The sequence below is a fragment of the Phyllobates terribilis genome, unplaced genomic scaffold (genome assembly GCF_046119375.1).
Source record: "Phyllobates terribilis strain yellow unplaced genomic scaffold, ASM4611937v1 Scaffold_13__5_contigs__length_258822181, whole genome shotgun sequence".
Classification (NCBI taxonomy): Eukaryota; Metazoa; Chordata; class Amphibia; order Anura; family Dendrobatidae; genus Phyllobates; species Phyllobates terribilis.
The window spans coordinates 89,378,761-89,450,849 of record NW_027362773.1 but is presented as its reverse complement, the minus strand read 5'-3'; positions in this window follow the sequence as shown (position 1 = coordinate 89,450,849).

The window sequence follows — 72,089 nt, the reverse complement described above, 5'->3', positions numbered from 1 at the left end:
TCCGAGAACAATGGAAGAGTTCCAAAGCATTTTTAAACTTCAGCAGAATTCCGAGAGCAATGGAAGTGTTCATAAGCATTGTTAAACATCAGCGGAATTCCGATAACAATGGATGACATCCAAAGCATTTTTAAACATCAGAAAAATTCCGAGAACAATGGAAGAGTTCCCAAGCATTTTTAAACTTCAGCAGAATTCGGAGAAAAATGGAAGAGTTCCAAATCATTTTTAAACTTCAGCAGAATACCGAGAGCAATGGAAGTGTTCAAAAGCATTGTTAAACATCAGCGGAATTCCGATAACAATGGATGACATCCAGAGCATTTTTAAACATCAGAAAAATTCCAAGAACAATGGAAGAGTTCCAAAGCATTTTTAAACTTCAACGGAATTCCGAGAACAATGGAAGAGTTCCAAAGCATTTTAAAACTTCAACAGAATTCCGAGAACAATGGAAGAGTTCAAAAGCATTGTTAAACATCAGCGGAATTCCAAAAACAATGGAAGAGTTCCAAAGCATTTTTAAACTTCAGCAGAATTCCGAGAACAATGGAAGAGTTCCTAAGCATTTTTAAACTTCAGCGGAATTCCGAGAAGAATGGAAGAGTTCCAAATCATTTTTAAACTTCAGCGGAATTCTGAGAACAATGGAAGAGTTCCAAAGCATTTTTAAACTTCAGCGGAATTCCGAGAACAATGGAAGAGTTCCAAAGCATTGTTAAACATCAGCGGAATTCAGAGAACAATGGAAGAGTTCCATAGCATTTTTAAACTTTAGCAGATTTCCGAGAACAATGGAAGAGTTCCAAAGCACTGTTAAAACATCAGCGGAATTCCGAGAACAATGGAAGAGTTCCATAGATTTTTAAACTTCAGCGGAATTCCGAGAACAATGGAAGAGTTCCAAAACATTTTTAAACTTCAGCAGAATTCTGAGAACAATGGAATAGTTCAAAAGTATTGTTAAACTTCAGCGGAATTCCGAGAACAATGGAAGAGTTCCAAAGTATTTTTAAACTTCAGTAGAATTCCGAGAACAATGGAAGAGTTCCAAAGCATTTTTAAACTTCAGCGGAATTCCGAGAACAATGGAAGTGTTCCAAAGCATTTTTAAACTTCAGCAGAATTCTGAGAACAATGGAATAGTTCCAAAGCATTGTTAAACTTCAGCGGAATTCCGAGAACAATGGAAGAGTTCCAAAGCATTTTTAAACTTCAACAGAATTCCGAGAACAATGGAAGAGTTCCAAAGCATTTTTAAACTTCAGCAGAATTCCGAGAACAATGGAAAATTTCTAAAGCATTGTTAAACATCAGCGGAATTCCAAAAACAATGGAAGAGTTCCAAAGCATTTATAAACTTCAGCGGAATTCCGCGAACAAAATAAGAGTTCAAAATCATTGTTAAACATCAGCGAAATTCCGTGAACAATGGTAAAGTTTCAAAGCATTTCTAAACTTCAGCGGAATTCCGAGAACAATGGCAGAGTTCCAAAGCATTGTTAAACAACTGCGGAATTCCGAGAATAATGGAAGAGTTCAAAAGCATTGTTAAACATCAGTAGAATTCCGAGAACAATGGAAGAGTTCCAAAGCATTGTTAAACATCAGCGGAATTCCATGAACAATGGAAGAGTTCCAAAGCATTTTTAATATTTAGCAGAATTCCGAGAACAATTGAAAAGTTCAAAAGCATTTTTAAACATCAGCGGAATTCCGAAAACAATGGAAGAGTGCCAAAGCATTATTAAACTTCAACAGAATTCCAAGAACAATGGAAGAGTTCCAAAGCATTTTAAACTTCAGCAGAATTCCGCGAACAATGGAAGAGTCCCAAAGCATTCTTAAACTTCAGCAGAATTCCATGAACAATGGAAGAGTTCCAAAGCATTTTTAAACATCAGCGGAATTCTGAAAACAATGGAAGAGTTCCAAAGCATTGTTGAGCATCAGCAGAATTCCGAGAACAATGGAAGAGTTCCAAAGCATTGTTAAACATCAGCGGAATTCCGTGAACAATGGATGAGTTCCAAAGCATTTTTAAACATCAGCAGAATTCCGAGAACAATGGAAGAGTTCCAAAGCATTTTTAAACTTTAGCAGAATTCTGAGAACAATGGAAGAATTGAAAAGCATTGTTAAACATCAGCGGAATTCCGTGAACAATGGAAGAGATCCAAAGCATTTTTAAACTTCAGCGCAATTCCGAGAACAATGGATGAGTTCCAAAGCATTGTTAAACATCAGCCTAATTCCGTGAACATTGGAAGAGTTGCAAAGCTTTTTTAAACCTCAGCGGAATTCCGAGAACAATGGAAGAGTTCCAAAGCATTTTTAAACTTCAGCAGAATTCCGAGAACAATGGAAGAGTTCCAAAGCATTGTTAAACATCAGCGGAATTCCATGAACAATGGAAGAGATCCAAAGCATTTTTAATATTTAGCAGAATTCCGAGAACGATTGGAAAGTTCAAAAGCATTTTTAAACATCAGCAGATTTCCGAAAACAATGGAAGAGTTCCAAAGCATTTTTAAACTTCAACAGAATTCCAAGCACAATGGAAGAGTTCCAAAGCATTTTTAAACTTTAGCAGAATTCCGAGAACAATGGAAGAGTTCCAAAGCATTTTTAAACTTCATCAGAATTCCGAGAACAATGGAAGAGTTCCAAAGCGTTTTAAACTTCAGCAGAATTCCCCGAACAATGGAAGAGTTCCAAAGCATTTTTAAACTTCAGCAGAATTCCATAAACAATGGTAGATTTCCAAAGCATTTTTAAACTTCAGAAGTACTCCGAGAACAATGGAAGAGTTCCAAAGCATTTTTAAACTTCAGCAGAATTCCGAGAACAATGGAAGAGTTCCAAAGCATTGTTAAACATCAGCGGAATTCCATGAACAATGGAAGAGTTCCAAAGCATTTTTAATATTTAGCAGAATTCCAAGAACAATTGGAAAGTTCAAAAGCATTTTTAAACATCAGCGGAATTCCGAAAACAATGGAAGAGTTCCAAAGCATTTTTAAACTTCAACAGAATTCCAAGAACAATGGAAGAGTTCCAAAGCATTTTTAAACTTTAGCAGAATTCCGTGAACAATGGAAGAGTTCCAAAGCATTTTTAAACTTCAGCAGAATTCTGAGAACAATGGAATAGTTCCAAAGCATTGTTAAACTTCAGCGGAATTCCGAGAACAATGGAAGAGTTCCAAAGCATTTTTAAACTTCAGCGGAATTCCGAGAACAATGGAAGAGTTCCAAAGCATTGTTAAACATCAGCGGAATTCAGAGAACAATGGAAGAGTTCCATAGCTTTTTTAAACTTCAGCGGAATTCCGAGAACAATGGAAGAGTTCCAAAACATTTTTAAACTTCAGCAGAATTCTGAGAACAATGGAATAGTTCAAAAGTATTGTTAAACTTCAGCAGAATTCTGAAAACAATGGAAGAGTTCCAAAGTATTTTTAAACTTCAGCAAAATTCTGAGAACAATGGAATAGTTCAAAAGTATTGTTAAACTTCAGCGGAATTCCGAAAACAATGGAAGTCTTCCAAAGTATTTTTAAGCTTCAACAGAATTCCGAGAACAATGGAAGAGTTTCAAAGCATTGTTAAACATCAGCGAAATTCCGTGAACAATTGAAGAGTTCCAAAGCATTTTTAAACTTCAGCAGAATTCCGATAACAATTGAAAAGTTCCAAAGCATTTTTAAACATCAGCGGAATTCCGAAAAAAGTGGAAGAGTTCCAAAGCATTTTTAAACTTCAGCAGTAGTCCGAGAACAATGGAAGAGTTCCAAAGCATTTTTAAACTTCAGCAGAATACCATAAACAATGGTAGAGTTCCAAAGCATTTTTAAACTTCAGCAGTACTCCGAGAACAATTAAAGATTTTCAAAGCATTGTTAAACATCAGCGGTATTCCGAGAACAATGGAAGAGTTCCAAAGCATTATTAAACATCAGCGAAATTCCGAGAACAATGGAAGAGTGCCAAAGCATTTTTAAACTTCAGCAAAATTCCGAGAACAATGGAAGAGTTCCAAAGCATTTTTAAACTTCAGCAGAATTCCGAGAGCAATGGAAGTGTTCATAAGCATTGTTAAACATCAGCGGAATTCCGATAACAATGGATGACATCCAAAGCATTTTTAAACATCAGAAAAATTCCGAGAACAATGGAAGAGTTCCCAAGCATTTTTAAACTTCAGCAGAATTCGGAGAAAAATGGAAGAGTTCCAAATCATTTTTAAACTTCAGCAGAATACCGAGAGCAATGGAAGTGTTCAAAAGCATTGTTAAACATCAGCGGAATTCCGATAACAATGGATGACATCCAAAGCATTTTTAAACATCAGAAAAATTCCAAGAACAATGGAAGAGTTCCAAAGCATTTTTAAACTTCAACGGAATTCCGAGAACAATGGAAGAGTTCCAAAGCATTTTAAAACTTCAACAGAATTCCGAGAACAATGGAAGAGTTCAAAAGCATTGTTAAACATCAGCGGAATTCCAAAAACAATGGAAGAGTTCCAAAGCATTTTTAAACTTCAGCAGAATTCCGAGAACAATGGAAGAGTTCCTAAGCATTTTTAAACTTCAGCGGAATTCCGAGAAGAATGGAAGAGTTCCAAATCATTTTTAAACTTCAGCGGAATTCTGAGAACAATGGAAGAGTTCCAAAGCATTTTTAAACTTCAGCGGAATTCCGAGAACAATGGAAGAGTTCCAAAGCATTGTTAAACATCAGCGGAATTCAGAGAACAATGGAAGAGTTCCATAGCATTTTTAAACTTTAGCAGATTTCCGAGAACAATGGAAGCGTTCCAAAGCACTGTTAAACATCAGCGGAATTCCAAGAACAATGGAAGAGTTCCATAGCTTTTTTAAACTTCAGCGGAATTCCGAGAACAATGGAAGAGTTCCAAAACATTTTTAAACTTCAGCAGAATTCTGAGAACAATGGAAGAGTTCCAAAGCATTGTTAAACTTCTGCGGAATTCCGAGAACAATGGAAGAGTTCGAAAGCATTTTTAAACTTCAGCAGAAGTCTGAGAACAATGGAATAGTTCAAAAGTATTGTTAAACTTCAGTGGAATTCCGAGAACAATGGAAGAGTTCCAAAGTATTTTTAAACTTCAGTAGAATTCCGAGAACAATGGAAGAGTTCCAAAGCATTTTTAAACTTCAGCGGAATTCCGAGAACAATGGAAGTGTTCCAAAGCATTTTTAAACTTCAGCAGAATTCTGAGAACAATGAAATAGTTCCAAAGCATTGTTAAACTTCAGCGGAATTCCGAGAACAATGGAAGAGTTCCAAAGCATTTTTAAACTTCAACAGAATTCCGAGAACAATGGAAGAGTTCCAAAGCATTTTTAAACTTCAGCAGAATTCCGAGAACAATGGAAAATTTCTAAAGCATTGTTAAACATCAGCGGAATTCGAAAAACAATGGAAGAGTTCCAAAGCATTTATAAACTTCAGCGGAATTCCGCGAACAAAATAAGAGTTCAAAAGCATTGTTAAACATCAGCGAAATTCCGTGAACAACGGTAAAGTTTCAAAGCATTTCTAAACTTCAGCGGAATTCCGAGAACAATGGCAGAGTTCCAAAGCATTGTTAAACAACTGCGGAATTCCGAGAATAATGGAAGAGTTCAAAAGCATTGTTAAACATCAGCAGAATTCCGAGAACAATGGAAGAGTTCCAAAGCATTGTTAAACATCAGCGGAATTCCATGAACAATGGAAGAGTTCCAAAGCATTTTTAATATTTAGCAGAATTCCGAGAACAATTGAAAAGTTCAAAAGCATTTTTAAACATCAGCGGAATTCCGAAAACAATGGAAGAGTGCCAAAGCATTTTTAAACTTCAACAGAATTCCAAGAACAATGGAAGAGTTCCAAAGCATTTTTAAACTTTAGCACAATTCCGAGAACAATGGAAGAGTTCCAAAGCATTTTTAAACTTCATCAGAATTCCGAGAACAATAGAAGTGTTACAAAGCGTTTTAAACTTCAGCAGAATTCCGCGAACAATGGAAGAGTTCCAAAGCATTCTTAAACTTCAGCAGAATTCCATGAACAATGGTAGATTTCCAAAGCATTTTTAAACTTCAGCAGAACTCCGAGAACAATGGAAGAGTTCCAAAGCATTTTTAAACATCAGCGGAATTCTGAAAACAATGGAAGAGTTCCAAAGCATTGTTGAGCATCAGCAGAATTCCGAGAACAACGGAAGAGTTCCAAAGCATTGTTAAACATCAGCGGAATTCCGTGAACAATGGATGAGTTCCAAAGCATTTTTAAACATCAGCAGAATTCCGAGAACAATGGAAGAGTTCCAAGGCATTTTTAAACTTCAGCAGAATTCGGAGAACAATGGAAGAGTTCCAAAGCATTTTTAAACTTCAGCAGAATTCAGAGAACAATGGAAGAGTTCCAAAACATTTTTAAACTTTAGCAGAATTCTGAGAACAATGGAAGAGTTGAAAAGCATTGTTAAACATCAGCGGAATTCCGTGAACAATGGAAGAGATCCAAAGCATTTTTAAACTTCAGCGCAATTCCGAGAACAATGGATGAGTTCCAAAGCATTGTTAATCATCAGCCTAATTCCGTGAACATTGGAAGAGTTGCAAAGCTTTTTTAAACTTCAGCGGAATTCCGAGAACAATGGAAGAGTTCCAAAGCATTTTTAAACTTCAGCAGAATTCCGAGAACAATGGAAGAGTTCCAAAGCATTGTTAAACATCAGCGGAATTCCATGAACAATGGAAGAGTTCCAAAGCATTTTTAATATTTAGCAGAATTCCGAGAACAATTGGAAAGTTCAAAAGCATTTTTAAACATCAGCAGAATTCCGAAAACAATGAAAGAGTTCCAAAGCATTTTTAAACTTCAACAGAATTCCAAGAACAATGGAAGAGTTGCAAAGCATTTTTAAACTTTAGCAGAATTCCGAGAACAATGGAAGAGTTCCAAAGCATTTTTAAACTTCATCAGAATTCCGAGAACAATGGAACAGTTCCAAAGCGTTTTAAACTTCAGCAGAATTCCCCGAACAATGGAAGAGTTCCAAAGCATTTTTAAACATCAGCAGAATTCCATGAACAATGGTAGATTTCCAAAGCATTTTTAAACTTCAGAAGTACTCCGAGAACAATGGAAGAGTTCCAAAGCATTTTTAAACTTCAGCAGAATTCCGAGAACAATGGAAGAGTTCCAAAGCGTTTTAAACTTCAGCAGAATTCCGCTAACAATGGAAGAGTTCCAAAGCATTTTTAAACTTCAGCAGAATTCCATGAACAATGGTAGATTTCCAAAGCATTTTTAAACTTCAGCAGTACTCCGAGAACAATGGAAGAGTTCCAAAGCATTTTTAAACATCAGCGGAAATCTGAGAACAATGGAAGAGTTCAAAAGCATTGCTAAACATCAGAAGAATTCCGAGAACAATGGAAGAGTTCCAAAGCATTGTTAAACATCAGCGGAATTCCGTGAACAATGGATGAGTTCCAAAGCATTTTTAAACATCAGCAGAATTCCGAGAACAATGGAAGAGTTCCAAAGCATTTTTAAACTTCAGCAGAATTCGTAGAACAATGGAAGAGTTCCAAAGCATTTTTAAACTTCAGCAGAATTCAGAGAACAATGGAAGAGTTCCAAAGCATTTTTAAACTTTAGCAGAAGTCCGAGAACAATGGAAGAATTGCAAAGCATTGTTACACATCAGCAGAATTCCGTGAACAATGGAAGAGTTCAAAACCATTTTTAAACTTCAGCAGAATTCTGAGAACAATTGAAAAGCTACAAAGCATTTGTAAACATCAGCGGAATTCCAAAAACAATGGAAGAGTTCCAAAGCATTTTTAAACTTCACCTGAATTCTGAATTCCAAGAAAAATGTAAGAGTTCAAAGCATTTTTAAACTTTAGCAGAATTCCGAGAACAATGGAAGAGTTCCAAAGCATTTTTTAACTTCAGCAGAATTCCGAGAACAATGGAAGAGTTCCAAAGCGTTTTTAAACTTCAGCAGAATTCTGAGTACAATGGAAGAGTTCCAAAGCATTTTTAAACTTCAGCAGAATACCATGAACAATGATAGATTACCAAAGCATTTTTAAACTTCAGCAGAATTCCGAGAACAATGGAAGAGTTCCAAAGCATTGTTAAACATCAGTGGAATTCCAAGAACAATGGAAGAGTTCCAAAGCATTATTAAATATCAGCGGAACTCCGAGAACATTGGAAGAGTCCCAAAGCATTGTTAAACATCAGCCTAATTCCGAGAATATTGGAAGAGTTCCAAAGCTTTTTTAAACTTCAGTGGAATTCCGAGAACAATGGAAGACTTCCAATGCATTTTTAAACTTCAGCAGAATTCCGAGAACAATGGAAGAGTTACAAAGCATTGTTAAACATCAGCAAAATTCCATGAACAATGGAAGAGTTCCAAAGCATTTTTAAAAATCAGCGGAATTCCGAGAACAATGGAAGAGTTCAAAAGCATTGTTAAACATCAGCAGAATTCCGAGAACAATGGAGGAGTTCCAAAGCATTTTTAAACATCAGCAGAATTCTGAGAACAATGGAAGAGTTCCAAAGCATTTTTAAACTTCAGCAGAATTCGGAGAACAATGGAAGTGTTCCAAAGCATTTTTAAACTTTAGCAGAATTCCGAGAACAATGGAAGAGTTGCAAAGCATTGTTAAACATCAGCGGAATTCCGTGAACAATGGAAGAGTTCCAAAGCATTTTTAAACTTCAGCAGAATTCCGAGAACAATTGAAAAGCTACAAAGCATTTGTAAACATCAGCGGAATTCCAAAAACAATGGAAGAGTTCCAAAGCATTTTTAAACTTCACCTGATTTCTGAATTCCAAGAAAAATGTAAGAGTTCCAAAGCATTTTTAAACTTTAGCAGAATTCTGAGAACAATGGAAGAGTTCCAAAGCGTTTTTAAACTTCAGCAGAATTCCGAGAACAATGGAAGAGTTCGAAAGCATTATTAAACATCTGTGGAACTCCGAGAACAATGGAAGAGTCCTAAAGCATTGTTCAACATCAGCCTAATTCCGAGAATATTGGAAGAGTTCCAAAGCTTTTTTAAACTTCAGCGGAATTCCGCGAACAATGGAAGAGTTCCAATGCATTTTTAAACTTCAGCAGAATTCCGAGATCAATGGAAGAGTTACAAAGCATTGTTAAACATCAGCGAAATTCCATGAACAATGGAAGAGTTCCAAAGCATTTTTAAAAATCAGCGGAATTCCGGGAACAATGGAAGAGTTCCAAATCATTGTTAAACATCAGCGGAATTCCGAGAACAATGGAAGAGTTCCATAGCATTTTTAAACTCCAGCGGTATTCCGAGAACAATGGAAGAGTTCCAAAGCATTTTTAAACTTCAGCATAATTCTGAGAACAAAAGAATAGTTCCAAAGCATTGCTAAACATCAGCGGAATTCCGAGAATAATGGAAGAGTTCCAAAGCAGTTGTAAACTTCACCGGAATTCCGAGAACAATGGAAGAGTTCCAAAGCATTGTTAAACATCAGCGGAATTCCGATAACAATGGATGAGATCCAAAGCATTTTTAAACATCACCAGAAGTCCGAGAACAATAGAAGAGTTCCAAAGCATTTTTAAACTTCAGCAGAATACCCTGAACAATGGTAGAGTTCCAAAGCATTTTTAACCTTCAGCAGAATTCTGAGAATAACGGAGTAGTTCCAAAGCATTGTTAATCTTCAGCAGAATTCCGAGAACAATGGAAGAGTTCCAAAGCATTTTTAAACTTCAGCGGAATTACGAGAACAATGGAAAAGTTCCAAAGCATTGTTAAACATCAGCGGAATTCCAAAAACAATGGAAGAGTTCCAAAGCATTTTTAAACTTCATCAGAATTCCATGAACAATAAAAGAGTTCAAAAGCATTGTTAAACATCAGCGGAATTCCGAGAACAATGGAAGAGTTCCAAAGTATTTTTTAAACTTCAGCTGAATTCCGAGAACAATGGAAGAGTTCCAAAGCATTTTTAAACTTCAGCTGAGTTCCGAGAATAATGGAAGAGTTCCAAATCATTTTTAAACTTCAGCAGAATTCCGAGAACAATGGAAGAGTTCCAAAGCATTTTTCAACTTCAGCGGAATTCCGAGAACAGTGGAAGAGTTCCAAAGCATTCTTATATATCAGCGGAATTCCAAGAACAATGGAAGAGTTCCAAAGCATTAATAAACTTCACTGGAATTCCGAGAACAATGCAAAATTTCCAAAGCATTTTTAAACATCAATGTAATTACGAGAACAATTGAAGAGTTCCAAAGCATTTTTAAATTTCAGCAGAATTCCGAGAACAATGGAAGAGTTCCAAAGCATTTTTAAACTTCAGCGGAATTCCATGAACAATGGAAGAGTTACAAAGCATTGTTAAACATCAGCGGAATTCTGATAGCAATGGATGAGATCCAAAGCATTTTTAAACATCAGCAGAATTCAAAGAACAGTGGAAGAGTTCCAAAGCATTTTTCAACTTCAGCAGAGCTCTGAGAAAAATGGAAGAGTTCCAAAGCATTTTTAAACAGCAGTAGAATTCCAAAAACAATGGAAGAGTTACAAAGCATTTTTAAATTTCAGCACAATTCCCAGAACAATGGAAGAGTTCCAAAGCATTTTTAAACTTTAGAATTCTGAGAACAATGGAAGAGTTTCAAAGCATTGTTAAACATCAGCGAAAATCCGTGAACAATGGAAGAGTTCCAAAGCATTTTTAAACTTCAGCTGAATTCCGATAACAATTGAAAAGTTCCAAAGCATTTTTAAACATCAGCGGAATTCCGAAAAAAATGGAAGAGTTCCAAAGCATTTTTAAACTTCAGCAGTAGTCCGAGAACAATGGAAGAGATCCAAAGCATTTTTAAAGTTCAGCAGAATACCATAAACAATGGTAGAGTTCCAAAGCATTTTTAAACTTCAGCAGTACTCCGAGAACAATGGAAGATTTTCAAAGCATTGTTAAACATCAGCGGTATTCCGAGAACAATGGAAGAGTTCCAAAGCATTATTAAACATCAGCGGAATTCCGAGAACAATGGAAAAGTGCCAAAGCATTTTTAAACTTCAGCAAAATTCCGAGAACAATGGAAGAGTTCCAAAGCATTTTTAAACTTCAGCAGAATTCCGAGAGCAATGGAAGTGTTCATAAGCATTGTTAAACATCAACGGAATTCCGATAACAATGGATGACATCCAAAGCATTTTTAAACATCAGAAAAATTCCGAGAACAATGGAAGAGTTCCAAAGCATTTTTAAACTTCAGCAGAATTCGGAGAAAAATGGAAGAGTTCCAAATCATTTTTAAACTTCAGCAGAATACCGAGAGCAATGGAAGTGTTCAAAAGCATTGTTAAACATCAGCGGAATTCCGATAACAATGGATGACATCCAAAGCATTTTTAAACATCAGAAAAATTCCAAGAACAATGGAAGAGTTCCAAAGCATTTTTAAACTTCAACGGAATTCCGAGAACAATGGAAGAGTTCCAAAGCATTTTAAAACTTCAACAGAATTCCGAGAACAATGGAAGAGTTCAAAAGCATTGTTAAACATCAGCGGAATTCCAAAAACAATGGAAGAGTTCCAAAGCATTTATAAACTTCAGCGGAATTCCGTGAACAAAAAAAGAGTTCAAAAGCATTCTTAAACATCAGCGGAATTCCGAAAACAATGGAAGAGTTCCAAAGCATTTTTAAACTTCAGCAGGATCCAGAGAACAATGGAATAGTTCCTAAGCATTTTTAAACTTCAGCGGAATTCCGAGAATAATGGAAGAGTTCCAAATCATTTTTAAACTTCAGCGGAATTCTGAGAACAATGGAAGAGTTCCAAAGCATTTTTAAACTTCAGCGGAATTCCGAGAACAATGGAAGAGTTCCAAAGCATTGTTAAACATCAGCGGAATTCAGAGAACAATGGAAGAGTTCCGTAGCATTTTTAAACTTTAGCAGATTTCCGAGAACAATGGAAGAGTTCCAAAGCACTGTTAAACATCAGCGGAATTCCGAGAACAATGGAAGAGTTCCATAGCTTTTTTAAACTTCAGCGGAATTCCGAGAACAATGGAAGAGTTCCAAAACATTTTTAAACTTCAGCAGAATTCTGAGAACAATGGAAGAGTTCCAAAGCATTGTTAAACTTCTGCGGATTTCCGAGAACAATGGAAGAGTTCCATAGCATTTTTAAACTTCAGCAGAATTCTGAGAACAATGGAATAGTTCAAAAGTATTGTTAAACTTCAGCGGAATTCCGAGAACAATGGAAGAGTTCCAAAGTATTTTTAAACTTCAGTAGAATTCCGAGAACAATGGAAGAGTTCCAAAGCATTTTTAAACTTCAGCGGAATTCCGAGAACAATGGAAGTGTTCCAAAGCATTTTTAAACTTCAGCAGAATTATGAGAACAATGGAATAGTTCCAAAGCATTGTTAAACTTCAGCGGAATTCCGAGAACAATGGAAGAGTTCCAAAGCATTTTTAAACTTCAACAGAATTCCGAGAACAATGGAAGAGTTCCAAAGCATTTTTAAACTTCAGCAGAATTCCGAGAACAATGGAAAATTTCTAAAGCATTGTTAAACATCAGCGGAATTCCAAAAACAATGGAAGAGTTCCAAAGCATTTTTAAACTTCAACAGAATTCCGAGAACAATGGAAGAGTTCAAAAGCATTGTTAAACATCAGCGAAATTCCGTGAACAACGGTAAAGTTTCAAAGCATTTCTAAACTTCAGCGGAATTCCGAGAACAATGGCAGAGTTCCAAAGCATTGTTAAACAACTGCGGAATTCCGAGAATAATGGAAGAGTTCCAAAGCATTTTTAAACTTCAGCAGAATTCAGAGAAGAATGGAATACTTCCAAAGCATTGTTAAACTTCAGCGGAATTCCGAGAACAATGGAAGAGTTCCAAAGCATTTTTAAACTTCAGCAGAATTCAGAGAACAATGGAATAGTTCCAAAGCATTGTTAAACTTCAGCGGAATTCCGAGAACAATGGAAGAGTTCCAAAGCATTTTTAAACTTCAGCAGAATTCCGAGAACAATGGAAGAGTTCCAACGCATTTTTAAACTTCAGCGTAATTCCGAAAACAATGGAAGAGTTCCAAAGCATTTTTAAACTTCAGCAGAATTCTGAGAACAATGGAATAGTTTCAAAGCATTGTTAAACTTCAGCGGAATTCCAAGAACAATAGAAGAGTTCCAAAGCATTTTTAAACTTCAGCAGAATTCTGAGAACAATGGAATTGTTACAAAGCATTGTTAAACTACAGTGGAATTCCGAGAACAATGGAAGAGTTCCAAAGCATTTTTAAACTTCAGCAGAATTCAGATAACAATGGAATAGTTCCAAAGCATTGTTAAACTTCAGCGGAATTCCGAGAACAATGGAAGAGTTCCAAAGCATTTTTAAACTTCAGCAGAATTCTGAGAACAATGGAATTGTTCCAAAGCATTGTTAAACTTCAGCGGAATTCCGAGAACAATTGAAGAGTTCCAAAGCAATTTTAAACTTCAGCAGAATTCCGAGAACAATGGAAGAGTTCCAAAGCATTTTTACACTTCAGCGAAATTCCGAGAACAATGGAAGAGTTTCAAAGCATTTTTAAACTTCAGCAGAATTCTGAGAACAATGGAATAGTTCCAAAGCATTGTTAAACTTCAGCGGAATTCCGAGAACAATAAAAGAGTTTCAATGCATTTTTAAACTTCAGCAGAATTCCGAGAACAATGGAAGAGTTCCAAAGCATTTTTAAACTTTAGCAGAATTCTGAGAACAATGGAATAGTTCCAAAGCATTGTTAAACCTCAGCGGAATTTCGAGAACAATGGAAAAGTTCCAAAGCATTTTTAAATTTCAGCAGAATTCTCAGCACAATGGAACAGTTCCAAAGCATTGTTAAACATGAGCGAAATTCCGTGAACAATAGTAGAGTTCCAAAGCATTTTTAAACTTCAGCGGAATTCCGAGAACAATGGCAGAGTTCCAAAGCATTGTTAAACATCAGCGGAATTCCGAGAACAGTGGAAGAATTCCAAAGCTTTTTTGAACTTCAGCGGAATTCTGAAAACAATGGCAGAGTTCCAAAGCATTTTTAAACTTCAGCAGAATTCTCAGAACAATGGAAGAGTTCCAAAGCATTGTTAAACATCAGCGAAATTCCGTGAACAATAGTAGAGTTCAAAAGAATTTTTAAACTTCAGCGGAATTCCGAGAACAATGGAAGAGTTCCAAAGCATTGTTAAACATCAGCGGAATTTCGAGAACAATGGAAGAGTTCCATAGCATTTTTAAACTTCAGCAGAATTCTGAGAACAATGGAATAGTTCAAAAGCATTGTTAAACTTTAGCGGAATTCCGAGAGAAATGGAATAGTTCCAAAATATTGTTAAACTTCAGCGGAATTCCGAGAACAATGGAAGATTTCCAAAGCATTTTTAAACTTCAGCAGAATTCCGAGAACAATGGAAGAGTTCCAAAGCATTTTTAAACTTCAGCGGAATTCCGAGAACAATGGAAGAGTTCCAAAGCATTTTTAAACTTCAGCAGAATTCTGAGAACAATGGAATAGTTCCAAAGCATTGTTCAACTTCAGCGGAATTCCGAGAACAATGGAAGAGTTCCAAACCATTGTTAAACATCAGCGGAATTCCGAGAGCAATGGAATAGTTCCTAAGCATTGATAAACTTCAGCGGAATTCCGAGAGAAATGGAATAGTTCCAAAATATTGTTAAAGTTCAGCGGAATTCCGAGAACAATGGAAGAGTTCCAAAGCATTTTTAAACTTCAGCAGAATTCCGAGAAAAATGGAAGAGTTCCAAAGTATTTTTAAACAGCAGTAGAATTCCAAAAACAATGGAAGAGTTGCAAAGCATTTTTAAACTTTAGCAGAATTCCGAGAACAATGGAAGAGTTCCAAAGCATTGTTAAACATCAGCGGAATTCCGAGAACAATGGCAGAGTTCCAAAGCATTGTTAAACATCAGCGGAATTCTGAGAACAATGGAAGAATTCCAAAGCTTTTTTAAACTTCAGCGGAATTCTGAAAACAATGGCAGAGTTCCAAAGCATTTTCAAACTTCAGCAGAATTCTCATAACAATGGAAGAGTTCCAAAGCATTGTTAAACATCAGCGAAATTCCGTGAACAATAGTAGAGTTCAAAACCATTTTTAAACTTCAGCGGAATTCCGAGAACAATGGAAGAGTTCCAAAGCATTGTTAAACATCAGCGGAATTCTGAGAGCAATGGAAGGGTTCCATAACATTTTTAAACTTCAGCGAATTCCAAGAACAATGGAAGAGTTCCAAAGCATTTTTAAACTTCAGCAGAATTCTGAGAACAATGGAATAGTTCCTAAGCATTGATAAACTTCAGCGGAATTCCGAGAGAAATGGAATAGTTCCAAAATATTGTTAAACTTCAGCGGAATTCCGAGAACAATGGAAGAGTTCCAAAGCATTTTTAAACTTCAGCAGAATTCCGAGAAAAATGGAAGAGTTCCAAAGTATTTTTAAACAGCAGTAGAATTCCAAAAACAATGGAAGAGTTGCAAAGCATTTTTAAACTTTAGCAGAATTCCGAGAACAATGGAAGAGTTCCAAAGCATTGTTAAACATCAGCGGAATTCCGAGAACAATGGCAGAGTTCCAAAGCATTGTTAAACATCAGCGGAATTCTGAGAACAATGGAAGAATTCCAAAGCTTTTTTAAACTTCAGCGGAATTCTGAAAACAATGGCAGAGTTCCAAAGCATTTTCAAACTTCAGCAGAATTCTCATAACAATGGAAGAGTTCCAAAGCATTGTTAAACATCAGCGAAATTCCGTGAACAATAGTAGAGTTCAAAAGCATTTTTAAACTTCAGCGGAATTCCAAGAACAATGGAAGAGTTCCAAAGCATTGTTAAACATCAGCGGAATTCCGAGAGCAATGGAAGGGTTCCATAACATTTTTAAACTTCAGCGAATTCCAAGAACAATGGAAGAGTTCCAAAGCATTTTTAAACTTCAGCAGAATTCTGAGAACAATGGAATAGTTCCTAAGCATTGATAAACTTCAGCGGAATTCCGAGAGAAATGGAATAGTTCCAAAATATTGTTAAACTTCAGCAGAGTTCCGAGAACAATGGAAGAGTTCCAAAGCATTTTTAAACTTCAGCAGAATTCCGAGAACAATGGAAGAGTTCAAAAGCATTTTTAAACTTCAGCGAAATTCCGAGAACAATGGAAGAGTTCCAAAGCATTTTTAAACTTCAGCAGAATTCTGAGAACAATGGAATAGTTCCAAAGCATTGTTAAACTTCAGCGGAATTCCGAGAAAAATGGAATAGTTCCAAAATATTGTTAAACTTCAGCGGAATTCCGAGAACAATGGAAGAGTTCCAAAGCATTTTTAAACTTCAGCAGAATTCCGAGAACAATGGAAGAGTTCCAAAGCATTTTTAAACTTCAGCGGAATTCCGAGAACAATGGAAGAGTTGCAAAGCATTTTTAAACTTCAGCAGAATTCCGAGAAAAATGGAAGAGTTCCAAAGTATTTTTAAACAGCAGTAGAATTCCAAAAACAATGGAAGAGTTGTAAAGCATTTTTAAACTTTAGCAGAATTCCGAGAACAATGGAAGAGTTCCAAAGCATTGTTAAACATCAGCGAAATTCCGTGAACAATGGTAGAGTTCCAAAGCATTTTTAAACTTCAGCGGAATTCCGAGAACAATGGAAGAGTTCCATAGCATTTTTAAACTTCAGCGGAATTCCGAGAATAATGGAAGAGTTCCAAAGCATTTTTAAACTTCAGCAGAATTCAGAGAACAATGGAATAGTTCCAAAGCATTGTTAAACTTCAGCGGAATTCCGAGAACAATGGAAGAATTCCAAAGCATTTTTAAACTTCAGCAGAATTCCGAGAAAAATGGAAGAGTTCCAAAGTATTTTTAAACAGCAGTAGAATTCCAAAAACAATGGAAGAGTTGCAAAGCATTTTTAAACTTTAGCAGAATTCCGAGAACAATGGAAGAGTTCCAAAGCATTGTTAAACATCAGCGGAATTCCGAGAACAATGGCAGAGTTCCAAATCATTGTTAAACATCAGCGGAATTCTGAGAACAATGGAAGAATTCCAAAGCTTTTTTAAACTTCAGCGGAATTCTGAAAACAATGGCAGAGTTCCAAAGCATTGTTAAACATCAGCGAAATTCCGTGAACAATAGTAGAGTTCAAAAGCATTTTTAAACTTCAGCGGAATTCCGAGAACAATGGAAGAGTTCCAAAGCATTGTTAAACATCAGCGGAATTCCGAGAGCAATGGAAGGGTTCCATAACATTTTTAAACTTCAGCGAATTCCAAGAACAATGGAAGAGTTCCAAAGCATTTTTAAACTTCAGCAGAATTCTGAGAACAATGGAATAGTTCCTAAGCATTGATAAACTTCAGCGGAATTCCGAGAGAAATGGAATAGTTCCAAAATATTGTTAAACTTCAGCGGAATTCCGAGAACAATGGAAGAGTTCCAAAGCATTTTTAAACTTCAGCAGAATTCCGAGAACAATGGAAGAGTTCAAAAGCATTTTTAAACTTCAGCGAAATTCCGAGAACAATGGAAGAGTTCCAAAGCATTTTTAAACTTCAGCAGAATTCTGAGAACAATGGAATAGTTCCAAAGCATTGTTAAACTTCAGCGGAATTCCGAGAAAAATGGAATAGTTCCAAAATATTGTTAAACTTCAGCGGAATTCCGAGAACAATGGAAGAGTTCCAAAGCATATTTAAACTTCAGCAGAATTCCGAGAACAATGGAAGAGTTCCAAAGCATTTTTAAATTTCAGCGGAATTCCGAGAACAATGGAAGAGTTCCAAAGCATTTTTAAACTTCAGCAGAATTCCGAGAAAAATGGAAGAGTTCCAAAGTATTTTTAAACAGCAGTAGAATTCCAAAAACAATGGAAGAGTTGTAAAGCATTTTTAAACTTTAGCAGAATTCCGAGAACAATGGAAGAGTTCCAAAGCATTGTTAAACATCAGCGAAATTCCGTGAACAATGGTAGAGTTCCAAAGCATTTTTAAACTTCAGCGAAATTCCGAGAACAATGGAAGAGTTCCAAAGCATTGTTAAACATCAGCGGAATTCCAAGAACAATGGAAGAGTTCCATAGCATTTTTAAACTTCAGCGGAATTCCGAGAAAAATGGAAGAGTTCCAAAGCATTTTTAAACTTCAGCAGAATTCAGAGAACAATGGAATAGTTCCAAAGCATTGCTAAACTTCAGCGGAATTCAAAGAACAATGGAAGAGTTCCAAAGCATTTTTAAACTTCAGCAGAATTCCGAGAACAATGGAAGAGTTCCAAAGCATTTTTACACTTCAGCGAAATTCCGACAACAATGGAAGAGTTTCAAAGCATTTTTAAACTTCAGCAGAATTCTGAGAACAATGGAATAGTTCCAAAGCATTGTAAAACTTCAGCGGAATTCCGAGAACAATAAAAGAGTTCCAATGCATTTTTAAACTTCAGAAGAATTCCGAGAACAATGGAAGAGTTCCAAAGCATTTTTAAACTTCAGAAGAATTCCGAGAACAATGGAAGAGTTCGAAAGCATTTTTAAACTTTAGCAGAATTCTGAGAACAATGGAATACTTCCAAAGCATTGTTAAACTTCAGCGGAATTCCGAGAAAAATGGAATAGTTCCAAAATATTGTTAAACTTCAGCGGAATTCCGAGAACAATGGAAGAGTTCCAAAGCATATTTAAACTTCAGCAGAATTCCGAGAACAATGGAAGAGTTCCAAAGCATTTTTAAACTTCAGCGGAATTCCGAGAACAATGGAAGAGTTCCAAAGCATTTTTAAACTTCAGCAGAATTCCAAGAAAAATGGAAGAGTTCCAAAGTATTTTTAAACAGCAGTAGAATTCCAAAAACAATGGAAGAGTTGTAAAGCATTTTTAAACTTTAGCAGAATTCCGAGAACAATGGAAGAGTTCCAAAGCATTGTTAAACATCAGCGAAATTCCGTGAACAATGGTAGAGTTCCAAAGCATTTTTAAACTTCAGCGAAATTCCGAGAACAATGGAAGAGTTCCAAAGCATTGTTAAACATCAGCGGAATTCCAAGAACAATGGAAGAGTTCCATAGCATTTTTAAACTTCAGCGGAATTCCGAGAAAAATGGAAGAGTTCCAAAGCATTTTTAAACTTCAGCAGAATTCAGAGAACAATGGAATAGTTCCAAAGCATTGCTAAACTTCAGCGGAATTCAAAGAACAATGGAAGAGTTCCAAAGCATTTTTAAACTTCAGCAGAATTCCGAGAACAATGGAAGAGTTCCAAAGCATTTTTACACTTCAGCGAAATTCCGACAACAATGGAAGAGTTTCAAAGCATTTTTAAACTTCAGCAGAATTCTGAGAACAATGGAATAGTTCCAAAGCATTGTAAAACTTCAGCGGAATTCCGAGAACAATAAAAGAGTTCCAATGCATTTTTAAACTTCAGAAGAATTCCGAGAATAATGGAAGAGTTCCAAAGCATTTTTAAACTTCAGAAGAATTCCGAGAACAATGGAAGAGTTCGAAAGCATTTTTAAACTTTAGCAGAATTCTGAGAACAATGGAATACTTCCAAAGCATTGTTAAACCTCAGCGGAATTCCGAGAACAATGGAAGAGTTCCAAAGCATTTTTAAACTTCAGCAGAATTTTGAGAACAATGGAATAGTTCCAAAGCATTGTTAAACTTCAGCGGAATTCCGAGAAAAATGGAATAGTTCCAAAATATTGCTAAACTTCAGCGGAATTCCGAGAACAATGGAAGAGTTCCAAAGCATTTTTAAACTTCAGCAGAATTCCGAGAACAATGGAAGAGTTCCAAAGCATTTTTAAACTTCAGCGGAATTCCGAGAACAATGGAAGAGTTCCAAAGCATTTTTAAACTTCAGCAGAATTCCGAGAAAAATGGAAGAATTCCAAAGTATTTTTAAACAGCAGTAGAATTCCAAAAACAATGGAAGAGTTGCAAAGCATTTTTAAACTTTAGCAGAATTCCGAGAACAATGGAAGAGTTCCAAAGCATTGTTAAACATCAGCGGAATTCCGAGAACAATGGCAGAGTTCCAAAGCATTGTAAAACATCAGCGGAATTCCGAGAACATTGGAAGAATCCCAAAGCTTTTTTAAACTTCAGCGGAATTCTGAAAACAATGTCAGAGTTCCAAAGCATTTTTAAACTTCAGCAGAATTCTCATAACAATGAAAGAGTTCCAAAGCATTGTTAAACATCAGCGAAATTCCGTGAACAATAGTAGAGTTCAAAAGCATTTTTAAATTTCAGCGGAATTCCGAGAACAATGGAAGAGTTCCAAAGCATTGTTAAACATCAGCGGAATTCCGAGAGCAATAGAAGGGTTCCATAGCATTTTTAAACTTCAGCGAATTCCAAGAACAATGGAAGAGTTCCAAAGCATTTTTAAACTTCAGCAGAATTCTGAGAACAATGGAATAGTTCCTAAGCATTGATAAACTTCAGCGGAATTCCGAGAGAAATGGAATAGTTCCAAAATATTGTTAAACTTCAGCGGAATTCCGAGAACAATGGAAGAGTTCCAAAGCATTTTTAAACTTCAGCAGAATTCCGAGAAAAATGGAAGAGTTCCAAAGTATTTTTAAACAGCAGTAGAATTCCAAAAACAATGGAAGAGTTGCAAAGCATTTTTAAACTTTAGCAGAATTCCGAGAACAATGGAAGAGTTCCAAAGCATTGTTAAACATCAGCGGAATTCCGAGAACAATGGCAGAGTTCCAAAGCATTGTTAAACATCAGCGGAATTCTGAGAACAATGGAAGAATTCCAAAGCTTTTTTAAACTTCAGCGGAATTCTGAAAACAATGGCAGAGTTCCAAAGCATTTTCAAACTTCAGCAGAATTCTCATAACAATGGAAGAGTTCCAAAGCATTGTTAAACATCAGCGAAATTCCGTGAACAATAGTAGAGTTCAAAAGCATTTTTAAACTTCAGCGAAATTCCGTGAACAATGGTAGAGTTCCAAAGCATTTTTAAACTTCAGCAGAATTCCGAGAACAATGGAAGAGTTCCATAGCATTTTTAAACTTCAGCGGAATTCCGAGAATAATGGAAGAGTTCCAAAGCATTTTTAAACTTCAGCAGAATTCAGAGAACAATGGAATAGTTCCAAAGCATTGTTAAACTTCAGCGGAATTCCGAGAACAATGGAAGAATTCCAAAGCATTTTTAAACTTCAGCAGAATTCCGAGAAAAATGGAAGAGTTCCTAAGTATTTTTAAACAGCAGTAGAATTCCAAAAACAATGGAAGAGTTGCAAAGCATTTTTAAACTTTAGCAGAATTCCGAGAACAATGGAAGAGTTCCAAAGCATTGTTAAACATCAGCGGAATTCCGAGAACAATGGCAGAGTTCCAAATCATTGTTAAACATCAGCGGAATTCTGAGAACAATGGAAGAATTCCAAAGCTTTTTTAAACTTCAGCGGAATTCTGAAAACAATGGCAGAGTTCCAAAGCATTTTTAAACTTCAGCAGAATTCTGAGAACAATGGAATAGTTCCTAAGCATTGATAAACTTCAGCGGAATTCCGAGAGAAATGGAATAGTTCCAAAATATTGTTAAACTTCAGCGGAATTCCGAGAACAATGGAAGAGTTCCAAAGCATTTTTAAACTTCAGCAGAATTCCGAGAACAATGGAAGAGTTCAAAAGCATTTTTAAACTTCAGCGAAATTCCGAGAACAATGGAAGAGTTCCAAAGCATTTTTAAACTTCAGCAGAATTCTGAGAACAATGGAATAGTTCCAAAGCATTGTTAAACTTCAGCGGAATTCCGAGAAAAATGGAATAGTTCCAAAATATTGTTAAACTTCAGCGGAATTCCGAGAACAATGGAAGAGTTCCAAAGCATATTTAAACTTCAGCAGAATTCCGAGAACAATGGAAGAGTTCCAAAGCATTTTTAAACTTCAGCGGAATTCCGAGAACAATGGAAGAGTTCCAAAGCATTTTTAAACTTCAGCAGAATTCCGAGAAAAATGGAAGAGTTCCAAAGTATTTTTAAACAGCAGTAGAATTCCAAAAACAATGGAAGAGTTGTAAAGCATTTTTAAACTTTAGCAGAATTCCGAGAACAATGGAAGAGTTCCAAAGCATTGTTAAACATCAGCGAAATTCCGTGAACAATGGTAGAGTTCCAAAGCATTTTTAAACTTCAGCGAAATTCCGAGAACAATGGAAGAGTTCCAAAGCATTGTTAAACATCAGCGGAATTCCAAGAACAATGGAAGAGTTCCATAGCATTTTTAAACTTCAGCGGAATTCCGAGAAAAATGGAAGAGTTCCAAAGCATTTTTAAACTTCAGCAGAATTCAGAGAACAATGGAATAGTTCCAAAGCATTGCTAAACTTCAGCGGAATTCAAAGAACAATGGAAGAGTTCCAAAGCATTTTTAAACTTCAGCAGAATTCCGAGAACAATGGAAGAGTTCCAAAGCATTTTTACACTTCAGCGAAATTCCGACAACAATGGAAGAGTTTCAAAGCATTTTTAAACTTCAGCAGAATTCTGAGAACAATGGAATAGTTCCAAAGCATTGTAAAACTTCAGCGGAATTCCGAGAACAATAAAAGAGTTCCAATGCATTTTTAAACTTCAGAAGAATTCCGAGAACAATGGAAGAGTTCCAAAGCATTTTTAAACTTCAGAAGAATTCCGAGAACAATGGAAGAGTTCGAAAGCATTTTTAAACTTTAGCAGAATTCTGAGAACAATGGAATACTTCCAAAGCATTGTTAAACCTCAGCGGAATTCCGAGAACAATGGAAGAGTTCCAAAGCATTTTTAAACTTCAGCAGATTTTTGAGAACAATGGAATAGTTCCAAAGCATTGTTAAACTTCAGCGGAATTCCGAGAAAAATGGAATAGTTCCAAAATATTGCTAAACTTCAGCGGAATTCCGAGAACAATGGAAGAGTTCCAAAGCATTTTTAAACTTCAGCAGAATTCCGAGAACAATGGAAGAGTTCCAAAGCATTTTTAAACTTCAGCGGAATTCCGAGAACAATGGAAGAGTTCCAAAGCATTTTTAAACTTCAGCAGAATTCCGAGAAAAATGGAAGAATTCCAAAGTATTTTTAAACAGCAGTAGAATTCCAAAAACAATGGAAGAGTTGCAAAGCATTTTTAAACTTTAGCAGAATTCCGAGAACAATGGAAGAGTTCCAAAGCATTGTTAAACATCAGCGGAATTCCGAGAACAATGGCAGAGTTCCAAAGCATTGTTAAACATCAGCGGAATTCCGAGAACAATGGAAGAATCCCAAAGCTTTTTTAAACTTCAGCGGAATTCTGAAAACAATGTCAGAGTTCCAAAGCATTTTTAAACTTCAGCAGAATTCTCATAACAATGAAAGAGTTCCAAAGCATTGTTAAACATCAGCGAAATTCCGTGAACAATAGTAGAGTTCAAAAGCATTTTTAAATTTCAGCGGAATTCCGAGAACAATGGAAGAGTTCCAAAGCATTGTTAAACATCAGCGGAATTCCGAGAGCAATAGAAGGGTTCCATAGCATTTTTAAACTTCAGCGAATTCCAAGAACAATGGAAGAGTTCCAAAGCATTTTTAAACTTCAGCAGAATTCTGAGAACAATGGAATAGTTCCAAAGCATTGTTAAACTTCAGCGGAATTCCGAGAGAAATGGAATAGTTCCAAAATATTGTTAAACTTCAGCGGAATTCCGAGAACAATGGAAGAGATCCAAAGCATTTTTAAACTTGAGCAGAATTCCGAGAACATTGGAAGAGTTCAAAAGCATTTTTAAACTTCAGCGGAATTCCGAGAACAATGGAAGAGTTCCAAAGCATTTTTAAACTTCAGCAGAATTCTGAGAACAATGGAATAGTTCCAAAGGATTGTTAAACTTCAGCGGAATTCCGAGAAAAATGGAATAGTTCCAAAATATTGTTAAACTTCAGCAGAATTCCGAGAACAATGGAAGAGTTCCAAAGCATTTTTAAACTTCAGCAGAATTCTCAGAACAATGGAAGAGTTCCAAAGCATTGTTAAACATCAGCGAAATTCCGTGAACAATAGTAGAGTTCAAAAGAATTTTTAAACTTCAGCGGAATTCCGAGAACAATGGAAGAGTTCCAAAGCATTGTTAAACATCAGCGGAATTCCGAGAACAATGGAAGAGTTCCATAGCATTTTTAAACTTCAGCAGAATTCTGAGAACAATGGAATAGTTCAAAAGCATTGTTAAACTTTAGCGGAATTCCGAGAGAAATGGAATAGTTCCAAAATATTGTTAAACTTCAGCGGAATTCCGATAACAATGGAAGATTTCCAAAGCATTTTTAAACTTCAGCAGAATTCCGAGAACAATGGAAGAGTTCCAAAGCATTTTTAAACTTCAGCGGAATTCCGAGAACAATGGAAGAGTTCCAAAGCATTTTTAAACTTCAGCAGAATTCTGAGAACAATGGAATAGTTCCAAAGCATTGTTCAACTTCAGCGGAATTCCGAGAACAATGGAAGAGTTCCAAAACATTTTTAAACAGCAGTAGAATTCCAAAAACAATGGAAGAGTTGCAAAGCATTTTTAAACTTTAGCAGAATTCCGAGAACAATGGAAGAGTTCCAAAGCATTGTTAAACATCAGCGGAATTCCGAGAACAATGGCAGAGTTCCAAAGCATTGTTAAACATCAGCGGAATTCTGAGAACAATGGAAGAATTCCAAAGCTTTTTTAAACTTCAGCGGAATTCTGAAAACAATGGCAGAGTTCCAAAGCATTTTCAAACTTCAGCAGAATTCTCATAACAATGGAAGAGTTCCAAAGCATTGTTAAACATCAGCGAAATTCCGTGAACAATAGTAGAGTTCAAAAGCATTTTTAAACTTCAGCGGAATTCCGAGAACAATGGAAGAGTTCCAAAGCATTGTTAAACATCAGCGGAATTCCGAGAGCAATGGAATAGTTCCTAAGCATTGATAAACTTCAGCGGAATTCCGAGAGAAATGGAATAGTTCCAAAATATTGTTAAAGTTCAGCGGAATTCCGAGAACAATGGAAGAGTTCCAAAGCATTTTTAAACTTCAGCAGAATTCCGAGAAAAATGGAAGAGTTCCAAAGTATTTTTAAACAGCAGTAGAATTCCAAAAACAATGGAAGAGTTGCAAAGCATTTTTAAACTTTAGCAGAATTCCGAGAACAATGGAAGAGTTCCAAAGCATTGTTAAACATCAGCGGAATTCCGAGAACAATGGCAGAGTTCCAAAGCATTGTTAAACATCAGCGGAATTCTGAGAACAATGGAAGAATTCCAAAGCTTTTTTAAACTTCAGCGGAATTCTGAAAACAATGGCAGAGTTCCAAAGCATTTTCAAACTTCAGCAGAATTCTCATAACAATGGAAGAGTTCCAAAGCATTGTTAAACATCAGCGAAATTCCGTGAACAATAGTAGAGTTCCAAAGCATTTTTAAACTTCAGCGGAAATCCGAGAACAATGGAAGAGTTCCAAAGCATTGTTAAACATCAGCGGAATTCCGAGAGCAATGGAAGGGTTCCATAACATTTTTAAACTTCAGCGAATTCCAAGAACAATGGAAGAGTTCCAAAGCATTTTTAAACTTCAGCAGAATTCTGAGAACAATGGAATAGTTCCAAAGCATTGATAAACTTCAGCGGAATTCCGAGAGAAATGGAATAGTTCCAAAATATTGTTAAACTTCAGCGGAATTCCGAGAAAAATGGAAGAGTTCCAAAGCATTTTTAAACTTCAGCAGAATTCCGAGAAAAATGGAAGAGTTCCAAAGTATTTTTAAACAGCAGTAGAATTCCAAAAACAATGGAAGAGTTGCAAAGCATTTTTAAACTTTAGCAGAATTCCGAGAACAATGGAAGAGTTCCAAAGCATTGTTAAACATCAGCGGAATTCCGAGAACAATGGCAGAGTTCCAAAGCATTGTTAAACATCAGCGGAATTCTGAGAACAATGGAAGAATTCCAAAGCTTTTTTAAACTTCAGCGGAATTCTGAAAACAATGGCAGAGTTCCAAAGCATTTTCAAACTTCAGCAGAATTCTCATAACAATGGAAGAGTTCCAAAGCATTGTTAAACATCAGCGAAATTCCGTGAACAATAGTAGAGTTCAAAAGCATATTAAACTTCAGCGGAATTCCGAGAACAATGGAAGAGTTCCAAAGCATTGTTAAACATCAGCGGAATTCCGAGAGCAATGGAAGGGTTCCATAACATTTTTAAACTTCAGCGAATTCCAAGAACAATGGAAGAGTTCCAAAGCATTTTTAAACTTCAGCAGAATTCTGAGAACAATGGAATAGTTCCTAAGCATTGATAAACTTCAGCGGAATTCCGAGAGAAATGGAATAGTTCCAAAATATTGTTAAACTTCAGCGGAATTCCGAGAACAATGGAAGAGTTCCAAAGCATTTTTAAACTTCAGCAGAATTCCGAGAACAATGGAAGAGTTCAAAAGCATTTTTAAACTTCAGCGAAATTCCGAGAACAATGGAAGAGTTCCAAAGCATTTTTAAACTTCAGCAGAATTCTGAGAACAATGGAATAGTTCCAAAGCATTGTTAAACTTCAGCGGAATTCCGAGAAAAATGGAAGAGTTCCAAAGCATTTTTAAACTTCAGCAGAATTCCGAGAACAATGGAAGAGTTCCAAAGCATTTTTAAACTTCAGCGGAATTCCGAGAACAATGGAAGAGTTCCAAAGCATTTTTAAACTTCAGCAGAATTCCGAGAAAAATGGAAGAATTCCAAAGTATTTTTAAACAGCAGTAGAATTCCAAAAACAATGGAAGAGTTGCAAAGCATTTTTAAACTTTAGCAGAATTCCGAGAACAATGGAAGAGTTCCAAAGCATTGTTAAACATCAGCGGAATTCCGAGAACAATGGCAGAGTTCCAAAGCATTGTTAAACATCAGCGGAATTCCGAGAACAATGGAAGAATTCCAAAGCTTTTTTAAACTTCAGCGGAATTCTGAAAACAATGTCAGAGTTCCAAAGCATTTTTAAACTTCAGCAGAATTCTCATAACAATGAAAGAGTTCCAAAGCATTGTTAAACATCAGCGAAATTCCGTGAACAATAGTAGAGTTCAAAAGCATTTTTAAATTTCAGCGGAATTCCGAGAACAATGGAAGAGTTCCAAAGCATTGTTAAACATCAGCGGAATTCCGAGAGCAATAGAAGGGTTCCATAGCATTTTTAAACTTCAGCGAATTCCAAGAACAATTGAAGAGTTCCAAAGCATTTTTAAACTTCAGCAGAATTCTGAGAACAATGGAATAGTTCCAAAGCATTGTTAAACTTCAGCGGAATTCCGAGAGAAATGGAATAGTTCCAAAATATTGTTAAACTTCAGCGGAATTCCGAGAACAATTGAAGAGATCCAAAGCATTTTTAAACTTGAGCAGAATTCCGAGAACATTGGAAGAGTTCAAAAGCATTTTTAAACTTCAGCGGAATTCCGAGAACAATGGAAGAGTTCCAAAGCATTTTTAAACTTCAGCAGAATTCTGAGAACAATGGAATAGTTCCAAAGGATTGCTAAACTTCAGCGGAATTCCGAGAAAAATGGAATAGTTCCAAAATATTGTTAAACTTCAGCGGAATTCCGAGAACAATGGAAGAGTTCCAAAGCATTTTTAAACTTCAGCAGAATTCCGAGAACAATGGAAGAGTTCCAAAGCATTTTTAAACTTCAGCGGAATTCCGAGAACAATGGAAGAGTTCCAAAGCATTTTTAAACTTCAGCAGAATTCCGAGAAAAATGGAAGAGTTTCAAAGTATTTTTAAACAGCAGTAGAATTCCAAAAACAATGGAAGAGTTGTAAAGCATTTTTAAACTTTAGCAGAATTCCGAGAACAATGGAAGAGTTCCAAAGCATTGTTAAACATCAGCGAAATTCCGTGAACAATGGTAGAGTTCCAAAGCATTTTTAAACTTCAGCGAAATTCCGAGAACAATGGAAGAGTTCCAAAGCATTGTTAAACATCAGCGGAATTCCAAGAACAATGGAAGAGTTCCATAGCATTTTTAAACTTCAGCGGAATTCCGAGAATAATGGAAGAGTTCCAAAGCATTTTTAAACTTCAGCAGAATTCAGAGAACAATGGAATAGTTCCAAAGCATTGTTAAACTTCAGCGGAATTCAAAGAACAATGGAAGAGTTCCAAAGCATTTTTAAACTTCAGCAGAATTCCGAGAACAATGGAAGAGTTCCAAAGCATTTTTACACTTCAGCGAAATTCCGACAACAATGGAAGAGTTTCAAAGCATTTTTAAACTTCAGCAGAATTCTGAGAACAATGGAATAGTTCCAAAGCATTGTAAAACTTCAGCGGAATTCCGAGAACAATAAAAGAGTTCCAATGCATTTTTAAACTTCAGAAGAATTCCGAGAACAATGGAAGAGTTCCAAAGCATTTTTAAACTTCAGAAGAATTCCGAGAACAATGAAAGAGTTCCAAAGCATTTTTAAACTTTAGCAGAATTCTGAGAACAATGGAATACTTCCAAAGCAGTGTTAAACCTCAGCGGAATTCCGAGAACAATGGAAGAGTTCCAAAGCATTTTTAAATTTCAGCAGAATTCTCAGCACAATGAAAGAGTTCCAAAGAATTGTTAAACATGAGTGAAACTCCGTGAACAATAGTAGAGTTCCAAAGCATTTTTAAACTTCAGCGGAATTCGAGAACAATGGAAGAGTTCCAAAGCATTTTTAAACTTCAGCAGAATTTTGAGAACAATGGAATAGTTCCAAAGCATTGTTAAACTTCAGCGGAATTCCGAGAAAAATGGAATAGTTCCAAAATATTGCTAAACTTCAGCGGAATTCCGAGAACAATGGAAGAGTTCCAAAGCATTTTTAAACTTCAGCAGAATTCCGAGAACAATCGAAGAGTTCCAAAGCATTTTTAAACTTCAGCGGAATTCCGAGAACAATGGAAGAGTTCCAAAGCATTTTTAAACTTCAGCAGAATTCCGAGAAAAATGGAAGAAATCCAAAGTATTTTTAAACAGCAGTAGAATTCCAAAAACAATGGAAGAGTTGCAAAGCATTTTTAAACTTTAGCAGAATTCCGAGAACAATGGAAGAGTTCCAAAGCATTGTTAAACATCAGCGGAATTCCGAGAACAATGGCAGAGTTCCAAAGCATTGTTAAACATCAGCGGAATTCTGAGAACAATGGAAGAATTCCAAAGCTTTTTTAAACTTCAGCGGAATTCTGAAAACAATGGCAGAGTTCCAAAGCATTTTCAAACTTCAGCAGAATTCTCCTAACAATGGAAGAGTTCCAAAGCATTGTTAAACATCAGCGAAATTCCGCGAACAATAGTAGAGTTCAAAAGCATTTTTAATCTTCAGCGGAATTCCGAGAACAATGGAAGAGTTCCAAAGCATTTTTAAACTTCAGCAGAATTCTGAGAACAATGGAAGAGTTCCAAAGCATTGTTAAACATCAGCGGAATTCCGAGAACAATGGCAGAGTTCCAAAGCATTGTTAAACATCAGCGGAATTCTGAGAACAATGGAAGAATTCCAAAGCTTTTTTAAACTTCAGCGGAATTCTGAAAACAATGGCAGAGTTCCAAAGCATTTTCAAACTTCAGCAGAATTCTCCTAACAATGGAAGAGTTCCAAAGCATTGTTAAACATCAGCGAAATTCCGTGAACAATAGTAGAGTTCAAAAGCATTTTTAATCTTCAGCGGAATTCCGAGAACAATGGAAGAGTTCCAAAGCATTGTTAAACATCAGCGGAATTCCGAGAGCAATGGAAGGGTTCCATAACATTTTTAAACTTCAGCGAATTCCAAGAACAATGGAAGAGTTCCAAAGCATTTTTAAACTTCAGCAGAATTCTGAGAACAATGGAATAGTTCCTAAGCATTGATAAACTTCAGCGGAATTCCGAGAGAAATGGAATAGTTCCAAAATATTGTTAAACTTCAGCGGAATTCCGAGAACAATGGAAGAGTTCCAAAGCATTTTTAAACTTCAGCAGAATTCCGAGAACAACGGAAGAGTTCAAAAGCATTTTTAAACTTCAGCGAAATTCCGAGAACAATGGAAGAGTTCCAAAGCATTTTTAAACTTCAGCAGAATTCTGAGAACAATGGAATAGTTCCAAAGCATTGTTAAACTTCAGCGGAATTCCGAGAAAAATGGAATAGTTCCAAAATATTGTTAAACTTCAGCGGAATTCCGAGAACAATGGAAGAGTTCCAAAGCATTTTTAAACTTCAGCAGAATTCCGAGAACAATGGAAGAGTTCCAAAGCATTTTTAAACTTCAGCGGAATTCCGAGAACAATGTAAGAGTTCCAAAGCATTTTTAAACTTCAGCAGAATTCCGAGAAAAATGGAAGAGTTCCAAAGTATTTTTAAACAGCAGTAGAATTCCAAAAACAATGGAAGAGTTGTAAAGCATTTTTAAACTTTAGCAGAATTCCGAGAACAATGGAAGAGTTCCAAAGCATTGTTAAACATCAGCGAAATTCCTTGAACAATGGTAGAGTTCCAAAGCATTTTTAAACTTCAGCGGAATTCCGAGAACAATGGAAGAGTTCCAAAGCATTGTTAAACATCAGCGGAATTCCAAGAACAATGGAAGAGTTCCATAGCATTTTTAAACTTCAGCGGAATTCCGAGAATAATGGAAGAGTTCCAAAGCATTTTTAAACTTCAGCAGAATTCAGAGAACAATGGAATAGTTCCAAAGCATTGTTAAACTTCAGCGGAATTCAAAGAACAATGGAAGAGTTCCAAAGCATTTTTAAACTTCAGCAGAATTCCGAGAACAATGGAAGAGTTCCAAAGCATTTTTACACTTCAGCGAAATTCCGAGAACAATGGAAGAGTTTCAAAGCATTTTTAAACTTCAGCAGAATTCTGAGAACAATGGAATAGTTCCAAAGCATTGTAAAACTTCAGCGGAATTCCGAGAACAATAAAAGAGTTCCAAAGCATTTTTAAACTTCAGAAGAATTCCGAGAACAATGGAAGAGTTCCAAAGCATTTTTAAACTTCAGAAGAATTCCGAGAACAATGGAAGAGTTCCAAAGCATTTTTAAACTTTAGCAGAATTCTGAGAACAATGGAATACTTCCAAAGCATTGTTAAACCTCAGCGGAATTCCAAGAACAATGGAAGAGTTCCAAAGCATTTTTAAATTTCAGCAGAATTCTCAGCACAATGAAAGAGTTCCAAAGAATTGTTAAACATGAGCGAAACTCCGTGAACAATAGTAGAGTTCCAAAGCATTTTTAAACTTCAGTGGAATTCCGAGAACAATGGAAGAGTTCCAAAGCATTTTTAAACTTCAGCAGAATTTTGAGAACAATGGAATAGTTCCAAAGCATTGTTAAACTTCAGCGGAATTCCGAGAAAAATGGAATAGTTCCAAAATATTGCTAAACTTCAGCGGAATTCCGAGAACAATGGAAGAGTTCCAAAGCATTTTTAAACTTCAGCAGAATTCCGAGAACAATGGAAGAGTTCCAAAGCATTTTTAAACTTCAGCGGAATTCCGAGAACAATGGAAGAGTTCCAAAGCATTTTTAAACTTCAGCAGAATTCCGAGGAAAATGGAAGAATTCCAAAGTATTTTTAAACAGCAGTAGAATTCCAAAAACAATGGAAGAGTTGCAAAGCATTTTTAAAATTTAGCAGAATTCCGAGAACAATGGAAGAGTTCCAAAGCATTGTTAAACATCAGCGGAATTCTGAGAACAATGGCAGAGTTCCAAAGCATTGTTAAACATCAGCGGAATTCCGAGAACAATGGAAGAATTCCAAAGCTTTTTTAAACTTCAGCGGAATTCTGAAAACAATGTCAGAGTTCCAAAGCATTTTTAAACTTCAGCAGAATTCTCATAACAATGGAAGAATTCCAAAGCATTGTTAAACATCAGCGAAATTCCGTGAACAATAGTAGAGTTCAAAAGCATTTTTAAACTTCAGCGGAATTCCGAGAACAATGGAAGAGTTCCAAAGCATTGTTAAACATCAGCGGAATTCCGAGAGCAATAGAAGGGTTCCATAGCATTTTTAAACTTCAGCGAATTCCAAGAACAATGGAAGAGTTCCAAAGCATTTTTAAACTTCAGCAGAATTCTGAGAACAATGGAATAGTTCCAAAGCATTGTTAAACTTCAGCGGAATTGCGAGAGAAATGGAATAGTTCCAAAATATTGTTAAACTTCAGCGGAATTCCGAGAACAATGGAAGAGATCCAAAGCATTTTTAAACTTGAGCAGAATTCCGAGAACATTGGAAGAGTTCAAAAGCATTTTTAAACTTCAGCGGAATTCCGAGAACAATGGAAGAGTTCCAAAGCATTTTTAAACTTCAGCAGAATTCTGAGAACAATGGAATAGTTCCAAAGCATTGTTAAACTTCAGCGGAATTCCGAGAAAAATGGAATAGTTCCAAAATATTGTTAAACTTCAGCGGAATTCCGAGAACAATGGAAGAGTTCCAAAGCATTTTTAAACTTCAGCAGAATTCCGAGAACAATGGAAGAGTTCCAAAGCATTTTTAAACTTCAGCGGAATTCCGAGAACAATGGAAGAGTTCCAAAGCATTTTTAAACTTCAGCAGAATTCCGAGAAAAATGGAAGAATTCCAAAGTATTTTTAAACAGCAGTAGAATTCCAAAAACAATGGAAGAGTTGCAAAGCATTTTTAAACTTTAGCAGAATTCCGAGAACAATGGAAGAGTTCCAAAGCATTGTTAAACATCAGCGGAATTCCGAGAACAATGGCAGAGTTCCAAAGCATTGTTAAACATCAGCGGAATTCTGAGAACAATGGAAGAATTCCAAAGCTTTTTTAAACTTCAGCGGAATTCTGAAAACAATGGCAGAGTTCCAAAGCATTTTCAAACTTCAGCAGAATTCTCCTAACAATGGAAGAGTTCCAAAGCATTGTTAAACATCAGCGAAATTCCGTGAACAATAGTAGAGTTCAAAAGCATTTTTAATCTTCAGCGGAATTCCGAGAACAATGGAAGAGTTCCAAAGCATTTTTAAACTTCAGCAGAATTCTGAGAACAATGGAAGAGTTCCAAAGCATTGTTAAACATCAGCGGAATTCCGAGAACAATGGCAGAGTTCCAAAGCATTGTTAAACATCAGCGGAATTCTGAGAACAATGGAAGAATTCCAAAGCTTTTTTAAACTTCAGCGGAATTCTGAAAACAATGGCAGAGTTCCAAAGCATTTTCAAACTTCAGCAGAATTCTCCTAACAATGGAAGAGTTCCAAAGCATTGTTAAACATCAGCGAAATTCCGTGAACAATAGTAGAGTTCAAAAGCATTTTTAATCTTCAGCGGAATTCCGAGAACAATGGAAGAGTTCCAAAGCATTGTTAAACATCAGCGGAATTCCGAGAGCAATGGAAGGGTTCCATAACATTTTTAAACTTCAGCGAATTCCAAGAACAATGGAAGAGTTCCAAAGCATTTTTAAACTTCAGCAGAATTCTGAGAACAATGGAATAGTTCCTAAGCATTGATAAACTTCAGCGGAATTCCGAGAGAAATGGAATAGTTCCAAAATATTGTTAAACTTCAGCGGAATTCCGAGAACAATGGAAGAGTTCCAAAGCATTTTTAAACTTCAGCAGAATTCCGAGAACAATGGAAGAGTTTAAAAGCATTTTTAAACTTCAGCGAAATTCCGAGAACAATGGAAGAGTTCCAAAGCATTTTTAAACTTCAGCAGAATTCTGAGAACAATGGAATAGTTCCAAAGCATTGTTAAACTTCAGCGGAATTCCGAGAAAAATGGAATAGTTCCAAAATATTGTTAAACTTCAGCGGAATTCCGAGAACAATGGAAGAGTTCCAAAGCATTTTTAAACTTCAGCAGAATTCCGAGAACAATGGAAGAGTTCCAAAGCATTTTTAAACTTCAGCGGAATTCCGAGAACAATGGAAGAGTTCCAAAGCATTTTTAAACTTCAGCAGAATTCCGAGAAAAATGGAAGAGTTCCAAAGTATTTTTAAACAGCAGTAGAATTCCAAAAACAATGGAAGAGTTGTAAAGCATTTTTAAACTTTAGCAGAATTCCGAGAACAATGGAAGAGTTCCAAAGCATTGTTAAACATCAGCGAAATTCCTTGAACAATGGTAGAGTTCCAAAGCATTTTTAAACTTCAGCGGAATTCCGAGAACAATGGAAGAGTTCCAAAGCATTGTTAAACATCAGCGGAATTCCAAGAACAATGGAAGAGTTCCATAGCATTTTTAAACTTCAGCGGAATTCCGAGAATAATGGAAGAGTTCCAAAGCATTTTTAAACTTCAGCAGAATTCAGAGAACAATGGAATAGTTCCAAAGCATTGTTAAACTTCAGCGGAATTCAAAGAACAATGGAAGAGTTCCAAAGCATTTTTAAACTTCAGCAGAATTCCGAGAACAATGGAAGAGTTCCAAAGCATTTTTACACTTCAGCGAAATTCCGAGAACAATGGAAGAGTTTCAAAGCATTTTTAAACTTCAGCAGAATTCTGAGAACAATGGAATAGTTCCAAAGCATTGTAAAACTTCAGCGGAATTCCGAGAACAATAAAAGAGTTCCAAAGCATTTTTAAACTTCAGAAGAATTCCGAGAACAATGGAAGAGTTCCAAAGCATTTTTAAACTTCAGAAGAATTCCGAGAACAATGGAAGAGTTCCAAAGCATTTTTAAACTTTAGCAGAATTCTGAGAACAATGGAATACTTCCAAAGCATTGTTAAACCTCAGCGGAATTCCGAGAACAATGGAAGAGTTCCAAAGCATTTTTAAATTTCAGCAGAATTCTCAGCACAATGAAAGAGTTCCAAAGAATTGTTAAACATGAGCGAAACTCCGTGAACAATAGTAGAGTTCCAAAGCATTTTTAAACTTCAGTGGAATTCCGAGAACAATGGAAGAGTTCCAAAGCATTTTTAAACTTCAGCAGAATTTTGAGAACAATGGAATAGTTCCAAAGCATTGTTAAACTTCAGCGGAATTCCGAGAAAAATGGAATAGTTCCAAAATATTGCTAAACTTCAGCGGAATTCCGAGAACAATGGAAGAGTTCCAAAGCATTTTTAAACTTCAGCAGAATTCCGAGAACAATGGAAGAGTTCCAAAGCATTTTTAAACTTCAGCAGAATTCTCATAAAAATGGAAGAATTCCAAAGCATTGTTAAACATCAGCGAAATTCCGTGAACAATAGTAGAGTTCAAAAGCATTTTTAAACTTCAGCGGAATTCCGAGAACAATGGAAGAGTTCCAAAGCATTGTTAAACATCAGCGGAATTCCGAGAGCAATAGAAGGGTTCCATAGCATTTTTAAACTTCAGCGAATTCCAAGAACAATGGAAGAGTTCCAAAGCATTTTTAAACTTCAGCAGAATTCTGAGAACAATGGAATAGTTCCAAAGCATTGTTAAACTTCAGCGGAATTGCGAGAGAAATGGAATAGTTCCAAAATATTGTTAAACTTCAGCGGAATTCCGAGAACAATGGAAGAGATCCAAAGCATTTTTAAACTTGAGCAGAATTCCGAGAACATTGGAAGAGTTCAAAAGCATTTTTAAACTTCAGCGGAATTCCGAGAACAATGGAATAGTTCCAAAGCGTTTTTAAACTTCAGCAGAATTCTGAGAACAATGGAATAGTTCCAAAGCATTGTTAAACTTCAGCGGAATTCCGAGAAAAATTGAATAGTTCCAAAATATTGTTAAACTTCAGCGGAATTCCGAGAACAATGGAAGAGTTCCAAAGCATTTTTAAACTTCAGCAGAATTCCGAGAACAATGGAAGAGTTCCAAAGCATTTTTAAACTTCAGCAGAATTCCGAGAAAAATGGAAGAGTTCCAAAGTATTTTTAAACAGCAGTAGAATTCCAAAAACAATGGAAGAGTTGTAAAGCATTTTTAAACTTTAGCAGAATTCCGAGAACAATGGAAGAGTTCCAAAGCATTGTTAAACATCAGCGAAATTCCGTGAACAATGGTAGAGTTCCAAAGCATTTTTAAACTTCAGCGGAATTCCGAGAACAATGGAAGAGTTCCAAAGCATTGTTAAACATCAGCGGAATTCCAAGAACAATGGAAGAGTTCCATAGCATTTTTAAACTTCAGCGGAATTCCGAGAATAATGGAAGAGTTCCAAAGCATTTTTAAACTTCAGCAGAAATCAGAGAAAAATGGAAGAGTTCCAAAGTATTTTTAAACAGCAGTAGAATTCCAAAAACAATGGAAGAGTTGTAAAGCATTTTTAAACTTTAGCAGAATTCCGAGAACAATGGAAGAGTTCCAAAGCACTGTTAAACATCAGCGGAATTCCGAGAACAATGGCAGAGTTCCAAAGCATTGTTAAACATCAGCGGAATTCTGAGAACAATGGAAGAATTCCAAAGCTTTTTTAAACTTCAGCGGAATTCTGAAAACAATGGCAGAGTTCCAAAGCATTTTCAAACTTCAGCAGAATTCTCATAACAATGGAAGAGTTCCAAAGCATTGTTAAACATCAGCGAAATTCCGTGAACAATAGTAGAGTTCAAAAGCATTTTTAAACTTCAGCGGAATTCCGAGAACAATGGAAGAGTTCCAAAGCATTGTTAAACATCAGCGGAATTCCGAGAGCAATGGAAGGGTTCCATAACATTTTTAAACTTCAGCGAATTCCAAGAACAATGGAAGAGTTCCAAAGCATTTTTAAACTTCAGCAGAATTCTGAGAACAATGGAATAGTTCCTAAGCATTGATAAACTTCAGCGGAATTCCGAGAGAAATGGAATAGTTCCAAAATATTGTTAAACTTCAGCGGAATTCCGAGAACAATGGAAGAGTTCCAAAGCATTTTTAAACTTCAGCAGAATTCTGAGAACAATGGAATAGTTCCAAAGCATTGTTAAACCTCAGCGGAATTCCGAGAACAATGGAAGAGTTCCAAAGCATTTTTAAATTTCAGCAGAATTCTCAGCACAATGAAAGAGTTCCAAAGAATTGTTAAACATGAGCGAAACTCCATGAACAATAGTAGAGTTCCAAAGCATTTTTAAACTTCAGCGGAATTCCGAGAACAATGGAAGAGTTCCAAAGCATTTTTAAACTTCAGCAGAATTTTGAGAACAATGGAATAGTTCCAAAGCATTTTTAAACTTCAGCAGAATTTTGAGAACAATGGAATAGTTCCAAAGCATTGTTAAACTTCAGCGGAATTCCGAGAAAAATGGAATAGTTCCAAAATATTGCTAAACTTCAGCGGAATTCCGAGAACAATGGAAGAGTTCCAAAGCATTTTTAAACTTCAGCAGAATTCCGAGAACAATGGAAGAGTTCCAAAGCATTTTTAAACTTCAGCGGAATTCCGAGAACAATGGAAGAGTTCCAAAGCATTTTTAAACTTCAGCAGAATTCCGAGAAAAATGGAAGAATTCCAAAGTATTTTTAAACAGCAGTAGAATTCCAAAAACAATGGAAGAGTTGCAAAGCATTTTTAAACTTTAGCAGAATTCCGAGAACAATGGCAGAGTTCCAAAGCATTGTTAAACATCAGCGGAATTCCGAGAACAATGGAAGAATTCCAAAGCTTTTTTAAACTTCAGCGGAATTCCGAGAACAATGGAAGAATTCCAAAGCATTTTTAAACTTCAGCGGAATTCCGAGAACAATGGAAGAGTTCCAAAGCATTGTTAAACATCAGCGGAATTCCAAGAACAATGGAAGAGTTCCATAGCATTTTTAAACTTCAGCGGAATTCCGAGAATAATGGAAGAGTTCCAAAGCATTTTTAAACTTCAGCAGAATTCAGAGAACAATGGAATAGTTCCAAAGCATTGTTAAACTTCAGCGGAATTCAAAGAACAATGGAAGAGTTCCAAAGCATTTTTAAACTTCAGCAGAATTCCGAGAACAATGGAAGAGTTCCAAAGCATTTTTACACTGCAGCGAAATTCCGAGAACAATGGAAGAGTTTCAAAGCATTTTTAAACTTCAGCAGAATTCTGAGAACAATGGAATAGTTCCAAAGCATTGTAAAACTTCAGCGGAATTCCGAGAACAATAAAAGAGTTCCAAAGCATTTTTAAACTTCAGAAGAATTCCGAGAACAATGGAAGAGTTCCAAAGCATTTTTAAACTTCAGAAGAATTCCGAGAACAATGGAAGAGTTCCAAAGCATTTTTAAACTTTAGCAGAATTCTGAGAACAATGGAATACTTCCAAAGCATTGTTAAACCTCAGCGGAATTCCAAGAACAATGGAAGAGTTCCAAAGCATTTTTAAATTTCAGCAGAATTCTCAGCACAATGAAAGAGTTCCAAAGAATTGTTAAACATGAGCGAAACTCCGTGAACAATAGTAGAGTTCCAAAGCATTTTTAAACTTCAGTGGAATTCCGAGAACAATGGAAGAGTTCCAAAGCATTTTTAAACTTCAGCAGAATTTTGAGAACAATGGAATAGTTCCAAAGCATTGTTAAACTTCAGCGGAATTCCGAGAAAAATGGAATAGTTCCAAAATATTGCTAAACTTCAGCGGAATTCCGAGAACAATGGAAGAGTTCCAAAGCATTTTTAAACTTCAGCAGAATTCCGAGAACAATGGAAGAGTTCCAAAGCATTTTTAAACTTCAGCGGAATTCCGAGAACAATGGAAGAGTTCCAAAGCATTTTTAAACTTCAGCAGAATTCCGAGGAAAATGGAAGAATTCCAAAGTATTTTTAAACAGCAGTAGAATTCCAAAAACAATGGAAGAGTTGCAAAGCATTTTTAAAATTTAGCAGAATTCCGAGAACAATGGAAGAGTTCCAAAGCATTGTTAAACATCAGCGGAATTCTGAGAACAATGGCAGAGTTCCAAAGCATTGTTAAACATCAGCGGAATTCCGAGAACAATGGAAGAATTCCAAAGCTTTTTTAAACTTCAGCGGAATTCTGAAAACAATGTCAGAGTTCCAAAGCATTTTTAAACTTCAGCAGAATTCTCATAACAATGGAAGAATTCCAAAGCATTGTTAAACATCAGCGAAATTCCGTGAACAATAGTAGAGTTCAAAAGCATTTTTAAACTTCAGCGGAATTCCGAGAACAATGGAAGAGTTCCAAAGCATTGTTAAACATCAGCGGAATTCCGAGAGCAATAGAAGGGTTCCATAGCATTTTTAAACTTCAGCGAATTCCAAGAACAATGGAAGAGTTCCAAAGCATTTTTAAACTTCAGCAGAATTCTGAGAACAATGGAATAGTTCCAAAGCATTGTTAAACTTCAGCGGAATTGCGAGAGAAATGGAATAGTTCCAAAATATTGTTAAACTTCAGCGGAATTCCGAGAACAATGGAAGAGATCCAAAGCATTTTTAAACTTGAGCAGAATTCCGAGAACATTGGAAGAGTTCAAAAGCATTTTTAAACTTCAGCGGAATTCCGAGAACAATGGAAGAGTTCCAAAGCATTTTTAAACTTCAGCAGAATTCTGAGAACAATGGAATAGTTCCAAAGCATTGTTAAACTTCAGCGGAATTCCGAGAAAAATGGAATAGTTCCAAAATATTGTTAAACTTCAGCGGAATTCCGAGAACAATGGAAGAGTTCCAAAGCATTTTTAAACTTCAGCAGAATTCCGAGAACAATGGAAGAGTTCCAAAGCATTTTTAAACTTCAGCGGAATTCCGAGAACAATGGAAGAGTTCCAAAGCATTTTTAAACTTCAGCAGAATTCCGAGAAAAATGGAAGAATTCCAAAGTATTTTTAAACAGCAGTAGAATTCCAAAAACAATGGAAGAGTTGCAAAGCATTTTTAAACTTTAGCAGAATTCCGAGAACAATGGAAGAGTTCCAAAGCATTGTTAAACATCAGCGGAATTCCGAGAACAATGGCAGAGTTCCAAAGCATTGTTAAACATCAGCGGAATTCTGAGAACAATGGAAGAATTCCAAAGCTTTTTTAAACTTCAGCGGAATTCTGAAAACAATGGCAGAGTTCCAAAGCATTTTCAAACTTCAGCAGAATTCTCCTAACAATGGAAGAGTTCCAAAGCATTGTTAAACATCAGCGAAATTCCGTGAACAATAGTAGAGTTCAAAAGCATTTTTAATCTTCAGCGGAATTCCGAGAACAATGGAAGAGTTCCAAAGCATTTTTAAACTTCAGCAGAATTCTGAGAACAATGGAAGAGTTCCAAAGCATTGTTAAACATCAGCGGAATTCCGAGAACAATGGCAGAGTTCCAAAGCATTGTTAAACATCAGCGGAATTCTGAGAACAATGGAAGAATTCCAAAGCTTTTTTAAACTTCAGCGGAATTCTGAAAACAATGGCAGAGTTCCAAAGCATTTTCAAACTTCAGCAGAATTCTCCTAACAATGGAAGAGTTCCAAAGCATTGTTAAACATCAGCGAAATTCCGTGAACAATAGTAGAGTTCAAAAGCATTTTTAATCTTCAGCGGAATTCCGAGAACAATGGAAGAGTTCCAAAGCATTGTTAAACATCAGCGGAATTCCGAGAGCAATGGAAGGGTTCCATAACATTTTTAAACTTCAGCGAATTCCAAGAACAATGGAAGAGTTCCATAGCATTTTTAAACTTCAGCGGAATTCCGAGAATAATGGAAGAGTTCCAAAGCATTTTTAAACTTCAGCAGAATTCAGAGAACAATGGAATAGTTCCAAAGCATTGTTAAACTTCAGCGGAATTCAAAGAACAATGGAAGAGTTCCAAAGCATTTTTAAACTTCAGCAGAATTCCGAGAACAATGGAAGAGTTCCAAAGCATTTTTACACTTCAGCGAAATTCCGAGAACAATGGAAGAGTTTCAAAGCATTTTTAAACTTCAGCAGAATTCTGAGAACAATGGAATAGTTCCAAAGCATTGTAAAACTTCAGCGGAATTCCGAGAACAATAAAAGAGTTCCAAAGCATTTTTAAACTTCAGAAGAATTCCGAGAACAATGGAAGAGTTCCAAAGCATTTTTAAACTTCAGAAGAATTCCGAGAACAATGGAAGAGTTCCAAAGCATTTTTAAACTTTAGCAGAATTCTGAGAACAATGGAATACTTCCAAAGCATTGTTAAACCTCAGCGGAATTCCGAGAACAATGGAAGAGTTCCAAAGCATTTTTAAATTTCAGCAGAATTCTCAGCACAATGAAAGAGTTCCAAAGAATTGTTAAACATGAGCGAAACTCCGTGAACAATAGTAGAGTTCCAAAGCATTTTTAAACTTCAGTGGAATTCCGAGAACAATGGAAGAGTTCCAAAGCATTTTTAAACTTCAGCAGAATTTTGAGAACAATGGAATAGTTCCAAAGCATTGTTAAACTTCAGCGGAATTCCGAGAAAAATGGAATAGTTCCAAAATATTGCTAAACTTCAGCGGAATTCCGAGAACAATGGAAGAGTTCCAAAGCATTTTTAAACTTCAGCAGAATTCCGAGAACAATGGAAGAGTTCCAAAGCATTTTTAAACTTCAGCAGAATTCTCATAACAATGGAAGAATTCCAAAGCATTGTTAAACATCAGCGAAATTCCGTGAACAATAGTAGAGTTCAAAAGCATTTTTAAACTTCAGCGGAATTCCGAGAACAATGGAAGAGTTCCAAAGCATTGTTAAACATCAGCGGAATTCCGAGAGCAATAGAAGGGTTCCATAGCATTTTTAAACTTCAGCGAATTCCAAGAACAATGGAAGAGTTCCAAAGCATTTTTAAACTTCAGCAGAATTCTGAGAACAATGGAATAGTTCCAAAGCATTGTTAAACTTCAGCGGAATTGCGAGAGAAATGGAATAGTTCCAAAATATTGTTAAACTTCAGCGGAATTCCGAGAACAATGGAAGAGATCCAAAGCATTTTTAAACTTGAGCAGAATTCCGAGAACATTGGAAGAGTTCAAAAGCATTTTTAAACTTCAGCGGAATTCCGAGAACAATGGAATAGTTCCAAAGCGTTTTTAAACTTCAGCAGAATTCTGAGAACAATGGAATAGTTCCAAAGCATTGTTAAACTTCAGCGGAATTCCGAGAAAAATTGAATAGTTCCAAAATATTGTTAAACTTCAGCGGAATTCCGAGAACAATGGAAGAGTTCCAAAGCATTTTTAAACTTCAGCAGAATTCCGAGAACAATGGAAGAGTTCCAAAGCATTTTTAAACTTCAGCGGAATTCCGAGAACAATGGAAGAGTTCCAAAGCATTTTTAAACTTCAGCAGAATTCCGAGAAAAATGGAAGAGTTCCAAAGTATTTTTAAACAGCAGTAGAATTCCAAAAACAATGGAAGAGTTGTAAAGCATTTTTAAACTTTAGCAGAATTCCGAGAACAATGGAAGAGTTCCAAAGCATTGTTAAACATCAGCGAAATTCCGTGAACAATGGTAGAGTTCCAAAGCATTTTTAAACTTCAGCGGAATTCCGAGAACAATGGAAGAGTTCCAAAGCATTGTTAAACATCAGCGGAATTCCAAGAACAATGGAAGAGTTCCATAGCATTTTTAAACTTCAGCGGAATTCCGAGAATAATGGAAGAGTTCCAAAGCATTTTTAAACTTCAGCAGAAATCAGAGAAAAATGGAAGAGTTCCAAAGTATTTTTAAACAGCAGTAGAATTCCAAAAACAATGGAAGAGTTGTAAAGCATTTTTAAACTTTAGCAGAATTCCGAGAACAATGGAAGAGTTCCAAAGCACTGTTAAACATCAGCGGAATTCCGAGAACAATGGCAGAGTTCCAAAGCATTGTTAAACATCAGCGGAATTCTGAGAACAATGGAAGAATTCCAAAGCTTTTTTAAACTTCAGCGGAATTCTGAAAACAATGGCAGAGTTCCAAAGCATTTTCAAACTTCAGCAGAATTCTCATAACAATGGAAGAGTTCCAAAGCATTGTTAAACATCAGCGAAATTCCGTGAACAATAGTAGAGTTCAAAAGCATTTTTAAACTTCAGCGGAATTCCGAGAACAATGGAAGAGTTCCAAAGCATTGTTAAACATCAGCGGAATTCCGAGAGCAATGGAAGGGTTCCATAACATTTTTAAACTTCAGCGAATTCCAAGAACAATGGAAGAGTTCCAAAGCATTTTTAAACTTCAGCAGAATTCTGAGAACAATGGAATAGTTCCTAAGCATTGATAAACTTCAGCGGAATTCCGAGAGAAATGGAATAGTTCCAAAATATTGTTAAACTTCAGCGGAATTCCGAGAACAATGGAAGAGTTCCAAAGCATTTTTAAACTTCAGCAGAATTCTGAGAACAATGGAATAGTTCCAAAGCATTGTTAAACCTCAGCGGAATTCCGAGAACAATGGAAGAGTTCCAAAGCATTTTTAAATTTCAGCAGAATTCTCAGCACAATGAAAGAGTTCCAAAGAATTGTTAAACATGAGCGAAACTCCATGAACAATAGTAGAGTTCCAAAGCATTTTTAAACTTCAGCGGAATTCCGAGAACAATGGAAGAGTTCCAAAGCATTTTTAAACTTCAGCAGAATTTTGAGAACAATGGAATAGTTCCAAAGCATTTTTAAACTTCAGCAGAATTTTGAGAACAATGGAATAGTTCCAAAGCATTGTTAAACTTCAGCGGAATTCCGAGAAAAATGGAATAGTTCCAAAATATTGCTAAACTTCAGCGGAATTCCGAGAACAATGGAAGAGTTCCAAAGCATTTTTAAACTTCAGCAGAATTCCGAGAACAATGGAAGAGTTCCAAAGCATTTTTAAACTTCAGCGGAATTCCGAGAACAATGGAAGAGTTCCAAAGCATTTTTAAACTTCAGCAGAATTCCGAGAAAAATGGAAGAATTCCAAAGTATTTTTAAACAGCAGTAGAATTCCAAAAACAATGGAAGAGTTGCAAAGCATTTTTAAACTTTAGCAGAATTCCGAGAACAATGGCAGAGTTCCAAAGCATTGTTAAACATCAGCGGAATTCCGAGAACAATGGAAGAATTCCAAAGCTTTTTTAAACTTCAGCGGAATTCCGAGAACAATGGAAGAATTCCAAAGCATTTTTAAACTTCAGCGGAATTCCGAGAACAATGGAAGAGTTCCAAAGCATTGTTAAACATCAGCGGAATTCCAAGAACAATGGAAGAGTTCCATAGCATTTTTAAACTTCAGCGGAATTCCGAGAATAATGGAAGAGTTCCAAAGCATTTTTAAACTTCAGCAGAATTCAGAGAACAATGGAATAGTTCCAAAGCATTGTTAAACTTCAGCGGAATTCAAAGAACAATGGAAGAGTTCCAAAGCATTTTTAAACTTCAGCAGAATTCCGAGAACAATGGAAGAGTTCCAAAGCATTTTTACACTTCAGCGAAATTCCGAGAACAATGGAAGAGTTTCAAAGCATTTTTAAACTTCAGCAGAATTCTGAGAACAATGGAATAGTTCCAAAGCATTGTAAAACTTCAGCGGAATTCCGAGAACAATAAAAGAGTTCCAAAGCATTTTTAAACTTCAGAAGAATTCCGAGAACAATGGAAGAGTTCCAAAGCATTTTTAAACTTCAGAAGAATTCCGAGAACAATGGAAGAGTTCCAAAGCATTTTTAAACTTTAGCAGAATTCTGAGAACAATGGAATACTTCCAAAGCATTGTTAAACCTCAGCGGAATTCCAAGAACAATGGAAGAGTTCCAAAGCATTTTTAAATTTCAGCAGAATTCTCAGCACAATGAAAGAGTTCCAAAGAATTGTTAAACATGAGCGAAACTCCGTGAACAATAGTAGAGTTCCAAAGCATTTTTAAACTTCAGTGGAATTCCGAGAACAATGGAAGAGTTCCAAAGCATTTTTAAACTTCAGCAGAATTTTGAGAACAATGGAATAGTTCCAAAGCATTGTTAAACTTCAGCGGAATTCCGAGAAAAATGGAATAGTTCCAAAATATTGCTAAACTTCAGCGGAATTCCGAGAACAATGGAAGAGTTCCAAAGCATTTTTAAACTTCAGCAGAATTCCGAGAACAATGGAAGAGTTCCAAAGCATTTTTAAACTTCAGCGGAATTCCGAGAACAATGGAAGAGTTCCAAAGCATTTTTAAACTTCAGCAGAATTCCGAGGAAAATGGAAGAATTCCAAAGTATTTTTAAACAGCAGTAGAATTCCAAAAACAATGGAAGAGTTGCAAAGCATTTTTAAAATTTAGCAGAATTCCGAGAACAATGGAAGAGTTCCAAAGCATTGTTAAACATCAGCGGAATTCTGAGAACAATGGCAGAGTTCCAAAGCATTGTTAAACATCAGCGGAATTCCGAGAACAATGGAAGAATTCCAAAGCTTTTTTAAACTTCAGCGGAATTCTGAAAACAATGTCAGAGTTCCAAAGCATTTTTAAACTTAAGCAGAATTCTCATAACAATGGAAGAATTCCAAAGCATTGTTAAACATCAGCGAAATTCCGTGAACAATAGTAGAGTTCAAAAGCATTTTTAAACTTCAGCGGAATTCCGAGAACAATGGAAGAGTTCCAAAGCATTGTTAAACATCAGCGGAATTCCGAGAGCAATAGAAGGGTTCCATAGCATTTTTAAACTTCAGCGAATTCCAAGAACAATGGAAGAGTTCCAAAGCATTTTTAAACTTCAGCAGAATTCTGAGAACAATGGAATAGTTCCAAAGCATTGTTAAACTTCAGCGGAATTGCGAGAGAAATGGAATAGTTCCAAAATATTGTTAAACTTCAGCGGAATTCCGAGAACAATGGAAGAGATCCAAAGCATTTTTAAACTTGAGCAGAATTCCGAGAACATTGGAAGAGTTCAAAAGCATTTTTAAACTTCAGCGGAATTCCGAGAACAATGGAAGAGTTCCAAAGCATTTTTAAACTTCAGCAGAATTCTGAGAACAATGGAATAGTTCCAAAGCATTGTTAAACTTCAGCGGAATTCCGAGAAAAATGGAATAGTTCCAAAATATTGTTAAACTTCAGCGGAATTCCGAGAACAATGGAAGAGTTCCAAAGCATTTTTAAACTTCAGCAGAATTCCGAGAACAATGGAAGAGTTCCAAAGCATTTTTAAACTTCAGCGGAATTCCGAGAACAATGGAAGAGTTCCAAAGCATTTTTAAACTTCAGCAGAATTCCGAGAAAAATGGAAGAATTCCAAAGTATTTTTAAACAGCAGTAGAATTCCAAAAACAATGGAAGAGTTGCAAAGCATTTTTAAACTTTAGCAGAATTCCGAGAACAATGGAAGAGTTCCAAAGCATTGTTAAACATCAGCGGAATTCCGAGAACAATGGCAGAGTTCCAAAGCATTGTTAAACATCAGCGGAATTCTGAGAACAATGGAAGAATTCCAAAGCTTTTTTAAACTTCAGCGGAATTCTGAAAACAATGGCAGAGTTCCAAAGCATTTTCAAACTTCAGCAGAATTCTCCTAACAATGGAAGAGTTCCAAAGCATTGTTAAACATCAGCGAAATTCCGTGAACAATAGTAGAGTTCAAAAGCATTTTTAATCTTCAGCGGAATTCCGAGAACAATGGAAGAGTTCCAAAGCATTTTTAAACTTCAGCAGAATTCTGAGAACAATGGAAGAGTTCCAAAGCATTGTTAAACATCAGCGGAATTCCGAGAACAATGGCAGAGTTCCAAAGCATTGTTAAACATCAGCGGAATTCTGAGAACAATGGAAGAATTCCAAAGCTTTTTTAAACTTCAGCGGAATTCTGAAAACAATGGCAGAGTTCCAAAGCATTTTCAAACTTCAGCAGAATTCTCCTAACAATGGAAGAGTTCCAAAGCATTGTTAAACATCAGCGAAATTCCGTGAACAATAGTAGAGTTCAAAAGCATTTTTAATCTTCAGCGGAATTCCGAGAACAATGGAAGAGTTCCAAAGCATTGTTAAACATCAGCGGAATTCCGAGAGCAATGGAAGGGTTCCATAACATTTTTAAACTTCAGCGAATTCCAAGAACAATGGAAGAGTTCCAAAGCATTTTTAAACTTCAGCAGAATTCTGAGAACAATGGAATAGTTCCTAAGCATTGATAAACTTCAGCGGAATTCCGAGAGAAATGGAATAGTTCCAAAATATTGTTAAACTTCAGCGGAATTCCGAGAACAATGGAAGAGTTCCAAAGCATTTTTAAACTTCAGCAGAATTCCGAGAACAATGGAAGAGTTTAAAAGCATTTTTAAACTTCAGCGAAATTCCGAGAACAATGGAAGAGTTCCAAAGCATTTTTAAACTTCAGCAGAATTCTGAGAACAATGGAATAGTTCCAAAGCATTGTTAAACTTCAGCGGAATTCCGAGAAAAATGGAATAGTTCCAAAATATTGTTAAACTTCAGCGGAATTCCGAGAACAATGGAAGAGTTCCAAAGCATTTTTAAACTTCAGCAGAATTCCGAGAACAATGGAAGAGTTCCAAAGCATTTTTAAACTTCAGCGGAATTCCGAGAACAATGGAAGAGTTCCAAAGCATTTTTAAACTTCAGCAGAATTCCGAGAAAAATGGAAGAGTTCCAAAGTATTTTTAAACAGCAGTAGAATTCCAAAAACAATGGAAGAGTTGTAAAGCATTTTTAAACTTTAGCAGAATTCCGAGAACAATGGAAGAGTTCCAAAGCATTGTTAAACATCAGCGAAATTCCTTGAACAATGGTAGAGTTCCAAAGCATTTTTAAACTTCAGCGGAATTCCGAGAACAATGGAAGAGTTCCAAAGCATTGTTAAACATCAGCGGAATTCCAAGAACAATGGAAGAGTTCCATAGCATTTTTAAACTTCAGCGGAATTCCGAGAATAATGGAAGAGTTCCAAAGCATTTTTAAACTTCAGCAGAATTCAGAGAACAATGGAATAGTTCCAAAGCATTGTTAAACTTCAGCGGAATTCAAAGAACAATGGAAGAGTTCCAAAGCATTTTTAAACTTCAGCAGAATTCCGAGAACAATGGAAGAGTTCCAAAGCATTTTTACACTTCAGCGAAATTCCGAGAACAATGGAAGAGTTTCAAAGCATTTTTAAACTTCAGCAGAATTCTGAGAACAATGGAATAGTTCCAAAGCATTGTAAAACTTCAGCGGAATTCCGAGAACAATAAAAGAGTTCCAAAGCATTTTTAAACTTCAGAAGAATTCCGAGAACAATGGAAGAGTTCCAAAGCATTTTTAAACTTCAGAAGAATTCCGAGAACAATGGAAGAGTTCCAAAGCATTTTTAAACTTTAGCAGAATTCTGAGAACAATGGAATACTTCCAAAGCATTGTTAAACCTCAGCGGAATTCCGAGAACAATGGAAGAGTTCCAAAGCATTTTTAAATTTCAGCAGAATTCTCAGCACAATGAAAGAGTTCCAAAGAATTGTTAAACATGAGCGAAACTCCGTGAACAATAGTAGAGTTCCAAAGCATTTTTAAACTTCAGTGGAATTCCGAGAACAATGGAAGAGTTCCAAAGCATTTTTAAACTTCAGCAGAATTTTGAGAACAATGGAATAGTTCCAAAGCATTGTTAAACTTCAGCGGAATTCCGAGAAAAATGGAATAGTTCCAAAATATTGCTAAACTTCAGCGGAATTCCGAGAACAATGGAAGAGTTCCAAAGCATTTTTAAACTTCAGCAGAATTCCGAGAACAATGGAAGAGTTCCAAAGCATTTTTAAACTTCAGCAGAATTCTCATAACAATGGAAGAATTCCAAAGCATTGTTAAACATCAGCGAAATTCCGTGAACAATAGTAGAGTTCAAAAGCATTTTTAAACTTCAGCGGAATTCCGAGAACAATGGAAGAGTTCCAAAGCATTGTTAAACATCAGCGGAATTCCGAGAGCAATAGAAGGGTTCCATAGCATTTTTAAACTTCAGCGAATTCCAAGAACAATGGAAGAGTTCCAAAGCATTTTTAAACTTCAGCAGAATTCTGAGAACAATGGAATAGTTCCAAAGCATTGTTAAACTTCAGCGGAATTGCGAGAGAAATGGAATAGTTCCAAAATATTGTTAAACTTCAGCGGAATTCCGAGAACAATGGAAGAGATCCAAAGCATTTTTAAACTTGAGCAGAATTCCGAGAACATTGGAAGAGTTCAAAAGCATTTTTAAACTTCAGCGGAATTCCGAGAACAATGGAATAGTTCCAAAGCGTTTTTAAACTTCAGCAGAATTCTGAGAACAATGGAATAGTTCCAAAGCATTGTTAAACTTCAGCGGAATTCCGAGAAAAATTGAATAGTTCCAAAATATTGTTAAACTTCAGCGGAATTCCGAGAACAATGGAAGAGTTCCAAAGCATTTTTAAACTTCAGCAGAATTCCGAGAACAATGGAAGAGTTCCAAAGCATTTTTAAACTTCAGCGGAATTCCGAGAACAATGGAAGAGTTCCAAAGCATTTTTAAACTTCAGCAGAATTCCGAGAAAAATGGAAGAGTTCCAAAGTATTTTTAAACAGCAGTAGAATTCCAAAAACAATGGAAGAGTTGTAAAGCATTTTTAAACTTTAGCAGAATTCCGAGAACAATGGAAGAGTTCCAAAGCATTGTTAAACATCAGCGAAATTCCGTGAACAATGGTAGAGTTCCAAAGCATTTTTAAACTTCAGCGGAATTCCGAGAACAATGGAAGAGTTCCAAAGCATTGTTAAACATCAGCGGAATTCCAAGAACAATGGAAGAGTTCCATAGCATTTTTAAACTTCAGCGGAATTCCGAGAATAATGGAAGAGTTCCAAAGCATTTTTAAACTTCAGCAGAAATCAGAGAAAAATGGAAGAGTTCCAAAGTATTTTTAAACAGCAGTAGAATTCCAAAAACAATGGAAGAGTTGTAAAGCATTTTTAAACTTTAGCAGAATTCCGAGAACAATGGAAGAGTTCCAAAGCACTGTTAAACATCAGCGGAATTCCGAGAACAATGGCAGAGTTCCAAAGCATTGTTAAACATCAGCGGAATTCTGAGAACAATGGAAGAATTCCAAAGCTTTTTTAAACTTCAGCGGAATTCTGAAAACAATGGCAGAGTTCCAAAGCATTTTCAAACTTCAGCAGAATTCTCATAACAATGGAAGAGTTCCAAAGCATTGTTAAACATCAGCGAAATTCCGTGAACAATAGTAGAGTTCAAAAGCATTTTTAAACTTCAGCGGAATTCCGAGAACAATGGAAGAGTTCCAAAGCATTGTTAAACATCAGCGGAATTCCGAGAGCAATGGAAGGGTTCCATAACATTTTTAAACTTCAGCGAATTCCAAGAACAATGGAAGAGTTCCAAAGCATTTTTAAACTTCAGCAGAATTCTGAGAACAATGGAATAGTTCCTAAGCATTGATAAACTTCAGCGGAATTCCGAGAGAAATGGAATAGTTCCAAAATATTGTTAAACTTCAGCGGAATTCCGAGAACAATGGAAGAGTTCCAAAGCATTTTTAAACTTCAGCAGAATTCTGAGAACAATGGAATAGTTCCAAAGCATTGTTAAACCTCAGCGGAATTCCGAGAACAATGGAAGAGTTCCAAAGCATTTTTAAATTTCAGCAGAATTCTCAGCACAATGAAAGAGTTCCAAAGAATTGTTAAACATGAGCGAAACTCCATGAACAATAGTAGAGTTCCAAAGCATTTTTAAACTTCAGCGGAATTCCGAGAACAATGGAAGAGTTCCAAAGCATTTTTAAACTTCAGCAGAATTTTGAGAACAATGGAATAGTTCCAAAGCATTTTTAAACTTCAGCAGAATTTTGAGAACAATGGAATAGTTCCAAAGCATTGTTAAACTTCAGCGGAATTCCGAGAAAAATGGAATAGTTCCAAAATATTGCTAAACTTCAGCGGAATTCCGAGAACAATGGAAGAGTTCCAAAGCATTTTTAAACTTCAGCAGAATTCCGAGAACAATGGAAGAGTTCCAAAGCATTTTTAAACTTCAGCGGAATTCCGAGAACAATGGAAGAGTTCCAAAGCATTTTTAAACTTCAGCAGAATTCCGAGAAAAATGGAAGAATTCCAAAGTATTTTTAAACAGCAGTAGAATTCCAAAAACAATGGAAGAGTTGCAAAGCATTTTTAAACTTTAGCAGAATTCCGAGAACAATGGCAGAGTTCCAAAGCATTGTTAAACATCAGCGGAATTCCGAGAACAATGGAAGAATTCCAAAGCTTTTTTAAACTTCAGCGGAATTCCGAGAACAATGGAAGAATTCCAAAGCTTTTTTAAACTTCAGCGGAATTCTGAAAACAATGTCAGAGTTCCAAAGCATTTTTAAACTTCAGCAGAATTCTCATAACAATGGAAGAGTTCCAAAGCATTGTTAAACATCAGCGAAATTCCGTGAACAATAGTAGAGTTCAAAAGCATTTTTAAACTTCAGCGGAATTCTGAGAACAATGGAAGAGTTCCAAAGCATTGTTAAACATCAGCGGAATTCCGAGAGCAATAGAAGGGTTCCATAGCATTTTTAAACTTCAGCGAATTCCAAGAACAATGGAAGAGTTCCAAAGCATTTTTAAACTTCAGCAGAATTCTGAGAACAATGGAATAGTTCCAAAGCATTGTTAAACTTCAGCGGAATTCAGAGAGAAATGGAATAGTTCCAAAATATTGTTAAACTTCAGCGGAATTCCGAGAACAATGGAAGAGATCCAAAACATTTTTAAACTTGAGCAGAATTCCGAGAACATTGGAAGAGTTCAAAAGCATTTTTAAACTTCAGCGGAATTCCGAGAACAATGGAAGAGTTCCAAAGCATTTTTAAACTTCAGCAGAATTCTGAGAACAATGGAATAGTTCCAAAGCATTGTTAAACTTCAGCGGAATTCCGAGAAAAATGGAATAGTTCCAAAATATTGTTAAACTTCAGCGGAATTGCGAGAACAATGGAAGAGTTCCAAAGCATTTTTAAACTTCAGCAGAATTCCGAGAACAATGGAAGAGTTCCAAAGCATTTTTAAACTTCAGCGGAATTCCGAGAACAATGGAAGAGTTCCAAAGCATTTTTAAACTTCAGCAGAATTCCGAGAAAAATGGAAGAGTTCCAAAGTATTTTTAAACAGCAGTAGAATTCCAAAAACAATGGAAGAGTTGCAAAGCATTTTTAAACTTTAGCAGAATTCCGAGAACAATGGAAGAGTTCCAAAGCATTGTTAAACATCAGCGAAATTCCGTGAACAATGGTAGAGTTCCAAAGCATTTTTAAACTTCAGCGGAATTCCGAGAACAATGGAAGAGTTCCAAACATTGTTAAACATCAGCGGAATTCCGAGAACAATGGAAGAGTTCCATAGCATTTTTAAACTTCAGCGGAATTCCGAGAAAAATGGAAGAGTTCCAAAGCATTTTTAAACTTCAGCAGAACTCAGAGAACAATGGAATAGTTCCAAAGCATTGTTAAACTTCAGGGCAATTCAAAGAACAATGGAAGAGTTCCAAAGTATTTTTAAACTTCAGCAGAATTCTGAGAACAATGGAATTGTTCCAAAGCATTGTTAAACTACAGCGGAATTCCAAGAACAATGGAAGAGTTCCAAAGCATTTTTAAACTTCAGCAGAATTCAGAGAACAATGGAAGAGTTCCAAAGCATTTTTACACTTCAGCGAAATTCCGAGAACAATGGAAGAGTTTGAAAGCATTTTTAAACTTCAGCAGAATTCTGAGAACAATGGAATAGTTCCAAAGCATTGTAAAACTTCAGCGGAATTCCGAGAACAATAAAAGAGTTCCAATGCATTTTTAAACTTCAGAAGAATTCCGAGAACAATGGAAGAGTTCCAAAGCATTTTTAAACTTCAGAAGAATTCCGAGAACAATGGAATACTTCCAAAGCATTGTTAAACCTCAGCGGAATTCCGAGAACAATGGAAGAGTTCCAAAGCATTTTTAAATTTCAGCAGAATTCTCAGCACAATGGAAGAGTTCCAAAGCATTGTTAAACATGAGCAAAACTCCGTGAACAATAGTAGAGTTCCAAAGCATTTTTAAACTTCAGCGGAATTCCGAGAACAATGGCAGAGTTCCAAAGCATTGTTAAACATCAGCGGAATTCCGAGAACAATGGAAGAGTTCCAAAGTATTTTTAAACAGCAGTAGAATTCCAAAAACAATGGAAGAGTTCCAAAACATTTTTAAACTTCAGCAGAATTCCGAGAACAATGGAAGAGTTCCAAAGCATTTTTAAACTTTAGCAGAATTCCGAGTACAATGTAAGAGTTGCAAAGCATTGTTAAATATCAGCGCAAATCCATGAACAATGGAAGAGTTCCAAAGCACTTTTAAACTTCAGCAGAATTCCGAGAACAATTGAAAAGTGCCAAAGCATTTTTAAACATCAGCGGAATTCCGAAAACAATGGAAGAGTTCCAAAGCATTTTTAAACTTCGGCAGAATTCCAAGAACAATGGAAGTGTTCCAAAGCATTTTTAAACTTTAGCAGAATTCCGAGAACAATGGAAGAGTTCCAAAGCATTTTTAAACTTCAGCAGAATTCCGAGAACAATGGAAGAGTTCCAAAGCGTTTTAAACTTCAGAAGAATTCCAAGAACAATGGAAGAGTTCCAAAGCATTTTTAAACTTCAGCAGAATACTATGAACTATGGTAGAACTCCAAAGCATTTTTAAACTTCAGCAGAATTCCGAGAACAATGGAAGAGTTCCAAAGCATTGTTAAACATCAGTGGATTTCCGAGAGCAATGGAAGAGTTCCAAAGCATTATTAAACATTATCGGAATTCCGAGAACAATGGAAGAGTTCCAAAGCATTGTTAAACATCAGTGGAATTCTGAGAACAATGGAAGAATTCCAAAGCTTTTTTAAACTTCAGCGGAATTCCGTGAACAATAGAAGAGTTCCAAAGCATTGTTAAACATCAGCAGAATTCCGATAACAATGCATGAGATCCAAAGCATTTTTAAAAATCAGCAGAATTCCAAGAACAATGGAAGAGTTCCAAAGCATTTTTAAACTTCAGCAGAATTCCAAGAAAAATGGAAGAGTTCCAAAGTATTTTTAAACCGCAGTAGAATTCCAAAAACAATGGAAGAGTTGCAAAGCATTTTTAAACTTCAGCAGAATTTCAAGTACAACTGAAGAGTTACAAAGCATTGTTAAACATCAGCGAAATTCCGTGAACAATGGAAGAGTTCCATAGCATTTTTAAACTTCAGCAGAATTCCGAGAACAATGGAAGAGTTCCAAAGCACTGTTAAACATCAGCGGAATTCCGAGAACAATGGAAGAGTTCCATAGCATTTTTAAACTTCAGCGGAATTCCGAGAACAATGGAAGAGTTCCAAAGCATTTTTAAACTTCAGTAGAATTCTGAGAACAATGGAATAGTTCAAAAGTATTGTTAAACTTCAGCGGAATTCCGAGAACAATGGAAGAGTTCCAAAGTATTTTTAAACTTCAGAAGAATTCCGAGAACAATGGAAGAGTTCCAAAGCATTTTTAAACTTCAGCAGAATTCTGAGAACAATGGATTAGTTCCAAAGCATTTTTAAACTTCAGCGGAATTCCGAGAACAATGGAAGAGTTCCAAAGCATTTTTAAACTTCAGAAGAATTTCGAGAACAATGGAAGAGTTCCAAAGCATTTTTAAACTTCAGCGGAATTCCAAGAATAATGGAAGAGTTCCAAATCATTTTTAAATTTCAGCAAAATTCTGAGAACAATGGAAGAGTTCCAAAGCATTTTTAAACTTCAGCAGAATTCTGAGAACAATGGAAGAGTTCCAAAGCATTTTTCAACTTCAGCGGAATTACGTGAACAATGGAAAAGTACAAAAGCATTGTTAAACATCAGCAGAATTCCGATAACAATGGATGAGATCCAAAGCATTTTTAAACATCAGCAGAATTCCAAGAACAATGGTAGAGTTCCAAAGCATTTTTAAACTTCAGCAGAATTCCGAGAAAAATGGAAGAGTTCCAAAGTATTTTTAAACAGCAGTAGAATTCCAAAAACAATGGAAGAGTTGCAAAGCATTTTTAAACTTTAGCAGAATTCCGAGAACAATGGAAGAGTTCCAAAGCATTGCTAAACATCAGCGGAATTCCGAAAACAATGGAAGAGTTCCATAGCCTTTTTAAACTTCAGCGGAATTCCGAGAATAATGGAAGAGTTCCAAAGCATTTTTAAACTTCAGCAGAATTGAGAGAACAATGGAATAGTTCCAAAGCATTGTTAAACTTCAGCGGAATTCTGAGAACAATGGAAGAGTTCCAAAGCATTTTTAAACTTCAGCAGAATTCTGAGAACAATGGAATTGTTCCAAAGCATTGTTAAACTACAGCGGAATTCCGAGAACAATGGAAGAGTTCCAAAGCATTGTTAAACTTCAGCAGAATTCCGAGAACAATGGAAGAGCTCCAAAGCATTTTTACACTTCAGCGAAATTCCGAGAACAATGGAAGAGTTTCAAAGCATTTTTAAATTTCAGCAGAATTCTCAGCACAATGGAAGAGTTCCAAAGCATTGTTAAACATGAGCAAAATTCCGTGAACAATAGTAGAGTTCCAAAGCATTTTTAAACTTTAGCGGAATTCCGAGAACAATGGCAGAGTTCCAAAGCATTGTTAAACATCAGCGGAATTCCGAGAACAATGGAAGAATTCCAAAGCTTTTTTAAACTTCAGCGGAATTCTGAAAACAATGACAGAGTTCCAAAGCATTTTTAAACTTCAGCAGAATTCTCAGAACAATGGAAGAGTTCCAAAGCATTGTTAAACGTCAGCGAAATTCCGTGAACAATAGTAGAGTTCAAAAGCATTTTTAAACTTCAGTGGAATTCCGAGAACAATGGAAGAGTTCCAAAGCATTGTTAAACATCAGCGGAATTCCGAGAACAATGGAAGAGTTCCATAGCATTTTTAAACTTCAGCGGAATTCCGAGAACAATGGAAGAGTTCCAAAGCATTTTTAAACTTCAGCAGAATTCTGAGAACAATGTAATAGTTCCAAAGCATTGTTAAACTTCAGCGGAATTCCGAGAGAAATGGAATAGTTCCAAAATATTGTTAAACTTCAGCGGAATTCCGAGAACAATGGAAGAGTTCCAAAGCATTTTTAAACTTCAGCAGAATTCCGAGAACAATGGAAGAGTTACAAAGCATTTTTAAACTTCAGCGGAATTCCGAGAACAATGGAAGAGTTCCAAAGCATTTTTAAACTTCAGCAGAATTCTGAGAACAATGGAATAGTTCCAAAGCATTGTTAATTTTCACCGGAATTCCGAGAGAAATGGAATAGTTCCAAAATATTGTTAAACTTCAGCGGAATTCCGAGAACAATGGAAGAGTTCCAAAGCATTTTTAAACTTCAGCGGAATTCCGAGAACAATGGAAGAGTTCTAAAGCATTTTTAAAATTCAGCAGAATTCTGAGAACAATGGAATTGTTCCAAAGCATTGTTAAACTACAGCGGAATTCCGAGAACAATGGAAGAGTTCAAAAGCATTTTTAAACTTCAGCAGAATTCCGAGAACAATGGAAGAGTTCCAAAGCATTTTTAAACTTCAGCAGAATTCTGAGAACAATGGAATAGTTCCAAAGCATTGTTAAACTTCAGCGGAATTCCGAGAACAATAGAAGAGTTCCAAAGCATTTTTAAACTTCAGCAGAATTCTGAGAACAATGGAATTGATCCAAAGCATTGTTAAACTACAGTGGAATTCCGAGAACAATGGATGAGTTCCAAAGCATTTTTAAACTTCAGCGGAATTCCGAGAACAATGGAAGGGTTCCAAAGCATTTTTAAACTTCAGCAGAATTCCAAGAACAATGGAAGAGTTCCAAAGCATTTTTAAACTTCAGCAGAATTCCAAGAATATTGGAAGAGTTCCAAATCATTTTTAAACTTCAGCAGAATTCCGAGAACAATGGAAGAGTTCCAAAGCATTTTTAAACTTCAGCAGAATTCTGAGAACAATGGAATAGTTCCAAAGCATTTTTCAACTTCAGCGGAATTCCGTGAACAATGTAAAAGTTCCAAAGCATTGTTAAACATCAGCAGAATTCCGATAACAATGGATGAGATCCAAAGCATTTTTAAACATCAGCAGAATTCCAAGAACAATGGTAGAGTTCCAAAGCATTTTTAAACTTCAGCAGAATTCCGAGAAAAATGGAAGAGTTCCAAAGTATTTTTAAACAGCAGTAGAATTCCAAAAACAATGGAAGAGTTGCAAAGCATTTTTAAACTTTAGCAGAATTCCGAGAACAATGGAAGAGTTCCAAAGCATTGTTAAACATCAGCGGAATTCCGAGAACAATGGAATAGTTCCAAAGCATTGTTAAACTTCAGCAGAATTCTGAGAACAATGGAAGAGTTCCAAAGCATTGTTAAACTTCAGCAGAATTCTGAGAACAATGGAATAGTTCCAAAGCATTGTTAAACCTCAGCGGAATTCCGAGAACAATGGAAGAGTTCCAAAGCATTTTTAAATTTCAGCAGAATTCTCAGCACAATGGAAGAGTTCCAAAGCATTGTTAAACATGAGCGAAATTCCGTGAACAATGGAAGAGTTCCATAGCATTTTTAAACTTCAGCGGAATTCCGAGAACAATGGAAGAGTTCCAAAGCATTTTTAAACTTCAGCAGAATTCTGAGAACAATGGAATAGTTCCAAAGCATTGTTAAACTTCAGCGGAATTCTGAGAGAAATGGAATAGTTCCAAAATATTGTTAAACTTCAGCGGAATTCCGAGAACAATGGAAGAGTTCCAAAGCATTTTTAAACTTCAGCAGAATTCCGAGAACAATGGAAGAGTTCCAAAGCATTTTTAAACTTCAGCGGAATTCCGAGAACAATGGAAGAGTTCCAAAGCATTTTTAAACTTCAGCAGAATTCTGAGAACAATGGAATAGTTCCAAAGCATTGTTAATTTTCACTGGAATTCCGAGAGAAATGGAATAGTTCCAAAATATTGTTAAACTTCAGCGGAATTCCGAGAACAATGGAAGAGTTCCAAAGCATTTTTAAACTTCAGCGGAATTCCGAGAACAATGAAAGAGTTCCAAAGCATTTTTAAACTTCAGCAGAATTCCGAGAAAAATGGAAGAGTTCCAAAGTATTTTTAAGCAGCAGTAGAATTCCAAAAACAATGGAAGAGTTGCAAAGCATTTTTAAACTTTAGCAGAATTCCGAGAACAATGGAAGTTTTCCAAAGCATTGTTAAACATCAGCGAAATTCCGTGAACCATGGTAGAGTTCCAAAGCATTTTTAAACTTCAGCGGTATTCCGAGAACAATGGAAGAGTTCCAAAGCATTGTTAAACATCAGCGGAATTCCAAGAACAATGGAAGAGTTCCATAGCATTTTTAAACTTCAGCGGAATTCCGAGAATAATGGAAGAGTTCCAAAGCATTTTTAAACTTCAGCAGAATTCAGAGAACAATGGAATAGTTCCAAAGCATTGTTAAACTTCAGCGGAATTCCGAGAACAATGGAAGAGTTCTAAAGCATTTTTAAAATTCAGCAGAATTCTGAGAACAATGGAATTGTTCCAAAGCATTGTTAAACTACAGCGGAATTCCGAGAACAATGGAAGAGTTCAAAAGCATTTTTAAACTTCAGCAGAATTCCGAGAACAATGGAAGAGTTCCAAAGCATTTTTAAACTTCAGCAGAATTCTGAGAACAATGGAATAGTTCCAAAGCATTGTTAAACTTCAGCGGAATTCCGAGAACAATAGAAGAGTTCCAAAGCATTTTTAAACTTCAGCAGAATTCTGAGAACAATGGAATTGTTCCAAAGCATTGTTAAACTACAGTGGAATTCCGAGAACAATGGATGAGTTCCAAAGCATTTTTAAACTTCAGCGGAATTCCGAGAACAATGGAAGGGTTCCAAAGCATTTTTAAACTTCAGCAGAATTCCAAGAACAATGGAAGAGTTCCAAAGCATTTTTAAACTTCAGCAGAATTCCAAGAATATTGGAAGAGTTCCAAATCATTTTTAAACTTCAGCAGAATTCCGAGAACAGTGGAAGAGTTCCAAAGCATTTTTAAACTTCAGCAGAATTCTGAGAACAATGGAAGAGTTCCAAAGCATTTTTCAACTTCAGCGGAATTCCGTGAACAATGTAAAAGTTCCAAAGCATTGTTAAACATCAGCAGAATTCCGATAACAATGGATGAGATCCAAAGCATTTTTAAACATCAGCAGAATTCCAAGAGCAATGGTAGAGTTCCAAAGCATTTTTAAACTTCAGCAGAATTCCGAGAAAAATGGAAGAGTTCCAAAGTATTTTTAAACAGCAGTAGAATTCCAAAAACAATGGAAGAGTTGCAAAGCATTTTTAAACTTTAGCAGAATTCCGAGAACAATGGAAGAGTTCCAAAGCATTGTTAAACATCAGCGGAATTCCGAGAACAATGGAATAGTTCCAAAGCATTGTTAAACTTCAGCAGAATTCTGAGAACAATGGAAGAGTTCCAAAGCATTGTTAAACTTCAGCAGAATTCTGAGAACAATGGAATAGTTCCAAAGCATTGTTAAACCTCAGCGGAATTCCGAGAACAATGGAAGAGTTCCAAAGCATTTTTAAATTTCAGCAGAATTCTCAGCACAATGGAAGAGTTCCAAAGCATTGTTAAACATGAGCGAAATTCCGTGAACAATGGAAGAGTTCCATAGCATTTTTAAACTTCAGCGGAATTCCGAGAACAATGGAAGAGTTCCAAAGCATTTTTAAACTTCAGCAGAATTCTGAGAACAATGGAATAGTTCCAAAGCATTGTCAAACTTCAGCGGAATTCTGAGAGAAATGGAATAGTTCCAAAATATTGTTAAACTTCAGCGGAATTCCGAGAACAATGGAAGAGTTCCAAAGCATTTTTAAACTTCAGCAGAATTCCGAGAACAATGGAAGAGTTCCAAAGCATTTTTAAACTTCAGCGGAATTACGAGAACAATGGAAGAGTTCCAAAGCATTTTTAAACTTCAGCAGAATTCTGAGAACAATGGAATAGTTCCAAAGTATTGTTAATTTTCACCGGAATTCCGAGAGAAATGGAATAGTTCCAAAATATTGTTAAACTTCAGCGGAATTCCGAGAACAATGGAATAGTTCCAAAGCATTTTTAAACTTCAGCAGAATTCCGAGAACAATGGAAGAGTTCCAAAGCATTTTTAAACTTCAGCGGAATTCCGAGAACAATGGAAGAGTTCCAAAGCATTTTTAAACTTCAGCAGAATTCCGAGAAAAATGGAAGAGTTCCAAAGTATTTTTAAACAGCAGTAGAATTCCAAAAACAATCGAAGAGTTGCAAAGCATTTTTAAACTTTAGCAGAATTCCGAGAACAATGGAAGTGTTCCAAAGCATTGTTAAACATCAGCGAAATTCCGTGAACAATGGTAGAGTTCCAAAGCATTTTTAAACTTCATCGGAATTCCGAGAACAATGGAAGAGTTCCAAAGCATTGTTAAACATCAGCGGAATTCCGAGAACAATGGAAGAGTTCCACAGCATTTTTAAACTTCAGCGGAATTCCGAGAATAATGGAAGAGTTCCAAAGCATTTTTAAACTTCAGCAGAATTCAGAGAACAATGGAATAGTTCCAAAGCATTGTTAAACCTCAGCGGAATTCCGAGAACAATGGAAGAGTTCCGTAGCATTTTTAAACTTCAGCGGAATTCCGAGAATAATGGAAGAGTTCCAAAGCATTTTTAAACTTCAGCAGAATTCTGAGAACAATGGAATAGTTCCAAAGCATTGTTGAACTTCAGCGGAATTCCGAGAACAATAGAAGAGTTCCAAAGCATTTTTAAACTTCAGCAGAATTCTGAGAACAATGGAATAGTTCCAAAGCATTGTTAAACTTCAGCGGAATTCCGAGAGAAATGGAATAGTTCCAAAATATTGCTAAACTTCAGTGGAATTCCGAGAACAATGGAAGAGTTCCAAAGCATTTTTAAACTTCAGCAGAATTCCGAGAACAATGGAAGAGTTACAAAGCATTTTTAAACTTCAGCGGAATTCCGAGAACAATGGAAGAGTTCCAAAGCATTTTTAAACTTCAGCAGAATTCTGAGAACAATGGAATAGTTCCAAAGCATTGTTAATTTTCACCGGAATTCCGAGAGAAATGGAATAGTTCCAAAATATTGTTAAACTTCAGCGGAATTCCGAGAACAATGGAAGAGTTCCAAAGCATTTTTAAACTTCAGCAGAATTCCGAGAACAATGGAAGAGTTCCAAAGCATTTTTAAACTTCAGCGGAATTCCGAGAACAATGGAAGAGTTCCAAAGCATTTTTAAACTTTAGCAGAATTCCGAGAAAAATGGAAGAGTTCCAAAGTATTTTTAAACAGCAGTAGAATTCCAAAAACAATCGAAGAGTTGCAAAGCATTTTTAAACTTTAGCAGAATTCCGAGAACAATGGAAGTGTTCCAAAGCATTGTTAAACATCAGCGAAATTCCGTGAACAATGGTAGAGTTCCAAAGCATTTTTAAACTTCAGCGGAATTCCGAGAACAATGGAAGAGTTCCAAAGCATTGTTAAACATCAGCGGAATTCCGAGAACAATGGAAGAGTTCCATAGCATTTTTAAACTTCAGCGGAATTCCGAGAACAATGGAAGAGTTCCAAAGCATTGTTAAATTTCAGCAGAATTCTGAGAACAATGGAATAGTTCCAAAGCATTGTTAAACTTCTGCGGAATTCCGAGAACAATGGAAGAGTTCCAAAGTATTTTTAAACTTCAGCAGAATTCCGAGAACAATGGAATATTTCCAAAGCATTTTTAAACATCAGTGGAATTCCGAAAACAATGGAAGAGTTCCAAAGCATTTTTAAATTTCAGCGGAATTCCGTGAACAATGGAAGAGTTCCAAAGCATTGTTAAACATCAGAGGAATTCCGATAACAATGGATGAGATCCAAAGCATTTTTAAACATCAGCAGAATTCCAAGAACAATGGAAGAGTTCCAAAGCATTTTTAAACTTCACATAAACTCCGAGAAAAATGGAAGAGTTCCAAAGCATTTTTAAACAGCAGTAGAATTCCAAAAGCAATGGAAGAGTTCCAAAGCATTTTTAAACTTCAGCAGAATTCCCAGAAAAATGGAAGAGTTCCGAAGCATTTTTAAACTTCAGCAGAATTCTGAGAACAATGGAAGTGTTGAAAAGCATTGTTAAACATCAGCGGAATTCCGTGAACAATGGAAGAGTTCCAAAGCATTTTTAAACTTCAGCAGAATTTCGAGAACAATTGAAAAGTTCAAAAGCAATTTTAAACATCAGCGGAATTCCGAAAACAATGGAAAAGTTCCAAAGCATTTTTAAATTTCAGCAGAATTCTGAGAACAATGGAATAGTTCCGAAGCATTGTTAAACATCAGCGGAATTCCGAGAAAAATGGAAGAGTTCCATAGCATTTTTAAACTTCAGCAGAATTCCGAGAACAATGGAAGAGTTCCAAAGCATTGTTAAACATCAGCGGAATTCTGAGAACAATGGAAGATTTCCATAGCATTTTTAAACTTCAGCGGAATTCCGAGAACAATGGAAGAGTTCCAAAGCATTTTTAAACTTCAGCAGAATTCTGAGAACAATGGAATAGTTCCAAAGCATTGTTAAACTTCTGCGGAATTCCGAGAAAAATGGAAGAGTTCCAAAGCATTTTTAAACTTCAGCAGAAATCTGTCTGAGAACAATGGAATAGTTCCAAAGTATTGTTAAACTTCAGTGGAATTACGAGAACAATGGAAGAGTTCAAAAGTATTTTTAAACTTCAGCGGAATTCCGAGAGCAATGGAAGAATTCCAAAGCATTTTTAAACTTCAGCGGAATTCGGGAATAATGGAAGTGTTCCAAAACATTTTTAAACTTCAGCAGAATTCTGAGAACAATGGAATAGTACCAAAGCATTGATAAACTTCAGCGGAATTCTGAGAACAATGGAACAGTTCCAAAGCATTTTTAAACTTCAACAGAATTCCGAGAACAATGGAAGAGTTCCAAAGCATTTTTAAACTTCAGCAGAATTCTGAGAACAATGGAATAGTTCCAAAGCATTGTTAAACTTCAGCGGAATTCCGAGAACAATGGAAGAGTTCCAAAGCATTTTTAAACTTCAGCAGAATTCCGAGAACAATGGAAAATTTCCAAAGCATTGTTAAACTTCAGCAGAATTCCGAGAACAATGGAAGATTTCCAAAGCATTTTTAAACTTCAGCAGAACTCGGAGAACTATGGAAGACTTCCAAAGCATTGTTAAACATCAGCGAAATTCTAAGAACAATGGAAGAGTTCCAAAGCATTATTAAACATCAGCAGAATTCAGAGAACAATGGAAGAGTTCCAAAGCATTGTTAAACATCAGCTGAATTCCGAGAACAATGGAAGAGTTCCAAAGCATTATTAAACATCAGTGGAATTCCGAGAACAATGGAAGAGTTCCAAAGCATTATTAAACATCACCGGAATTCCGAGAACAATGGAAGAGTTCCAAGGCATTGTTAAACATCAGCAGAATTCCGAGAACAATGGAAGAGTTCCAAAGATTTTTTGAACTTCAGCGGAATTCCGAGAACAATGGAAGAGTTCCAAGGCATTGTTAAACATCAGCAGAATTCCGAGAACAATGGAAGAGTTCCAAAGCTTTTTTGAACTTCAGCGGAATTCCGAGAACAATGGAAGAGTTCCAAGGCATTGTTAAACATCAGCAGAATTCCAAGAACAATGGAAGAGTTCCAAAGCTTTTTTGAACTTCAGCGGAATTCCGAGAACAATGGAAGAGTTCCAAACCATTTTTAAACTTCAGCAGAATACCGAGAACAATGGAAGTTTTCCAAAGCATTGCTAAACATCAGCGATATTCCGGGAACAATGGTAGAGTTCCAAAGCATTTTTAAACTTCAGCGGAATTCCGAGTACAATGGAAGAGTTCCAAAGCATTGTTATATATCAGCGTTATTCCGTGAACAATGGAAGTTTACCAAAGCATTGTTAAACATCAGAGGAATTCTGATAACAATGGATGAGATCCAAAGCATTTTTAAACATCAGCAGAATTCCAAGAACAATGGAAGAGTTCCAAAGCATTTTTAAACTTCACATAAACTCCGAGAAAAATGGAAGAGTTCCAAAGCATTTTTAAACAGCAGTAGAATTCCAAAAACAATGGAAGAGTTCCAAAGCATTTTTAAACTTCAGCAGAATTCCCAGAAAAATGGAAGAGTTCCGAAGCATTTTTAAACTTCAGCAGAATTCCGAGAACAAATGAAAAGTTCAAAAGCAATTTTAAACATCAGCGGAATTCCGAAAACAATGGAAAAGTTCCAAAGCATTTTTAAATTTCAGCAGAATTCCAAAAACATTGGAAGAGTTCCAAAGCATTTTTAAACTTCAGCAGAATTCCGAGAACAATGGAAGACTTCCAAAGCATTGTTAAACATCAGCGGAATTCCTTGAACAATGGATGAGTTCCAAAGCATTTTTAAACATCAGCAGAATTCCGAGAACAATGCTTTGGATTCATTTGGAAGCATTGGATTCATTTGGATGCATTTTTATACTTCAGCAGAATTCTGAGAACAATGGAATAGTTCCAAAGCATTGTTAAACTTCAGAGAAATTCCGAGAACAATGGAAGAGTTCCAAAGCATTTTTAAACTTCAGCAGAATTCCAAGAACAATGGAAGAGTTCCAAAGTATTTTTAAACAGCAGTAGAATTCCAAAAACAATGGAAGAGTTCCAAAGCATTTTTAAACTTCAGAATTCTGAGAACAATAGAATACTTCCAAAGCATTGTTAAACTTCAGCGGAATTCTGAGAACAATGGAAGAGTTCCAAAGCATTTTTAAACTTCAACAGAATTCCGAGAACAATGGAAGAGTTCCAAAGCATTTTTAAACTTCAGCAGAATTCTGAGTACAATGGAATAGTTCCAAAGCATTGTTAAACTTCAGCAGAATTCCGAGAACAATGGAAGAGTTCCAAAGCATTTTTAAACTTCAGCGGAATTCCGTGTACAAAAAAAGAGTTCAAAAGCATTGTTAAACATCAGCGGAATTCCGAAAATAATGGAAGAGTTCCAAAGCATTTTTAAACTTCAGCAGAATTGCGAGAACAATGGAAGAGTTCCAAAGCATTTTAAAACTTCAGCGGAATTCTGAGAATAATGTAAGAGTTCGAAATCATTTTTAAATTTAGCGGAATTCCGAGAACAATGGAAGAGGTCCAAAGTATTTTTAAACTTCAGCAGAATTCTGAGAAAAATGGAAGAGTTCCAAAGCATTTTTCATCTTCAGAGGAATTCCGTGAACAATGGAAGAGTTCCAAAGCATTGTTAAACATCAGCAAAATTCCATGATCAATGGTAGAGTTCCATAGCATTGTTAAACATTAGCGGAATTCCGAGAACAATGGAAGAATTCCACAGCATTTTTAAACTTCAGCGGAATTACGAGAACAATGGAAGTGTTCCAAAGCATTTTTAAACTTCAGCAGAATCCTGAGAACAATGGAATTGTTCCAAAGCATTGTTAAACTACAGCGGAATTCCGAGTACAATGGAAGAGTTCCAAAGCATTTTTAAACTTCAGCGGAATTCAGAGAACAATGGAAGAGTTCCAAAGGATTTTTAAACTTCCGAGGAAATTCCGAGAACAATGGAAGAGTTCCAAAGCATTGTTAAACATCAGCGGCATTCCGAGAACAATGGAAGAATTCCAAAGTTTTTTAAACTTCAGCAGAAATCCGAGAACAATGGAAGAGTTCCAAAGCATTTTTAAACTTCAGCAGAATTGTCAGAACAATGGAAGAGTTCCAAAGCCCTGTTAAACATCAGCGAAATTCCGTGAACAATAGAAGAGTTCCAAAGCATTTTTAAACTTCAGCGGAATTCCGAGAACAATGGAAGAGTTCCAAAGCATTGTTAAACATCAGTGGAATTCCGCGAACTATGGAAGAGTTCCATAGCATTTTTAAACTTCAGCGGAATAACGAGAACAATGGAAGAGTTCCAAAGCATTTTTAAACTTCAGCAGAATTCTGAGAACAATGGAATAGTTCCAAAGCATTGTTAAACTTCAGCGGAATTCCGAAAACAATGGTAGAGTTCCAAAGCATTTCGCTGAAGTTTAAAAATGCTTTGGAACTCTGCTATTGTTCACAGAATTTCGGTGATGTTTAACAATGCTTTGGATTCATTTGGAAGCATTGGATTCATTTGGATGCATTTTTATACTTCAGCAGAATTCTGAGAACAATGGAATAGTTCCAAAGCATTGTTAAACTTCAGAGAAATTCCGAGAACAATGGAAGAGTTCCAAAGCATTTTTAAACTTCAGCAGAATTCCAAGAACAATGGAAGAGTTCCAAAGTATTTTTAAACAGCAGTAGAATTCCAAAAACAATGGAAGAGTTCCAAAGCATTTTTAAACTTCAGCAGAATTCCGAGAACAATGGAAGAGTTCCAAAGCATTTTTAAACTTCATCGGAATTCCGAGAACAATGGAAGAGTTCCAAAGCATTTTTAAACTTCAGCAGAATTCTGAGAACAATGGAATAGTTCCAAAGCATTGCTAAACTTCAGCGGAATTCCGAGAACAATAGAAGAGTTTCAATGCATTTTTAAACTTCAGCAGAATTCCAAGAACAATGGAAGAGTTCCAAAGCATTTTTAAACTTCAGCAGAATTCTGAGAACAATGGAATAGTTCAAAAGCATTGTTAAACCTCAGCAGAATTCCGAGAACAATGGAAGAGATCCAAAGCATTTTTAAACTTCAGCAGAATTTTCAGCACAATACAAGAGTTCCAAAGCATTGCTAAACATCAGCGAAATTACGTGAAAAACAGTAGAGTTCCAAAACATTTTTAAACTTCAGCGGAATTTCGAGAACAATGGCAGAGTTCCAAAGCATTGATAAACATCAGCGGAATCCCGAGAACAATGGAAGAATTCCAAAGCTTTTTTAAACTTCAGCGGAATTCCGAAAACAATGGAAGAGTTCCAAAGCATTTTTAAACTTCAGCAGAATTCTCAGAACAATGGAAGAGTTCCAAAGCATTGTTAAACATCAGCAAAATTCTGTAAACAATAGTAGAGTTCCAAAGCATTTTTAAACTTCAGCGGAATTCCGAGAACAATGGAAGAGTTCCAAAGCATTCTTAAACATCAGCGGAATTCCGAGAACAATGGAAGAGTTCCATAGCATTTTTAAACTTCAGCAGAATTCCGAGAACAATGGAAGAGTTCCAAAGCATTTTTAAACTTCAGCAGAATTCTGAGAACAATGGAATAGTTCCGAAGCATTGTTAAACTTCAGCGGAATTCAGAGAAAAATGGAATAGTTCCAAAATATTGTTAAACTTCAGTGGAATTCCGAGAACAATGGAAGAGTTCCAAAGCATTTTTAAACTTCAGCAGAATTCCGAGAACAATGGAAGAGTTCCAAAGCATTTTTAAACTTCAGCGGAATTCCGAGAACAATGGAAGAGTTCCAAAGCATTTTTAAACTTCAGAATTCTGAGAACAATAGAATACTTCCAAAGCATTGTTAAACTTCAGCGGAATTCTGAGAACAATGGAAGAGTTCCAAAGCATTTTTAAACTTCAACAGAATTCCGAGAACAATGGAAGAGTTCCAAAGCATTTTTAAACTTCAGCAGAATTCTGAGTACAATGGAATAGTTCCAAAGCATTGTTAAACTTCAGCAGAATTCCGAGAACAATGGAAGAGGTCCAAAGCATTTTTAAACTTCAGCGGAATTCCGTGTACAAAAAAAGAGTTCAAAAGCATTGTTAAACATCAGCGGAATTCCGAAAATAATGGAAGAGTTCCAAAGCATTTTTAAACTTCAGCAGAATTCCGAGAACAATGGAAGAGTTCCAAAGCATTTTAAAACTTCAGCGGAATTCTGAGAATAATGTAAGAGTTCGAAATCATTTTTAAATTTAGCGGAATTCCGAGAACAATGGAAGAGGTCCAAAGTATTTTTAAACTTCAGCAGAATTCTGAGAAAAATGGAAGAGTTCCAAAGCATTTTTCATCTTCAGAGGAATTCCGTGAACAATGGAAGAGTTCCAAAGCATTGTTAAACATCAGCAAAATTCCATGATCAATGGTAGAGTTCCATAGCATTGTTAAACATTAGCGGAATTCCGAGAACAATGGAAGAATTCCACAGCATTTTTAAACTTTAGCGGAATTCCGAGAATAATGGAAGAGTTCCAAAGCATTTTTAAACTTCAGCAGAATTCAGAGAGCAATGGAATACGTCCAAAGCATTGTTAAACTTCAGCGGATTTACGAGAACAATGGAAGAGTTCCAAAGCATTTTTAAACTTCAGCAGAATCCTGAGAACAATGGAATTGTTCCAAGGCATTGTTAAACTACAGCGGAATTCCGAGTACAATGGAAGAGTTCCAAAGCATTTTTAAACTTCAGCGGAATTCAGAGAACAATGGAAGAGTTCCAAAGGATTTTTAAACTTCCGAGGAAATTCCGAGAACAATGGAAGAGTTCCAAAGCATTGTTAAACATCAGCGGCATTCCGAGAACAATGGAAGAATTCCAAAGCTTTTTTAAACTTCAGCAGAAATCCGAGAACAATGGAAGAGTTCCAAAGAATTTTTAAACTTCAGCAGAATTCTCAGAACAATGGAAGAGTTCCAAAGCATTGTTAAACATCAGCGAAATTCCGTGAACAATAGAAGAGTTCCAAAGCATTTTTAAACTTCAGCGGAATTCCGAGAACAATGGAAGAGTTCCAAAGCATTGTTAAACATCAGTGGAATTCCGCAAACTATGGAAGAGTTCCATAGCATTTTTAAACTTCAGCGGAATAACGAGAACAATGGAAGAGTTCCAAAGCATTTTTAAACTTCAGCAGAATTCTGAGAACAATGGAATAGTTCCAAAGCATTGTTAAACTTCAGCGGAATTCCGAGAACATTGGAATAGTTCCAAAGTATTGTTAAACTTCAGCGGAATTCCGAAAACAATGGTAGAGTTCCAAAGCATTTCGCTGAAGTTTAAAAATGCTTTGGAACTCTGCTATTGTTCACAGAATTTCGCTGATGCTTAACAATGCTTTGGATTCATTTGGAAGCATTGGATTCATTTGGATGCATTTTTATACTTCAGCAGAATTCTGAGAACAATGGAATAGTTCCAAAGCATTGTTAAACTTCAGAGAAATTCCGAGAACAATGGAAGAGTTCCAAAGCATTTTTAAACTTCAGCAGAATTCCGAGAACAATGGAAGAGTTCCAAAGCATTTTTAAACTTCATTGGAATTCCGAGAACAATGGAAGAGTTCCAAAGCATTTTTAAACTTCAGCAGAATTCTGAGAACAATGGAATAGTTCCAAAGCATTGCTAAACTTCAGCGGAATTCCGAGAACAATAGAAGAGTTTCAATGCATTTTTAAACTTCAGCAGAATTCCAAGAACAATGGAAGAGTTCCAAAGCATTTTTAAACTTCAGCAGAATTCTGAGAACAATGGAATAGTTCAAAAGCATTGTTAAACCTCAGCGGAATTCCGAGAACAATGGAAGAGATCCAAAGCATTTTTAAACTTCAGCAGAATTTTCAGCACAATACAAGAGTTCCAAAGCATTGTTAAACATCAGCGAAATTACGTGAAAAACAGTAGAGTTCCAAAACATTTTTAAACTTCAGCGGAATTTCGAGAACAATGGCAGAGTTCCAAAGCATTGTTAAACATCAGCGGAATCCCGAGAACAATGGAAGAATTCCAAAGCTTTTTTAAACTTCAGCGGAATTCCGAAAACAATGGAAGAGTTCCAAAGCATTTTTAAACTTCAGCAGAATTCTCAGAACAATGGAAGAGTTCCAAAGCATTGTTAAACATCAGCAAAATTCTGTAAACAATACTAGAGTTCCAAAGCATTTTTAAACTTCAGCGGAATTCCGAGAACAATGGAAGAGTTCCAAAGCATTCTTAAACATCAGCGGATTTCCGAGAACAATGGAAGAGTTCCATAGCATTTTTAAACTTCAGCGGAATTCCGAGAACAATGGAAGAGTTCCAAAGCATTTTTAAACTTCAGCAGAATTCTGAGAACAATGGAATAGTTCCGAGGCATTGTTAAACTTCAGCGGAATTCAGAGAAAAATGGAATAGTTCCAAAATATTGTTAAACTTCAGTGGAATTCCGAGAACAATGGAAGAGTTCCAAAGCATTTTTAAACTTCAGAATTCTGAGAACAATAGAATACTTCCAAAGCATTGTTAAACTTCAGCGGAATTCTGAGAACAATGGAAGAGTTCCAAAGCATTTTTAAACTTCAACAGAATTCCGAGAACAATGGAAGAGTTCCAAAGCATTTTTAAACTTCAGCAGAATTCTGAGTACAATGGAATAGTTCCAAAGCATTGTTAAACTTCAGCAGAATTCCGAGAACAATGGAAGAGTTCCAAAGCATTTTTAAACTTCAGCGGAATTCCGTGTACAAAAAAAGAGTTCCAAAGCATTGTTAAAAATCAGCGAAATTCCGTGAACAATAGAAGAGTTCCAAAGCATTTTTAAACTTCAGCGGAATTCCGAGAACAATGGAAGAGTTCCAAAGCATTGTTAAACATCAGTGGAATTCCGCGAACTATGGAAGAGTTCCATAGCATTTTTAAACTTCAGCGGAATAACGAGAACAATGGAAGAGTTCCAAAGCATTTTTAAACTTCAGCAGAATTCTGAGAACAATGGAATAGTTCCAAAGCATTGTTAAACTTCAGCGGAATTCCGAGAACATTGGAATAGTTCCAAAGTATTGTTAAACTTCAGCGGAATTCCGAAAACAATGGTAGAGTTCCAAAGCATTTCGCTGAAGTTTAAAAATGCTTCGGAACTCTGCTATTGTTCACAGAATTTCACTGATGTTTAACAATGCTTTGGATTCATTTGGAAGCATTGGATTCATTTGGATGCATTTTTATACTTCAGCAGAATTCTGAGAACAATGGAATAGTTCCAAAGCATTGTTAAACTTCAGAGAAATTCCGAGAACAATGGAAGAGTTCCAAAGCATTTCTAAACTTCAGCAGAATTCCAAGAACAATGGAAAAGTTCCAAAGCATTGTTAAACATCAACGGAATTCCAAAAACAATGGAAGAGTTCCAAAGCATTTATAAACTTCAGCGGAATTCCGTGAACAAAAAAAGAGTTCAAAAGCTTTGTTAAACATCAGCGGAATTCCAAGAACAATGGAAGAGTTCCAAAGCATTTTTAAACTTCAGCAGAATTCCGAGAACAATGGAAGAGTTCCAAAGCATTTTTAAACTTCAGCGGAATTCCGATAATAATGGAAGAGTTCCAAATCATTTTTAAACTTCAGCGGAATTCGGAGAACAATGGAAGAGTTCCAAAGCATTTTTAAACTTCAGCAGAATTCTGAGAACAAAGGAAGAGTTCCAAAGCATTTTTCAACTTCAGCGGAATTCCGTGAACAATGGAAGAGTTTCAAAGCATTGTTAAACATCACCAGAATTCCGATAACAATGGATGAGATCCAAAGCATTTTTAAACATCAGCAGGATTCCAAGAACAATGGAAGAATTCCAAAGCATTTTTAAACTTTAACAGAATTCCGAGAAAAATGGAAGAGTTCCAAAGTATTTTTAAACAGCAGTAGAATTCCAAAAACAATGGAAGATTTGGAAAGCATTTTTAAACTTCAGCAGAATTCCGAGAACAATGGAAGAGTTCCAAAGCATTTTTAAACTTCAGCGGAATTCCGAGAATAATGGAAGAGTTCCAAATCATTTTTAAGCTTCAGCGGAATTCCGAGAACAATGGAAGAGTTCGAAAGTATTTTTAATCTTCAGCAGAATTCTGAGAACAATGGAAGAGTTCCAAAGCATTTTTCATCTTCAGCGGAATTCCGTGAACAATGGAAGAGTTTCAAAGCATTGTTAAACATCACCAGAATTCCGATAACAATGGATGAGATCCAAAGCATTTTTAAACATCAGCAGGATTCCAAGAACAATGGAAGAATTCCAAAGCATTTTTAAACTTTAGCAGAATTCCGAGAAAAATGGAAGAGTTCCAAA